The following is a 68,738-nucleotide window of genomic DNA, read 5'->3' on the forward strand; positions in this document are numbered from 1 at the left end:
ATCTTCAACTCCAGTATGCTACAAGAGCAGTCCCAGGGATTCTCAAACAAATCGACTTGTACCAGTGCTGTAAGCTGATCTAGTACACCACTGACTGGCAGATATCGCAGATGGTTGTTGCGAAGATTTAGTCTGGCTAATGTCAGGCCAGCAAATGTTCCCTCTGGTAAAGTTTTCAGGAGGTTATTGTTCAGAAAAAGAAGCTGAAGTTTGGGTACATGCAGAAAGGTGTCAGAGGTAACCTCTTTAATTACATTGTACTCCAAATATAAGAACTGTAGGCTCTCTAACCCATAAAACATATCAGCTGCAAGTCGGTCTATCAAATTCCCGTTAAGGTAAAGTCTTCGTAGATGTGTCAGATCGCCAAAAGCTTTGTCATGAACGCGAGCTATTCGATTGTTACCAAGATGGAGCAAATCTAATCCAGTGGCCTCGATAAAATCGGATCTACGCACCACAGGGATGTAATTCCCTGTGAGATACATCTTTTTGGGATTGTAAGGTTTGGGACTTAAGTCGGAGATTTGCTCGATCTTTCGCTCCTGGCAGTTCACATTCAGGCCAAGGTCAGAAATCTGAAGATTGCAGGTGCAGGCAGCGGGGCAGTCTAAAGGCACGGGGGATTTAGTCTGATATGAAATAATTTGGCCATAATTTTGTGGTTTGTTAGACGGGATGCGAGCAGTGGGTCTTGACTTTAATTTGGCTGACTGCCGAGGTCCCTTCGTGGGTCTTGATGAGGATCGTGCAATTCCGGATGAGGTGAAGGAGGCTGTTACTAAAGTTGGCGTGGTCCTATAGTATGCATCAGTGCTCAAATGTGGCAGCGGTGGCATCTCGTATTCAGCGATTGCTCTCCTCGGGCACAATTCTTGTTTTGAAACCTCATCAAGATCTCTGCCATGAAGCCGAAAAGGGAACTCGCAGACGACATCACCAACCAGAGCTGTGTATGATATGCTCTCAAGCCATGTTTTAAGAGCAATCAACTCGCAAGAGCAGTTCCACGGGTTCTCCTCCAGCTGTAACTCCACGACACTGTTCATGTGCTCCAGCAGACCTGTGTAGGGAAGCACTTTCAGCTGATTCCCCCTCAAGTCTAAATGAGTCAGAGGTACATACTGGAAAATGTTTACAGGCAGAGTAGATATCAAATTGTCATTTAGAATCAGGACCTCCAGATGCCGAAGTCTGCTGAAGGCATTTGGCACCACATGAGTGATATAATTATAATCAATTTGTAGATATTCCAGACTTTCAAGGCCAAAGAAAAATTCCTCCTTCAAGGCATCGATTTTGTTATTGTTTAGATGTAATCGTTTTAATCCTTGTAGTCCATTAAAAGCTCCAGCTTCAACATCAGATATTTCATTATTTCCCAGATGTAAAATTGTAAGTCCTTTGTACTCGACAAAATCATTGGCAGATAGCTTTTTCAGAAGATTCCCAGTAAGCAGCAGATGATATTGAGAGAAGTGCACTGGGTTTATGTCCGAGAGACTTACAATTCCTCTGTTTTCACAGCACACCGTAAGTATCCCTTCTCTCTCCTCACAGGCACACAGTCCTTGACATATTTCTCCATAATGGCCAAACATCTCAACAGTGCATACTGATGTTGCAATCAGCAAAACATATGGAATCCAAAGATGCATTTTCCTGCAAATGACGGCCAAGCTCACAGTCCTCACAGTATCCTCAATGTCATCTAGAAATAAAAGACATAGATGGTGATGTAAAACAAGCAGGCTGCAATGAAAGCAACTTCCACTCAAGAGGCTCTAGTCGGCATGAGTCAAAGCTTCATTTGCTGTTAGCCAGAGGTAACTTCTGTCTGTGTGGCTGCTGATTTAAAAATGGCTCAAACAAAGCAGGATAGAAAGCAACTCCTTCAAGCAATGTAAATAACAAAAAAGCAAGGTCAAAGCAAGACACGGGCACAAAACAATGGTCTAAACCCGCGGTGAGGGGCAGCCACATCGCATTTGCTTGTAGAGACACGAAAATGCAATTAAAAAAAAATACAGCTTTTTGAATGTATGTAAATTACAGATGGTTAGCTGGATTCCTGCATCACAGATCACAATGTAAGCCTTGTCACAGATAAAGGCGGCTTGCATAATTGGTGCCGAACTCTCGGGTGGAATATACATACCTCACGCACATTGATGGAGATGTGGGCTCGTTAGGGACGTCAGCGCATCTTTTTATGTTTAATCCGTCAAAACGAAACAGGAAACACGATCTGTTTTACGCGAGCGCGTTCGTCGTCGCTAATGCACAGGAGAGGATGAAAGAAATGCTGATCAACCATAACTGCCAACTGCTTCTCTTTCACCACGCTGTGCCGGAGGAGACGCGGCTATGCCTGGTAGCGAAGTTGCTTTTCCTCCCTCTCTCCCTCCCTCTCTCTCCCGGTCTCTGTGGACTCACTCAGCCTCTCACTCGGTGGTCGGGAGGATGTCAAGTCATTTCATGCACAAAAGAATCAGCTCACTGGAGCATCATTGCGAAATACCTCCCCCCCCCCCCTCCCCCCCAAAGATCCAGAAGATGTTGACCCAGCTACTTAAAAGATGTTCCCCAAAAATATCAATAATTCACCGGAGCAGGCGCGCTCCCTGCGACTTGTTAAACCGCTTATCATGTTATTCATCCTGAAAACAAACCTTTCACCAGGATGCCAAGTTACATCAGTTTCTCCTAATCTGTCAGTCCTGTAATGTGAGGTGGGAGGAGGAGGAGGTCACTGATGTCCCCGAATCTGTATTTCCTCCTGGCACGAATCGATTATTTTTCAACATGGTAGTTTTCTGTTTTACATCCCTGCTGCTATATTTGGACATCTCGCTCTTGATCAAGACACATCAGATATAAGATGCCCTGCAAGTGTTTCACTGACCTGACTGTGTAACTGTCCATAGCACTTCTGGCAGTAGGCGGTGATGGGTTGTGGGAGTTTTAAAAGGTTAGGTTGTAACAATTTTTATGGTTCAGCCAGAATATTTTGTCAAAATTGAAGGCAACAGCAGTTGCTGAATGAAGTATCACACTGATCCCATTTCAGCTCTGCAAAAGCACCACTAAAGTGCTTATATGGCCTGGCAGAACACCCTTAATAATCATGTCATCCGGTGCATAATGCATGAAGACGGCCAGCAGAGAGTTTGAAAATTAAAAGCGGTGCTCATGAAAGGCTGCAATATTTGTGTGTTTGTAAAAAAAATTGAATGGTAAACTATGAGTCACAGAGTGTGACTCATTGTCCTCACCGAGTGGGTTTTTCACCTGGTCTTGATGAAAACCAAACAGTTACAGAGCGAGTTCTCCAAGAGGTATAATTAGGGGTAATTATTCTGCTCATTTTAATTTATTAGATGCAGCATCTGAACTGGTGGCACATGTTGCAACCGGTATGTCATGTTGGCTTAGTAATGGAGCAAAAGGTAAAGAAAAAGACCTGTTTCTGCCCTTCTCAACCTGATGTGGTGGCATCCATGTGGAAACATGTCAAGTATCATTGCATACCGCTGTGTCCTCGTGAAGCTATATCCATCATCCTCTCCACTTGGCTCTTGCTCACATGGGAGGAGAGCAGGCGCATCAGGGACAATGCCTGTGGCTCGTATTAAAGAGTATGAAGGCTGCATTCAGTGTGCATGCAATTCATTTGTGCTTCTGTTTCCTCTGCCTTCAAAGGTTTTCCCCTCATATTGGGAAAGACCCTCAGCTTGAACTAAACCTCATCATTATACCACTATTTCCACATAAATTAGCATTTATGTTTGTTGCCAGTATGATAAGCAGATTTTGCAGCCAGCTTATATCTCATTGCACTGAAATAGCTTCCGTCGCAAACATGTTTGAAATATTTTCTTTCGATATTAATTTAATATTTCTAATTTAGAAGTCATTTTGTACATTTACATTTTGTTCACGCTCAAACATGTGTGTCCATTTCTTGCAGTATTAAAATTAATTTCTATCCATGGTCCCATTGTGCAGAAGAAACATGAGGCGAGCACAGGCGATGCATGATATGAGCCTCATTTAATAACTCTCCAAGTCTTCCATGACACTGAACATAATCTTCACTAACTGGGAGCAGAAAGCAGCGCTCTCAACACAAACTAAAAAAAACCCACATACATACATACACAAAAAGGGAATCAGTATAACAAATGACTGGAGGAAGATGATGACTAACAATTACGCACTCCAAGGTCAGAAATACACAAATGGAGCTGGAGCCACGCCACACTAGATGATGGGTATCGCTTCTGATATATGTTCCTTACAGATGGTGCGTCTCACTTTGTCATCTGTGTCCAGCTGGAGCAGACAAGAATATTCAGAAGCCAGTAAATTGTTCTGCCGTTGTCTGGCAGGAGTCTTATTGTTGGGACTCTCTCTAGCCTTTGTTGGATCAGTAGTGGTGTGACATAGAAAACAGCCAGACAACACACAGCTAAATACTAAGATTATTACTTCAGCATATTATGCAAGTTTTTTTTTGTTTTTGTTTTTTTGTATTGTAATAGTAATAGTATAGAGTTGTAGTCTAATCAGATAACACACTCGAGCTCTTGATCTTATGGATATTTGGGTAATACGTTATAATACTGCCATAATTCACAGAAGGATTTAATTGGATTATCAACAATTGTTCCACGTTTAGCATTTTAGAGAAAAAGATAAATAAATGATTCCAAGTATTTATATAAATATTGGATACTTACAGTGTTAGGCTACATTACTGGGGAACAAAACTGAAATTTGGCAAAAACAGCAGAACCTGGATGTAATTATACCGTAATATACTATATTTCACAATCTTAATATGCTACCAAAACAGCAGGGATAAAAAAAAAAAAAAAAAAAAATTGGGCTTTTGGAAGATCTTTTAAAACTTGTATGTCATTAAAGAACCAAGGCTAGGTTATAGCAAACACAGTTCTGGGATTGAATCTTAAAATAATAAGGGACGTGTTGTTCCTGCCCCGACCCCCCCGGAGGATCCCGAGAGGATCCCGGCAGGATCCTGTTGTTGGCCTGCAGCCACTCCAGACTTGTCTCCCGCACAATTCCCTGGACTAGTTACCTGATCTGTACAAAGAATAAACACCACCTCATAACACTTGTCAGTTATATATTTACTCATTGGAGACTTCACAGGTTAAACATTAGCATACTGCACAGACAACGTTATCAATCAGGGAGGGGACAAATTACTTATACGTTGGTTCAGGTTGGAATTATTGGTGAGGAAATAGTCACATGAGACTTTGAGAGGCCACTGACGAAGCAGGTGACAAGAAACTGCGAGCTTCGAGGGGAGGATGTTGCAGACAGCCCGACATTGTCATTGACTAAATGAACTGAGGGACCTACTACATGACAGCAATGTCAGTGGAAGAACACTAAGTAGAGAAAGTCTAAGGACACACCACAGCAGAAGAATGTGAATGAGTTTGTAGGGGCCTGAAAAACATCGATGCATGCAAGCAGTCTTAACAGCCGGCACTCTGGATACATACCTCCGAGGGGATGTCTGGCCTCCCTCGAGGAGGTGGGGAAGGATGTCGACCACATTATCAGCAATCACGGATGACGCCGCTCACCCTCCACATGGTGCTGAGGGCCAGCTCCTTCTGGCAGGAAACTCTGTTAATAAAAAGGCACACAAAACCATGTTTTTCATTTCTCCCCACTATCTCTGCTGTTCTCAATCATCTTGCATCATTACAGTGTTTATACTGATGACATACTTATATAATTTATTATCATCCAGTACCATGTGCTCAAACATACAGGCAGGTGACAAATTAAAGAAAAAAACAACAACATTCGAAACACATTTTAAAAACACACTTAAAAGTTTGATTCTGCTGCAGTTATAATTTATTTATTTTTTTGTCTTGGTATGGTGTTTGGCCTCCATGTGCCACCAAAACAGCTTCAATGTGACGTGGCATTCATTTTCCAAGTCTCTGAAACTTTTACTGGAGGGATGGAACATCATTCTCCCAAAACATAATTACTCATTTAGTGTTTTGACGACGGTGGGGAGAGAACTGTCCGACACGTCAGTCACAAAATCTCCCATCGGTGTTCAACTGGGTTGAGTTTGAGTGACTGCAAAGGCCTTGACATATGATTCACAACCTTTTCATACTCGGCAAACCATTCAGTGACCCCTCACGCACCCCCGCCCCCACCCCCACCCACACCGTGCAGGGACATTATTAATCTGAAAGAGACCTCACATCATGATGGACATGCGTCATCGAGGATACATTTTGTATTGATTCGCAGCATAACTGTAGACTGTATATAAAAATGGACGTAGACTGAAAAGTGAAGCCGGTTAGGGAGTGTCTTAAAGTACGATGTCACTGCTCGAGGCTGGCTGTAAAAAAAAAAATCCCTCGCTCCAATTGTCTCCCATTTAAAAAGCATCAACTTCTCTCAAGAAATTAAAAGTCAATCCTTTTTCTTTTTTTTTTTTCCACAAGTCATTACAGTGTCTTTAGCTAAATTCCCTCCTTCTCTGGGGTCCTGCTGAAAACACTCGTGTTCTCAATAAGATATTGTTTAGGGGTACCTGTTTTGAGTCACATGCCTGGGGTGCAATCTTGGAGCACTTGTGTAGGAATATAGTGAAGGACGAGTCATCTGACCATATCACCTTTCTTCCACATCACTGTTGACCAGCTTCTGCAACAACAACCTTACAACTGTGCATTCATCTTTGTAATGAGGAGTTTATGAACTGTAACCAATCATCATATCATAATATCATAATATCATAATATCTCTTTCATTGTAATTGTCGAAGGACTGTTATTGTTGACGTAGTCTGATCACATCCTGCATTGGTATTCTGACTCATGAGGAAGAGTTTCTCTCTCTCTTTTCTCTCTCTCCCCCTCCTTCCCTCTCTCTCCTTCTCCCCCACTCTCCCCCTCCCTCTCTCTCCCTCTCTCCCCTTCCCCCTCCCCCTCTCTCTCCCACCCTCTCCCCTCCCTCCCTCCCTCTCTCCTTCTCCCCCACTCTCCCCCTCCCCCTCTCTCTCCCCCTCCCTCTCTTCCCACCCCCTCTCTCTCCCACCCCCTCTCTCTCCGCCCTCTCCCCCCTCCCCCTCTCTCTCCGCCCTCTCCCCCTCTCCCCCCTCCCCCCCTCTCTCTTTCCCTCTCCTCCAGCCCCTCCCTCTCTCTCCTCTCCTACCCTCCCCCTCTCTCTCTCCCCTCCCCCCTCCCTCTTCCTCTCCCCCTGTGTGTGATTACCAAAGTGGAAGCAGGTGCTCTGGGGTCAGAGCAGGCCCACACCAGTTGCAACTCATTTCCATAATCAAGCCTTATACAAGTACCCTGCTCTGCTGCTACCATGCTGCTAGATTGTAATCACTACTCAGTTTCCAATTCCACTTCTATTCAAGAACAATTTCATTGATATAGTGGCAAATCATGAAATATGTCTATGCAGGGCACTTTACATAGTAAGGTCAAGACCTAACAATCAACATATTACATATTGCTGAGCTCAGTCAGTTGTCATGTTCGAGCCTTTTTATTATTCCAACCTTCTTCCTGTTTATTCGCTTCCCGCCAACTCTAGATTCCCCATGGATAAACTTGAGGAAATGGGTTATACCCTGGAGAGACTGCATGCTGTATAGTCGAAGGCACCACAGCTTTAAATGCCTGCTAGTAGCTTGTAGCTGACCTTGATAGCCAGGACAGTTAGGCTCCTTTAAAGCCCTCATCACTCGTGTGAAGGCTAATTTTTTGGACTAAAAACGCAAATCTGAGGAGGGACTTGAAGGACATCCTGAATTAGTCCTGTTGTTCTCAGTGTGAGCCCAGTCTGCAGGCTGGTGGCAACAACTCTGTTCTGCGCCGGCTAGCCTCCTGCCTGTCACCAAGTGGGCCAATGCCACGCTTTGCCCAGTCAGTCCTCCCCATCAACCTCATGCAGGATTCAAAGCCATTGTCGCCAACTCCCAGCCCTAAAGACCATCCATCAGCTCTGGCAGGTGCCTGGCGGTTCTGCTTTCCATTCCTCTGTCTGTCCCACACCCTGCCGTGAACCTCAGTATTGGCTTGCCGTCCTGAGATGCCTCGCTTCAGCTGCTGTCTGCCTGCAGGGTTTCAGAGGGGTTCCCCCAACGCTGCCGCTCCTCTGCCCCTCATCCTGAGGATTTCCTCTCTGTACAGGCTCCTGTTTTTCATCTCGAGAGACATCGTTTTCACCTCAGCATGGCCCCGACTGTCTGTCTAGTCCCAGGTCCATCTGTCCAAGGTCTTCAGTTCCCCTGTTCTCCAGCCACCAGGCCATCTCCCTGGGGGTTTCAGCTCACCTGCTTTCCAGTCACCCAGCCGTTACACTATTAAAGCCCTTTTCCCTGTTTTTTCTGATCCTTTCAACAAGTCCTCCGACTCAAATGACCATTTGGGTTTCAAATGGTTTTGTCCCAACTCGTGGTTGGAAACGAGACACTAACAGTGGCCTCCTGCACACAAATGTGCTGTTGTAGCAAACTGTCGACCCAACCCACTTCCCACTAACAAGGAAAAACATTGACATTGTATTGATGTCCAAGCCTCCAGATTGTTGTCATTCACACGACTGCTAGACGTTGCTTAATCTGTGGGTTGTAATAAGCTGCTTGCACACAAGACCCACAGGGCGGTTTTTTTTGGGGAAGTGACGGTCTCGTTCCTCTTCCCTGCAGCTCCGTCTGCTCCGTCTGCTCCATCTCCAGACCCTGGCTTGTCTTTTTGTCCTGGTATGATCCTGCTCTGCGGCTCAGACCTTCATAGACTCTCCGGCCAAACTCTTGCCTGCTCTGCCAGCCTCCTCCATCTCCCTCCTCCATCTCCCTCGTCAGATCCGCCAAGCCTCTCCAGCCACACTCCTGGTCTACTGGGACAGTTTCCTCTGTCTCTCCAAGCATCTCATTCACCTGCTCCGTTGGTCTCCACCCCTCATCCTTCGTAAGCTTCCCCTATTGTTGTGTGTTGGGATCTGCCGGTCCTTCCACCCAACCCCACCACCACCACCACCACCACACAGACACACACAGCTTATACTTTGTGAAGCAGCTCCTGCCGTTTGTGCCCTGACAATGAACTCTCATTCAAAGGCACTGCGATTCTTTCCTCCTGCTCTTTTGATATCAAATAAGAATCAACTGGGCCTGCTCAGCATTTTCATACATACCACAGAGCCAGACTGAATGCTAATTGCTTAATTGTATTATGCAGTGTGCCTGTATGGAAGCATCTGCATTTGTTATGTTTCTCCACTCATTATTCAGGTTTTCCTTTTAATTTGTCACTCGTCTGTATAAGCTGCTGTTTCCTTTATAGTTCACATTTAAAATGCAAATTCGTATTCAAATTCTATTAATTACATAATATTTATGCAGACAATACATCCCTTGAAATCCTTGAAATTTCTGATATCATTGTAATTACATTTTGCTATTTATCTTATTTATTATTTATCTTTATTTATCTCAGATTGCTTCCCTCAGGTTGTTTGTAAGTGCATGGAGCTTCATTATGCTTTAGGCTCACGTGTCTCCACAGTGTCCGGCATGACCCCACCAAACTAAACCCTCTTTTCTTATCTGCCCTGGCCTCCAACATATCCCTCAGACTACCAGCCTGACAGCCTGGACTTTGTGTGAACGGGGTTTACGTCACCCTCAGCAGATTCAAATCAAATGGACGGGTGAAACTTGATTCAAATTCTTACCAAGCTTAACCTTTTTCTAATATTAGTGCAGTTTGTTTAACATACAGGTGTTTTTTTTGTGTGTGTGTGTAAATTATTTTTTCTACACTGCTCTGCTGCTGTATAAACTCAGCACCGTGTCGACTTTGCAAGCTACTAGACCACCACCTGCTGGTCAAATGTAAGAATTGAAATCGTACCCGAAACTACAAGACGAAGGACGATTAAAGACAAAAACTGTGCATAAGATGATCTGCTGGTGAATAAGATGATCTGCTGGTGAATGACTCAAAGATTCATCCGTAGTCACGTATGAGCAGAATGAGACCTATAGACGCGGTCTTCCTCATCACCTTCACTGACCACAAGAAGTCATTTTGGAAAAAACAAATAGTCACACAACCAGAATCCCTATATCTGTACAATTTTAAATTCATTTTTATAACTTACTGTATGGATGATCTATATGGATTAGTATTAACGGTTTTCAAAGAGAAGTCAGCCGGTGCTAGTACTCCATTTCTGTATAGTTGGTAGACAGCGAATGAAAAGGGAGAATTTTTTTTTTTTTTTTTTTAATCACAGATTAGGTCGAATTAAATTACACTTTAGATGTCAGACGGACAAAAGAAAACTTCTGACTGAATAATACAAGAGAACAGCCTGCTGAAGAGCTGAATGATGTGAATATATATTTAAGGTAATGCAGGCTCAATGAGAACAGAAAAACAAATAGTAACGGTCAGAATTTAAAAGCTCATCGAGTATGACAGTTTAATTTCTATAACGTACAGTCAGAAGTAACTTGTGAAACTGGTTGCAGTTACTTTTAATTGCTTTAGTTTCAGGATTTTAATGTAAACCGATCCAAAAATAACTTTCTTTGTACGAGTTTTATTTTTCTTCATGTATCAAATTTAGATTTTTTTTTTTTTTTGCTTGTATACTTATTATACCTCTTACACATTATTCTTAGCCCTTTACATCGTTGTCATGTCATGAAATTTTACCTAAAACCTCAGGGTGTCACTGTTGACTTAGGAAAGAATTTTGTTAGTTTACGGTCAACATCCCTTCCTTTGTTGTTCCTTGCTGGAGGCATTAGATAGATAGAGGGACATTAAATGATAAATCCAGTTTTGACTGAATATGTAAATATGTAGCTGTAAAAAAAACAACAATATCAAAACTAACTGACTGTAGTTGAATCAAATCCAAAAACTGTCATGTGATTAAATGTTTAATGCTTCTGTAAATCTGTAAGTCCTGATTTTCAGCTTTGGGGTTTTTGTCAAGGTAATGGCTTTATTGTTTAAAAGTAGCATGATGTATTGTGTTTAGAGTGGATGTTCCCTTTGAGTCTGTCACAAATTAGTGGAACAGCTTGGGGAAATACTTTCTTAATTTGATTTCTTTTCTTCTTCTTTTTTAAATAAAGCACATTTCGTTTTATTCTGTCACACACATTTTAAAGTAAAGCGTAGCAAAAAAAGTAATTAGGTTGTGCAAAAAAAAAAAAAAAAAACATGCCACGCATTAATTAGTGTTAAGGTGTTTTAGAAACATTATGACAACAGGCATGAAAATAATGTCGCCTCACTTGGCTAAAAAAAATTATATCCAAAACGCTGTGAGCAACCACTGGAAAATGTTGTTTGTGGAAATCAAAAGGCTCCCTGAGAGCACACCTATTTACTGTCTACACCACTCCTGCTTTGGGACTGATGGGAGCAAGATAAAGTCTTGACATGTTCACTAAGGTCAATTGCTGTGTGGTGTCTGTATGTAGCTAGATACTGGAAGGGCTTCCTACCCTCTTAATTAAATACTACATTCCCCTTATCTTGGCTCCTCATGCTGACAAGACTCTCATGTAAACCAGAGACAACTTTTCTTTGGCTGACAGATCAAATGCTAATGAATAAACAAACAAGCAAAAATCACTGTTCTCGTCTAAAATGAACAACTGTGCTGTTGCTCACAGACGACTGCAAAAACCCCACTGCTAATCTGATGCAGAGAGACCTCTGTGGGCTTTATCTTTGACTCAGATGACTCAAGAGCCGAGATAATTACCTTGGTCAGAGAGGTCATTGTGGAACAAAATGGAAAAGTGTGGGGAGTTGAACTTAGTTACATTTAATCAAGCTAAACTGGAGCAAGGACACTGAATGAAATTGGCAATGACGAACAAATATGTCACCTTTGTGATGGTGTAATATCAGTCTTTGATGGAGTGAAACGAGACACATCCACACCGTGTTACACAATTATCGTCACCTCTGAGTGTGCCAATCAAAAGTAGACAGTTTTGTCCTTTTGTTGTTGGAGTAATTGTTTTAAAATTAAATTCTGGCTAACGCAGAGCTGCTTGGATTCTCAAGTGTTGACACTTTGCCTATTCTTCCCCACAGAAACAGGTTGTTACAGAATTCCCAACAGAGTAGAGACAAACAGTGTGGCAGCAGGGTACTTGAGCTTTATTTAGCTATGTGCCTTTAATTCACATGGGGATCGGGGTGCAACGTCGATTGTTCCTAACCACAGCATTAAAAAGATGGAGGACTCTATGATGTTGCCACGGTAACACACATTGTGCCTTTAATGACAGCCTCTGCTCACATCTTTCGCCTGATCATTTGCAGCCATGATAGTATCCAACTTACACTGCTCTCACTGTGTTGGGATAAGTTATGGGCTTGCATATGTGCCATTCATTTGTTTACGCATGATAATTAGCTCACAGCGTGTGTTTGCATGCATGTTGTGTCATGCTGTCTGCCAGCATTTTGCTGTATGTTTAAGAGTTTGCGCCTGCCTGCATGCATGTCTCAAGATGTTGCTGTTGCTTAGTGTTATGTCCCTGTTCCACACCAACGACGATCACTCAGCTGACCATCGCCTCTCATGCGGATTTAGTTATAAAGCAGGGAAGAGTGCTGGCTGAGACATAAACAGCATGAGTATTTCTATCACGTTTATCAGACCATCGACCATCCAAACAGTTATGGAGTTGCTTTCATTTTCAGCTCAAGTTTGTATCGCCTTAGGCAGTAACCCAGAGTAATACCTCATGGCAGGTACGACCCAGACATTTGTACATCCCTGACGTATGAATGTCTCTACTCAATTAAGAGGAGAGTGCATGTTTGTGAAGTGTTACTCCACCTAATAGCCAAGGCTTATTGCTGCCGTTCATAATCAATACTTCATCTGGATATGCATAGAAATATGAACATGCGGTATATTCATTTCTCCTGAATTCTCTGTATAAGATGACAGCCTGCGCATACTTAATTGCAAATTGAAAGGATGAGAGGATAATAACTTGTGTCTGTGTGTGCTAGCACACGAGAATCTGCAGCCGGCAATACAACTCAAGGTTTTCCTAAAATAGAGATACATTTTCGTTTTAACACATTATCAACCTATTAAGTCATTTAGAAACTGGTACTGAGCACTCTTTGAAAGCTCAGTCTGTTCATCCCAGAGCTGAGCTCTATAGACTTTATTTGTAGTTACCTTGAGGCATCTGTGCGTGTTTGTGTGGTCTCTTCAGTAAGCAGTGGTGGTGTTATGAGGATTCAATAGGCACACATCGAGTTCATTTTTAGAAGCTGAAGTTTTTTTGGACACCTTTGCTCAAAGGAAATGGTTTGTGTATCTGTTAAGCTCCTAGAAATTACATGCTTCACTCCTTTTCTTCTTTAAAACAATGCTTTTTGGAGGTTTATTTTGACCTGTTGGAATATGAAAGACATAATTTTCAAGCTGTAGGCTACCTCGTAGGACCCAAAATACTTAAAAGGACCATGTATTCACATGTTAGGGGATTGTTTGGGGGCCTTGGATTTTAAGAAGACTTCAAAGAATAATGGGATAATTATTGCACTTAGCACCAGAGGGAAAGAGAAAGAGAGAGAGAGGGAGACACAGAAGGAGAGACAGAGAGGAGGAGGAGGAGGAGGAAGAGGAGGAAGAGGGAGAAAGGGGGTAATGAGTCTTCAAAATAGACAATAAATCTAATAGCGTGCAAATTGAATGGAAATATGCTTTCGCAGGAACATCAAATCTGTGATTAATATTATCAACTTTGATGCTGTGATCTTATCTTGAGCTTCTTTTTTTTTACGGTTGATTAAATGAAAATTTCATATTGTTAGTTTGCAATTGCTGTAAATCCTTTTTTTTTCCCAATATGGAGAGCTCAACACAGGTAACACAAGAAAACAGCTGGTGTAAGCGTGGCAGATAGCAGCATGCTGCCACTGATTAAATTGCAATCGATTTCTGCAAAATGTCAGGAAACGCAAGGGTCTAGTGCCGTTTAATGTGCATCATGAGACCTGTAGGTAAGGGTCTGTGTTATCACTCGTATGTCACAGAATGTGGAGAATGACAAGGTGGTGCCAGGGGTTTAATTGGCGTAAACACATGTGGTGTAGCACGCAGGCTTAGTCTCCGAGGCAATGCCCAGTCAATGAGAGTCAAGAGAAGCATTCAACAGGGTTTGAAGGGAAACACTTATATTTACTTACCTAGATGGATTTTGGGGGGAATTTTTCTTTTATGAATAGGATGATAGAAGGCATGAAGTTCAAAAGAAATAAAATCAAAACAATAACTTGAGTAAACAGAAATCAGGATCAGTCAGCACTGAAGCTCTCTAAAGCAAAAGAAATCCTTAGCTGATAAAAAGTGATTTTGTTGACTAATAAAAGTGCGCCTATGATCAATATGGCTGTAAATTGGTTTCGTTGGATAAGGCACCACCAGAGTTGAATAAATATAATCATGCAAAATAGCCCATCTAGATGTATTGGGACCTATTCAGGCATGTGGCTATTGTCGCAATAGCACAAAAGGCTCTTGAGTTACTTTAGGATAACAACAAATGCAAACAAATCAAGAGCAAAAAGACAAAACAATTGACTTTAAACACCTTGATTGACAAAAAAACATAAATTCTAATTAGCCCAGTAATTGACAAGGAGGAGATGTGCTCAGTTTAAGGTTACAAAGACAGGAGAAGATTATTCTTTTGGATTACCTAAATGGCTTTGCGGGGAAAAAGCCATTAATCAAATGCAGCCTCTGGTCAGGAAATAGCTCCATAGAAAATATCTCCAAACTTCTCATTTCAGCAGAGAATTCTGGCAAAGCTATAGAGCAGAGTCATGAATGACTGGCCCCACTCCAAACCCATTAATGATGAGATGATTGAACTCTCATTTACAGAATAACCCAAGACACTCAAAATGTCATACAGGGTTTGTCAACAGAGATTGTTTGGACAGACCAAGGTCACAGATTTGGAGATGTTCTTGATGTTGCTTGTTAACTTTTGAATTTTCGAGTAACAGTGCCGTATATGCCGAAGCCTATTTTTGACAAATGATGTAGAATAGTTGGACACAGATCAGGACCTTTATTAATTTTGACCATTGATGGTAATTTTCAGAGCAAATTAAGTTGCCTCGGAAACAAAACCTGACTGATAATGGGTCACCAAAATAACACTGACGTATGCAGTGAAACACTCCATTCAATATACATCTCCCACGCATGAAAAAACTATTTCCTTTTTTTTAATTTTATTTTATTTTCACAGTCACATGAATTTCCAGATGATAAGTGACTCTGCCCGTGAAACTGTGTTTCATTCATGTAAAACACTTTCCTCTGGATGCTGTCCTCCTTTGAATTGACTGGGGGGATCTCCAAAATTCCCACATGAAGCCTGACCGATAAATAAAGTGGAATTCAGTTAGAAGTTGTCTCAGGCAACAGATAATTTATTCTGCTTTGTTTCCTTGTTTTTCTTCTACTCCACAAGGGCTAGGAAATGCACACATCTAGCATGAAGTGTGGGATAATTCATCATCACACAACAATACAGAGGAATCTCTGATGGAAATGATGCATATTATAAATGCATCTTATGTGTGACTTATGGACTGTTGCGGTTTGAGTGCTTATAAAGAATTAAAATTCTTTACAACTTGCAAAGCTGCAATGTGAGAGCCAGGGTGGTGTGGGTGGATGAGAGGCTGAACTGAATTTGGCGGAATTTTGTGTTATGTTGCATTTTTTTGGTTTGTTTGTCAGTCATATAAAACATGTTTGTGCTGTTCAGTGTCGATGAAATGAAAAGCTAGTAAAAACACCATCACAAAAAAAAAATAAATGATTCATATCCTATGAGCTAATTTTTAGCCGTAAGCTACATGTTTTTTTTTTTTAATTTTTTTTTATATCTTGTTCCAGTTTTCAGAACAGTTTCTTAGCTTTAAATTCTCTCCAATTCTGCACTACATAATTTGCCAGGAGATGCAATATTATTATGCGAGGTTTCTCCCACTGATATAGGCAATTAGCCTCTGCACTGCACGGTGTTTCCTCAGTTATTGCCTCAGGAGGGTGATGGCACCCCAAGTTTCAGGGATTTGTGTGCTATCAAAAGGAGGAGCAGTTACTGAATGCTGACAAAATAATCATTGTTTTATTTGTGCTAAAAAGATAAGGTGATCACATCTTAGTAGCAAGTACAAGACTAAATTTAGCTTGGAGTAAAAAAAAACAGTTATCATATTACAGCTTTTCAGAAAGGCTATAAAAGAAGCTCCGTTTGAGAAAATGTACTGCGGAGCCGAGACCAGTAGAACAAAGGCGTGCTTGGAAAAGGGGGGAGACTTCTGTGCTCTATGCAAAACTGCCTCAAGATAAAGTTCTTAAAGTGTCTGTCAGATGCTGTGCAGAAGTCAATAGTCAGGCTCCCATATGAAGTTCTTAGTGCTTTTATTTCACTCAAAAACAGCACTGTCCTGAAAGAAAGGAGATATTGCCGTCTCCCTTTGTCCTTACTTCAAATGACCTCCATTCAGGTGTCACTTCCAACCTTTGTCACTTCATTTGATGCCAAGTTTTTTCTTAGCTGGACTATTTTAGCAATGTGACTGTCTTTTACCAACATACAGTTTCTCTGCAGCACGTTTCCTTGAACTCATGACTGGTTTCCATCAAGGTCAAAGAGAAGTGGATATGAAAAAAAGGAGGGGGCGGTGGGGAGGGGAGAGACAACATAGTGCTTTAGAGTATTCAGATCCAGCCCTAATCTTCTCTCTCAAGATGACCGAGGGAAGGGATCACATATGACGGAGGAGTCTTTATAATGGATTGGAAAAAAAGATGACGAGAGCCCACGCAACCACTCCTCCCTCTGGTGCAAGAACTAAATCCCCAAAGGAAACTCCTCATAAACATTCAATTTGTTCAAGGCAGCTCAAAATGTGTTCAGTTTCTCATTTATTGTAGCTTTGGTGCATTTCCAGTGGAGCCCTCGTATAGCATGTCGACCAATCAAATAACCTGGAAACAGGTTTGCTGCTTCTGCCATGGTTGTAATTTCCACCCCACTGGCAGGCCATCCAATCTAATCTAATTTAGACAAATTATACATTCAATTAATTGTATATTAATTTAATTTGATATGGGTTCAATCAGTGACATGATTTGTTTGTTTAGACCAGCGGGAAGGTCCATGGAGCCGCTGGATTGCGGGATTTAAATCATGCTTGATAGTTATGTCCTCACTGAAGGGAGAAAAAGTGAGGAATTCAGGGAATGTAAATGCTCCCCCACCTCATCTTAGCCAGAATGAAACTCCACTTTGGCTGTCATTTTCATCCACACATGTGGAGTTTTCAGGAAAGGGACGAGTGAAAAGAACACATTTGCCTTCACAAATTGCATGAAATCCTGCCCAGGATTTGGTGATAAGGGTTCAGGGTTGGAAGCGCCCCACACATTTCTCAGGGAAGCTTTGATAGATGCATTTCATTAAAACAATTTTTACCAACAACTGAAGCGACCTTGAAGAGACGGCTGTTTAATTATCAAGGTTAAAATATCCAGAGCGATTTGAGTTATAGCTCTGTTTTTTATTCCTTTTTTTTTTCTGGGCTAGATGCAGTGTCCTTGTTGCAACAGACCACAATGAGAATCAAAATGAGAGTGGATTGGACAGGAGGTATTGCGTCACAGTCTAATGTGGAGCCTGCGGTCGGTGCCAGTTAAAGGATGCCGGTCTGAAATGGGGATCCAAGTCATTTTGGTTGAGCTGTCCCTATTTTTTTATATTTCTTTTTTATTAACTTGCTCAAGCTTTAGGAAAACGGTAAACAAACATCGCATGATCTGACTGTTTGGCAGCATAAGTACTCCACAAAAGGACTATTTGCAAAACTTGATTGAAGAATGCTTCATTTATAGATTCTGGGAGAAGATCGAACAAATGGACGAGAAGCAGAACTGTCGGAGCGGGAACTCAATGTAGTCACGGCACCGGGGTCAATATTGCAAACAACGTTTTGACTCCAATACAAACAGTTTTGATCCGAGCGCTCCCACCGATCCAAACATTTACTTATTCCAATCATTGCCCGAAATGACAAAGTAGGCCTTTGCCCTGTGGAGTGCAGATGCTTTTTAAAGATGTTCCAAATGATTAACGCCTTTGCATTCAACATGGCTGTCTGTCAACAAGTTGTTTGATTGCATTTTATTGCTTGTGTCTGTGCATGCAGCTACCGACACAAATTTAAGATTTGGGTTGACATTTAGACCCTCCTAACCTCTAATAAGCATAGATGCAGCACCATGCAAGCGCTGAGGCTCAGGACTTTAATTATTACCATTATCTTCATTGTGGAATGAACATAGAGGGTCACTGAATCTTTGACCCTTACATTTTTCTGTTATTAGCTTTTTTTAATTTGTTTTTTATGTTCTGCACTTCATCTTCGAGTACATGTTATTGGCCTTCCTGTATTCTGCTCTCTTTCAAGGGCATCAAATAGTGTCATTTTGTCACAGCCCGCTGACATCTCAGAGATATGCACACGGTATCTTAGGTTTGTGCTCTAAAGAAGTTAGGTTTAGTAAAACATTGTGGTTTGGGTTAAATGTGACATGGTGACAATTTAGTTCGGGTTATGCGCCGAAACTATTTGGGTCGGGTTACGAGAGGATCGTGGTTTTGGTCAAAATAAGTCATATTATGTTTTTTACTTAAGTTTCAAGTGAAGTGTTACTTGGGTCACTTCAAAGAAATCCATGTTCATTTTTGCTTTCTCACAAATTCTAACACCAGCCATTTGAATGAAAATCTGCCTTCCTTTGTCACTCTTTCTACTCTGTCACGTGACCTTTTCCTTTGACTCAGGTGGTCACAGTGCTGATGCCAAAGGCCACCTTCTGTGCAGGTCTCTGACCCCAATGGCTTTGACAACCTGGAAATCAGAAAAGGCTGATCTTTACTCAAAACGCAAAGCTCATTCCTATCTCACAAGCAGACAGATTGGTACACATAGCAGCCCATCACTCTACACTGTCTAAGCTGCTGAACCTGACTGTGACTACACTGATGGGGTGATTGACCTAATTTAGTTTTAAGGTACCACGGACACTAACCTGTCTCATGAAGTCAACTTAGAAGCAAAGAAAAATATTTACTCTATTTTAAATGAATGACCACACAAATCTTCTTTAAAAAAAAGTTGACTGAACTTGTTTCAAAATAACATAATCACTCAAATTAAACAATTCAAACTTTAATTAGAACAGAACAAAACAAAAACACCAGATAAGAAGGTGACTTAAGGGGTATTTTTTTTTTCAATACCTCCTAAAATAATGTTAAGGCAAAATTGTCTCCATACAAATTGACATGTTGCACGATGGACACATTTGTCAAAACACAGTGGAATTACACTAAAATCTTGTTCAATAAACAAATAAATAAAAGTCTGAATCAAAATGTCAATTTCACAAAATGTCCCTGTAACAAATACAATGCGGGCGCAAGCGCACAGACTCTTAGACGCACAGGAGTCCTCACACAGGCAGAGGCATGTCAAGTTGTACTCACAGCTCAGTGTCAGTCCTGAAGAAGTCCTGAAGAAGTCCCCAGTGAAGTCCATCCTTGTCTGCCTCCAAAAAAGCCCTGAAAGTTCAATCTAATTTTCTGTCCATCCCAAAAATAAATAAATAAAAAATAAAGAAGTTGTATTTAATAAGCAAGCTGTAGCCACGGTGAATTATTTGTTGGAAAAGTGCACAATGTCCTTTCTAGTCAGCAGTACAATCCTCCAACATGAAGTTCACTTCACCACCTGGCTGCACCAACATACAACAACAATAGTTTACTTCTCTCTGTCCCGTCTCTCGCGATCACTTCTGCTTCTGAGTCAAATACCCCAGGTGAACCAATCAGACCACCTTTACTGACCAATCAAATCACACAGCGAAAATTAAAGGAACATGCAAACAGGCAAGAGTCCATTCATTTTCCTCAATAACTATTTTATGATTTGTTGACCATGTTTCTTTTAATGCTACAAACTAAAATTACTCTCACATCTTATTTTTTCTCATCCTGTGATTTTCTTCATTTGGAAGTAAATTAAATCAATTCCTCCACTTTCCCATCAGGGTTACAAACAGAATCTGGTTTGCTGTCACTGTAACAGTGGCACTGTGGCAGCTTTACAGGTTTAGTTCAGAGCAGCGTTTTCTTTGATTTGGGAGGGTTTTGATGACAGCAGCTTTGCATATGAAGATATACCTGAGGCTACTGATGATGAGGAGCTTGTTTCTCTGCCAATCATAAAAGCAGAGCTGGAGTGTAAAAAAGACAACATCATGAGTTCTGAATGGCACAAAGGTCAAAATATGTCTGATTCACATCAACGAGAAAAGTTAGGCCCGATGAAGGAATCTCATGTAATTACCTCAACTGCCTTGACCTTGCTTCTATAAATGCACGAAGGGTACTTGCTTTACACAGAAATGTTGCAACAACCAGAAGCACAAGATTGTGAGTTCTGTATGGCCTATGTGCAAGAGAAGACCGTATAAACATGAAATATATCAGTTTACACGTTTAGAAATATTAATTCATTTTAAGCACTTTTATCTGATGTCTGTAAATGATTGTAATCATTTCATAACTAACAAAAAAACATATTTTTGCATCTTTTGTTATTCAACCTGTGTTCTGAAAAGATTACAGCAAGCACAGTATAAATATATGGTGATAACTGGCAACCCGCGTGCTTGAAAAACAGCTCATGCATTTGACTGGAAGAAAAAGACTGAAATGAGCAGACCCCTTCGAGAAACGGTGTTCAATGTCCATTACTTCCAAAGGCATTACAGAAAACTCATCCGTCTCCATCATTTTGATTTTGAGAAGGTACTGCATAGAGATCATGAACAGGATTTAGAAGAGAGATATAATAGCATTGCATGCAATTAGATTCAAACCCGTGCAAGAGCTGAAAATGGATGATTTCCCAGAGGGTTGTTCTAATCCACTCAACTGCCATGGCACCTTGTCATGCACTTCTTTAAACAAATCATATTTTTATCCTGGCGTAAGGTCACACTATTTACATGCATTTCTGTTGCTGCCAAAAATATCTGATTTGGCATTACTTCTTAAAACATCAGGTCTGGGCCATAGTTTACCTGAACTGGGCATTCAGGATGAATCCATGGTGCATCTATAATTGCACTGTTCTTGTGGAACAACAGCACCATAGGACATCAAGTCAGAGGGTCGCGCAATTCTACTTTAGTTAATGAACGCCTTTTGTGAGACTGCACCATCAGATGGCTGCCAGTGAGCATGAAAAGAACAACAACATTCATCAACACGCGTTCTCAAATTAAAGTGTGTGATATGACTAAATAGATTATACATAATCATGGACACCATAGTAACGTGATCCCCTATAATAACAGCGATGCTTACCATGTGTTTATCTCTGCTGATAAACCTCTACATGAGCTGTGTGGCTACATCTATTTACATGGTGAATTTGCTGCTGAACGAGTTCACTCAAGTAAACTGACTTTTTAGGTCAATGCATGTAGCTACGATAAGTGGCCTATAATAGTTCGAATAGACAAAAGCTCTCATTATGAGGTTAAGAGGCTCAGATATTTACCCGACTTGAACGGCATTATGGTTAACCTACTTTTGCTCATTCAAAGAGAAATGAGGGTGGGGGTTGGGTGTTGCTGGCAGCTGCCTTTCATAGTTTTGTGCCAGCGGACTGATCTATCTCTGGGTGAAGCACCGTGATGGGTGGATAAGGATATTCTCTTAAATGCTATATTTATGCTGAACAGGGCTTCATCAGGGGGTATGAAAGTTGCATGAAAACAGCTTAACCTATGTACCAGAGCACAGCAAATCGGTGTATAAAAAGGTGCTTGTGTGTGAAAGACAATCTCCACTTCTTCTCCCAGCTAGCAGTTGCTAGAACCAATGAAGCTTTAAAGTATATTGCTGATATTGCTTTGCTGATTGGCAACCGACATTTGACCCAGAAAACGTCACTTTTGTCAGTTAGACATGTTTTAGACGCGTTTTACTGGCAGAGCTGTATGAAGCTTTTTCAATCCCAGAAACCAATAAAAAAAAAAAAGCCTTCTTCTAAAAGCATTATAATTCACCAAAGACTGTGGCACATCAGTGCATTGCATGAAAAAAACCCAACATATGTAGCATGACTAACAAAGTCAAAATAGCCCATTACTGCAAACACTGCACCATGCACAGCAGAAAGGCACAATGTTAAAGAGAGTGGGAGAAAAGGTGACATGGGAATAATTTGAGTCGTTGTGCTAATTAAAACAAACAAACAAACAAACCAAACAAATTTAATAACACAATTGTAATTTGAATGATAAATTGTTATTTTTCATGATTTTTTCCCATAAACGTTTTCACAGGTTTGTTATCTGTGTATATTTTACTGTAGAGCTAAAATGTGCCCGAGCTAGGTAATCCATATGAGTGTTTTGAATGTATATACTGTGTATTTCTATGTCCATGAACGTTATGTTCAGTTAGGCTCTGGTTTCTACACTTTAAGGCTTTGCACAGGCTTCTTCAGATCTCTTATCGAGTAGAGCTTGGTCGGGAATTACACAGGGTCCCCAAACTCTATGTTAATAATCATAAAGGTGTAAATCGACTGACCCTACAGGTGCAATAAAAATAACCGGAGAGTGAGGGAGATGTCGGTTGAGCACTCGTCTCTACACACCCACACAGTCCTCCGGCAAGGTTTAATTAGCCAAAACAAGTGAAAACACCTGTGTGGGTGGATCTAGGGTGTATAAGGGCTTTAAAACTAGTGGAACTGCTGCAGAATAGTAAACTTTTAAATGTAGTTTTCCTATTATTCTTTCACATTATTCATCTATAATATACACATGCTTTATAATGAACAGGGTCACAAGGGTGCTGGAGCAGTTCAATTCAATTCAATTCAATTCAATTCAATTCAATTCAATTCAATTCAATTCAATTCAATTCAATTCATTTCATTTCATTTCATTTCAATTCAATTCAATTCAATTCAATTCAATTCAATTCAATTCAATTCAGTTCAATTAAATTATGTTCTATTCTATTCTATTCATTTCATTTCATTTCATTTCATTTCATTTCAATTCAATTCAATTCAATTCAATTCAATTCAATTCATTTCAATTGAATTGAATTCATTTCATTTCAATTCAATTCAATTCATTTCAATTGAATTCATTTCAATTCAATTCCTTTCATTTCATTTCATTTCAATTCTATTAATTGCAATTGATTTCAATTAATTTAATTTCAAATCAATTCAATTCAATTCAATTAATTTCAATTCAATTCAATCCAATTCAATTTATTTAAATTCAATTCAGTTTTATTTGTATAACATTTAATCACAACATAAGTCATGTTAGAGCAGTTCATATCGTAAAGTCCTTACAACAGAACTTTACACCATTACAGAGAGAAACCCAAAAATTCAATACTTCCCACATGAGCGACAGCTGGAAGGAAAAACGGCATTTTAACAAGGGGAGACCTGCAACAGAACCAGGCTCAGAAGTGGGCGGCCATCTGCCTCGACTAGTTGTGGCAAGGGGAGAGTGAACAGAGAAAAGAACAGCAAAGAGAAACAACAAACAATAAACATTGGGTCGGTTCGGGGGTCAGTAACTGCAGATCAGAACGAAGCTCCAGAGCTGGAGATACCTGCAGAATAAGCACAAAACTATGTGAGACAGGAACAGGGTAAAGAGACAGCAGACAATAGACTGATGTTTTTTGGTCTTATGGGTTGAATTTTTCTGACAATGTCTGTCACAATATTTCTGAATGAACTGAAGAGAGGTTATATATAGTCACAACTACTGTGCAACACAAGAAATTAAATAAAAGTCCATTGTGGATCGCCTATTGCTGAGATGTTTAACTTCTCTTTAAGCAATTTTGGGTAATTGAAAGGCAAAGAAAACTGTGGTTTTCTATAACTAGGATCAAAATACTTCTGTAGTCCATGTGCTAATTCATGCAAACTAATGCATGAGCATATTAACTAAATAACTCCCTCCAACTGAAACCACCTGCAGCCAAGGTAGTTCTACCAAACCAAACTGTGTATTGATTTAATAAACTGTCCATCGATTCCAAGGCTGGGCATGTTTCTATACTCGGCCTAGCTCTGTCTAGTTCCTCCTTTTCTCTCTTTTCCATCTAATTTATGGCGGCAGACAAAGCACTTAAAGGGTGAAGCTTTTTAGACTCAGGACTCTTGAGCATATGACAGAGCGCATTAGCTTTTCCACTTTATGCAGATATTGGCCCACTTTGTCACTAAAAAGGCATGTAGAGGACTATTTTTGCCCAATTCAAAGTGAGGAAAGTGTGTCATGACCCAGTAGCACAGAGTGAAACCTGAGTGAAGTCCTGCTGGATCACTTCCTCATGCTACATCCTTTCTTGCCGTTAAACATTAATCATGATTGACTGATTGGTGTGTATTTGAAGTCCTCCCAGAGGAGAATGCCCTCAGCGACACCTTTTTAACAAGCTCTTAAAATGAAGTGGTTGTGTAGTCTGGATGTTTTTTGTCAGATGGGGTCAGTAAAGGGAGCGTTAATTCCCGTGGGTCTGACTGAAAACTGAATACAGTCAACAGTGTCATACATCGTTTAACAGCGGCAGCAGAACAATGTTTAAAGGACAGTATTTTACCAGAGCCTTCTCGATTGCCCTGTCAAGTCTGTCTGCTGTTACAAAGGGAAAATAAATTGTGAAAGTGCAGTTGCTTCAACACATGCATATCATTACAGTGCTACTTTAAATCCAAATTAAGGGAAGTCATTGCTGAATAGTGAAAGTTGGCATGCACATTTATTTCCATGTCACTGTGCTTAGTAGAAATTTAACAACACATTAATCAATTTAGTTAACTGTTTGGCTCTTTCTCATTGCGTTTCCAGGAGGGTTTCTTCTTCCTCGGCCGTGGACTCTTGGTTTAGTCAGTAAAACAGCTTTATTTTCTTTTGGAAAACCACAATGCTTTTCCAAGCTTTCATATGACAATATGAAGCTTCAGCAAAAAGACACTACATCGGCCATATAGCAACACCACTGAGTAACACAGTTCAATATTTCTCAGGTATTTTTATGGTAATCGAAACAAAGTCAAAAAAAATCTTGCATGGTTAACACACTGATAAAGTTCTCAAGCTTTGCTCACGATTTGCTTTGTAAAATCTACTGATAAAGCAACGTGTGAGCTGCGGAGGAGAATTTAATTCCTGTCCCAGTAACTCAAGATACTGACTCGGCACACTGCAGTCTAAAACTGCAAAACAGTTTCAGTTTAGTCCCCTAACATCAAAAGGAATAGTCTGACATTTTAGAAAATGTGAGTATTTACTTTCTTGCTGTGAGATGAGATTATTGATGTTTACACAGCGAAAATGAAACCGCAGCTTGCTGCTGGTTAGTCTGGTCATAAAGACCGAAAACAGCAGCTGACAGTAAAACTTCAACCTGTCTTCTTCACACCTTGGCTTTCATACAAATTAACCAAATGAGATATTATGTGTGAATTAGTGAGCTCTAGAGGTGATGGTAGGTGGATTTTATTACCTTAGAGAGCCATGTTCACTCTTTTTCCTTGTTTACCGGTGTTGTGTGAAGCTACAGAAACTGGTTGCTGACTATAGCGTCATATCCACCATGCCGACATTTTGTATTTATCTTCTCATCTCACTCTTGGTGAGAGTGTAATTTCCCAAAGTCATTGTTTTAATCCAAATTCAAACTAATGAAAATCACATCAAAATTGCTATTAAGAAAACCTATTAGTGTCATCTTTGGGTCTTGTTCTATCAAGGTGGAAAAGAAAAAGGGTTCATACCATCAAGTGTTTCAAGCATACTTTAAATTCCTTCATTAAAAATGAATGCTTGCATTAATGAAATACTCCATGAACTCACTGTGTATCATACAAAGCGATTCTCAAATGAACTCTTCTTTGACAATAATCACAGAGCCATTAAGTTTACATTGGCGTGCAGTTTTAAGCTTTTTACATGCAAGTTTGTTTTCTATGTTTAAAACAAACATGCAAATAAAGCAAAAAGCAGCATTTTAAAATGTCACCCGAAAGGGATGGCACGCTGTGTTCAATGACATCGCTCAGTTAAAATGAAAACTACACTCAATATTGTTTATGTGTTGTGTTCACTGATGTTTCCCCACCAATAGTTCTCAGCCAAGTGGAACCATCTCCCATAGAATTTAGTGGAGGTGGAAGACAAGCTCTTAATCGTCTGTGTTATTGAATTATTGAATTAAAAGCTTAAGTACTCAGGGTGAGCATGTCAATTTTTCACAACTGAATGGTACAGTGCTCATTCCATTTTCATCTGAATAGATCATTTGTGTACGTAAAATGTAGAAGAATGGAGGTATTACACAGATCAGTTTCATTGTCTGTAATTCCCTTTCACTGGGACTGTAATCATTCTGAGAGACAAGTCATATTCATCCAACACTGCATGCTAGTCCTTAATCTGCATTCAGCTCCCCTCAACAACATAGCACTTTTTTTGTCGAGCAGCCGTACTGTAGCGCGGCGTTAATTAAGAAAGGGTTTGCTTCAAAGCAAATTTTGCATAATTATGGCAGAAGTGGAAGTTTAACCTGTTTTACATCCTTAAGTGATATGGTGGTAAAAAGTTGGTGGAGTAAGTGTCGCAGCAAATGGTTCAACCCTTTTCTACTTGACATTCTGCTCACCTGTCTTCATCCCCCGTGTTCTGAAACCCTGGGACTGATACAGATAAAATGATGTGATGTTTCTGTCTGTATTTCAATGGGATGAGTTGCTGTGACCCACGCAATCTCCCTCTCAAAGAGTATTTCAACTTATGCAGATGAGCTCATCAGAGCTGCCTGCTGAGATGAGACATCTAGGTCTGGAATTGTGTCAATACCAGCACCAAAACAAATGCAAATCAAAATCCAAATTAATGTGTTTTCCCTGAGGAGAAACTGAGTCGTACTTATAGTCAGCTCTCAGTACATGACAGGATTCTGTTATCCAGAGCTCATGAAAAACAAGGCATTCTCAAACCGCTCACTGAGCCAGGGTACAAAAGTCAGCCTCTCCAGATGGAAAAACGAAACTAAGTAAAAAGAAATGGGAGGTTTTTGTGTGATTGTTTTACCGATGCAGAACAGAACACATCTCTACATTTCCGAGATTCCAAGGCTGAGTGATCTAACTCGGTAAACATACATCCATTGTTTCTACTTAATCACTCGGTATTGACAATGTAAAGCAGGCGTAGAAGATATGCTCCAGGTTTTCTAAATAGCATTGCTGTGGTCACAGCAACATTTATGTCCCTGTCATCTGCTGGAATGAATAGGCAGCAGCCATGTTTGCAAACAAAATGAACAATAGATGGATTGCAGCAGTTTAGGCTGTTCTAATATGTGTGCAGATCACAGTCTCCCGTCACTACACCGACTCTCTCTGCATTTGATTGAATAGTAAATAGTGCACAATGCATACAAACAGCACATTTGCACATGCACTCCTGTAAATCTGATGAGGAAGACAGCAAATGATGGACATTTTGTTCATGCAGTAAAAAGGCAATGGAATCACAGCTGTTAAATGAAAGTGTCTCTTAACCTTGAAACTTCTTCATTGAAGATGTTCTATTTGTATTTGTCGTAATTTGCTTTTTTTTTTTTTTCATATACTTGAGATAACCTTTAATACACTATTTGTTCAATCTTTTGCTGCTGCAATGACCTACTTTCCCCCACAGGGATCATTAAAATTTCATTTTAATCAAAGAATTCATTGCAAAAGTCCTTGCTTGTAACTGCTAGTTGCAGCTGAACATTCATTTTTGTTAGATATATGTCTTGTCATTTGTCAGACACATTCATATTTAAACAAGCCTATAATCACAAGTAGACACTTACTGACAGCAGCTTTGATGACTTTGAAAACATCAGCGCAAACGTACCCATCTCCACAGTGTGATGCATATTTTTAATAAAAGCATTGAGCAGGAGAAGTCAACTCATCTTCTGTTGGGTGCACTAACACACAGTGCCTGTTTTTATTTGACTTTATTAAATATAAATAGCTATGTAAAATGTTGCTTGTGATTTTCTTGAGAAGTTCCTGCAACTAAGATCCTGCCTACTGCTTGATAACATGTGCTGGTATACAGTGTAGAGCTAAAGTTGGCACATTTGCAGAGTCACTAGTGCTATCTCTCATTAACACGTATTAATAAGCACCTTGAAGACAAAAATGCACTTCTCACATAAAACACGACAGCTTCAGAAGTTGTCACCCTGCAGTCAAAAATAATTGCCCTTCCATGCACACAGTGTATACAAATTTAATAAAATACACAACAAGTACAGTAGCCCACATTCACGTGTAAGCTCAGCTTATTTTCACATAAACTGCAGAGAAGACAACAATAAAATTACAAATACATTCTTAAAAAACTGTTTTTATAGGAACCTCAAATGGTTTTATGAAAAGGGACATTCCCTGTTGCACCACCATTAACAGTTCATAAGACACTTCACTTTTGAATTCAACATCACTGATATGTATTTCCGTTGCCTGTGATATTGAAAGAGATGTTCCTTATACACTAAATGGAGACAGAAAGCTTCACTGTACAAAAGCAGACAGGACTCAATAGCTTAACAGTAGCAATTTGTTCAACAGCCTCACAAAATTGGAGTTTGAAATGTGTAAAATACAGACATCTAAATTGACAGGTACAGTACACCATGAAAACACTTGAAGTCAGGTAAGCACTGGTTTCCCCCCCTCCCCCCAAACCTTCACAGCAGTCAAGGACACATATTTCACCTAAACACAACTAGTCACAAACTGGGAAAAAAAACAAAAACATTTAAAGCAGATGGTTTTTGGTTATACAATGCGTGTCTGAACACCTCTGTGGGTCAAAATAATTCACCTCTTGGTCAATAATCTGTGATATCATCATCACACCCCTGGCAGGGGAGAGCGAGCGGGATCATCTGACGTGTCAGTTACCGGAGTCCCGTGGGTCGAGAGCACAATCTGACCCCCCGCACTCCTGGCTGATGACAGAGCTGTGAATGAGACTGCTTGATAGGGACTTCGGCCTGAGCTCGCAGGTCAGGTAGGAGGGCTCCTCCAATTCGCTGTGCAGTGGGGAGCACTGGCCATCTGGAGGGCCATAGGCACTGCTGTCTGAACCCCCGTCCCTCTCTTCTTTGGACTCGTGGCTGGCCAAGTGCAGGGGCATACTACTCTTGGTGGGACTACTGGACCCAGATGGACTCTCCTGTAGCGGTGGGCTTAGTGCACGCTGCGATTTTAAGTAAGGTTTGACATTGGCCACAAGGATTGTACTGTCCCGCTGTTCCTTTCCAAATGTGCTGAGGGTTTTTCTGCTGTTGCAGCTGATGGTACCATAAATCTCTGTCTCTACCATGGCATCCATTCCCACAGGGATGAAAAGGTTGGTGCGATTATCGGCGCTGTCTGCTTGGCTTCCTACCCGTAACTTTGGCATCCAGCATCTGTCAGAATGTCCCAGTGCACGACATTCATCGGTGCAGTGGACTGATTTGTCTTGCTCTGCAAAAACAGTTAAACATTTGTTATTGGACCCTGCTGGGGAAAGTATAAACAACCTAGAAGAAAATGCAGATGACAATGTGAGGGCTGAGCAGCACTAGTAAAGAATAGCAAATAAACACCAATTCAAGTACTATTCTTAAAATCCTACAAATAACTGCAGTATCTTTGTTGATACATGTTATTTTGTGTGTCACTGGACATTTTCAGAGTAAAATATCAGCCAGCAGCCATATTGCAACAGCAATGAGAGGGCTTAAATTTAAATTTAAATGTTATTTTCATTGTCGAAAGCACAAGTTTTTCCTTTAAATATTGCTCACAATGCAACTTACTGATACACGACAAGGTCACCGCAAAAAAGGTCATTTTACTTTTAATCTTTTTCTGGTCAATGTAGAAAATGTGTGAATCATCCTATTTATGAAACCTTTTCCCTCTGCTGTTCTCAACAACCTGTGTAGGTGTTTCCTGGAAAATATCATCTGGTGCAGAGGAAGTGATGCTTTTCATTTACATTTCCATCAGAAGTGAACTGAAAACAAGTCTGAAATTTGCATGTCTGTACTCTTACAAGAATGTGGTGAAACATTCTGCAGTTACATTACATTACATTTAGCTGATGCTTTTATCCAAAGCGACTTACAATAAGTACATTTCAACCATGAGGGTACAAAACCCAGAACAACAGGAATCAAGAAAATACAATTTCTTCAAGGAAACCAAACTACAAACTACAGTTAGGAGGTTGTTGGTTAGAATGTTATTCATGCTCATTATATAATCATTATATCATTATAATGAGCATATAATTATATTATATTTTGATCTTCCAAACCAATTTTTGATGGAAATTTACAGGTGTTTATTTTGCGTATTGAAAAAACTACTGAAATTTGATTTTGAAAAATACCATTTGCACCATAAACATTTGTTAGTTTGACCTTTAGTGCTTTTTGTGATTATTTCAAGTAACTCTGATGCATAATCAGCAGCTCATTTGCATTTCTTGCCCACTTTTCATTTCACTTCGTTTTAATGAATGCTGTTGTGGATTGTCATGAACTGAACCAAGAAACAGATATTTTTGAATGTATAGAAAATCAAAAGAAAGTTGACATCAAACTACCGAGCTTCTTTTTAAAACATCTGGATAGTTGTGGGGAAAACTGCAAATAAAAACAGCTTTACATGCTGTCCACATTGAAATCATAACCTCAGTGCCACCAGATTAACATTATTGATGTCATGTGATGCAAGAAAACAGCAACTGAGTGTGAAGTGGTTACCTAATTATCCAATGACTTATTGCACACCATGCCAAACACCACAAAACTATGCAACAAGTACATCTGTAATAATGTCAGCAGTAAAAAAAAGAAGAACTGGGCGAGGCTCAATCTGTGTAACATGGTCATTTACATTTCACACAACACCTAACCCTGGAGACAAAAAGTAAACACGCACAAAGCAACACGTACGAGGAGCCAATTTCCATGGTGTTATGATGTAGAAGGTGTCACTTATTTCTGCGGCCATTACACTATGCTATCAAAATTAATTTGACGATGATGCATGGAGGTGTTTTTCATGTAGAGGCATGAAGCCAAATGTCAAACACGTCTTTGTAAGTTGGTGGTAAATAATAGTGTTTCTTCATTTGTTTTACACAAAACCGCAATTTTATCTGTAATACCATAAATGTGAAACAATCCTCCTATTGTTCTGTTCACTGATTGAACTTTAGTCTAATAAATGTGTTTTCTTTGATTTGATTGCCACGAGGGTGCAACAGCCTTTTGCTAAATATACAAATAAATTCAATAATGATCACTGAATTGATTTCAATTTGTTTTTGTTTTTTTCCCCTACATCCATTTTCCTCTAGATGTAGCTCCGCACACCAACCAAATATTGTTAATAAGATATTAGGGCAGAAAATACCAAAGTTCTCACTCGTTAACACCTCCTGTCCCATCTCTCTCAGAAATCCACATCCAATCAAATCATTCCACCAGTTTCTCATGGAAAAATAACCGAAACATGTTCTTAATTTCTTGATGCTACTCTCACCAGCTCTTCAATCTATACATAAGGCATCTTGCTCACATGCCATTCTTTGATATCAAACACCACGAGCAAGTGAGCAACTGTGAAGGAGCCACTTGATCTCATTTTGAAACCTGGCTCTGATGAGGATGAGAATATCAGCCTGGAGAACAAGAGGAAGCTCCACATGACGGGGCTCTTCCTCGAAGAGGTGGGGAGATCCTCTTGTTCAAAGGCAACACTACCTTCCTCCTACACCGGCCTCGACCAGTTTGCTTGAGGATACACAAAACCAGAGGAGGAGGTTCAAACAAAAGAAGCACCTCCTCTGTGCCACGCATGCAACACAAGCTCATTTGCAAAGGACACGCCGCCACTTTCACATTTACCGCTCAAGTCCGTGAACACCTACACGAACACACCCACGCGTGGTCATGGGATATAATGGAGGTGTTAATTATGCTATGAATGAACAGAGGTAAAAGGACTTGTCAATTTTACATTGGAACTGCTTTACACATTTAATGCTTATGTTAAGAATGTTAAATGAAAAGAAAAATAAATCTTTTACTGGACATTGTGTGTTTTTGTGTTCATAGTAAATTCTTTTTCTGAGTTTTGTGTCCTGTGAACTCATACATACCTGTCCCGTTTTGTCTGTACATATAGGCTGTTTTTTGTTTGTTTTTGTTTTGTTCAAATGGATGTTTTCCTGACAAAGACCTTGTACATCAAAATGTCGCATCAATACAGTGTTTGATAGCGTGCAGATTTCACTCTGCAGAAAACCTTCCCCTCCCTATATACTGCCTTTTTCGCTCTGCAACTGCACCCGCCGAGAGGAACACACTACCCATGACATTTGCTTTACATAAAGGGGAGTTTTAATGTGAAACAAATGGTTTCTCTCTCAATCACACAGATCAGTCATTTAATCTCAAAATGAAACATTTAGGAATCGGTTCTGAAATTGCTAAACGTGCGTTACCGTTGATGGATTTAAGGCCGTTTTAAAAGAGCTTGAAATGTGACTTGAACATATTTTGTAACTTTATTTAAACACAACTAGTTTACAAAGTTTACACCGGTTTAATCTCAGGGTTGCATGGTGGAATATTTGTGTTTGAGTTTACATGAATTTATCGTGTAACATTCTTAACATAACATATTCTTGCACGATGAGTTAAAAATGCCTTTCACATTGAATGATGGCTTTGATTTGGCAAAACGGCAACCCAGATCCTGCATATTGTTCGTGCTACGCTTTGATGCAACGACACCCCAGGTTACAGTTCTGTGCCCCATGCATTTGTGCTTCTCCTGCTATAGCATGGAGAAAACTATTTTCTATGCACAGATATACAAGGCCAGAACAATAAGCAGAAGCGAGGAGAAGGAGGGAGATGCTGAATTCATTTCCATGGTGCCTATCACTACTGCGGAGGAGAGAGCAGATGATGCTGATGCAAAGGGATGTATGTGCTTAGAAGGTACAGCGACAACAGAGTGAGGTATTTTTGCCATTTGTGCTGTTGTGTTTCACAATATAACCAGAAGTAATTGAAAAACTGTGGTGACCGCATGTTTAGATTTAATTCTTAAGGCCCCTATTTAACATTTATTAACAGTATATTAACATCCACTCTTTAACGTTATTGTAAGCAGACAACAGGACATCTAGTCATTCATGAATCACATTTGGCAATAACTATAACTTCTCCTACAAAGACAATTATTAATATTTAATCATTTGTATTATTAGAATTAGAATATAACTGTGCTCAACTATAGCTTCATTTGTTGTCTATTAATATACCAGCCACAACGCCAAAGGAGGAGTTGCTAACAAATACATTCATGTACACTTATATCTGCAGACAAATACATTAGAGCGTGTTCGAAGACATTTTATAAACTGCTTTTAATTTGTAAACTGAAGCGCGTAAACTGAAGGGCTGCCCTTAATGCAAGAGAGATCTCAAACTTTCCTATAATAACCTTTATGACGACAGTTTTTCTATAATACACAATGTATAAGTAAGCTATTGACTAGATGTACCAACTTGTAAAAAACAAATGTATCAGTAGTAGCTATAGAAATAATATTACTTAAAAGCATAAATGCTGTAGGAAAAGTGCTTTCATATGCTCTGCCTGTCATTACCTTTCCATTTCCATTTTACGTTTTATCCCTGGGTAAAATTTGGTTAAATAATTGCTCTAAAATGACGGAGTTATACAATGGCTTTATGTAGCGCGCTGCATTTACAAAGTCACAGTCACATAGCCGAATCTCGACAAAGTGACAAATAGCTGTGATCATATGGGCAAATGTAGAGTAGAACAATAACATGTTCTCAAAAACAAAGAAACTGCCTGCCCATTATAAATAGAATCAGAGAAAGCCTAGCAACATAACATACCCACTGTGCATCTGGTGTCTGTGAGAGTGAATAAATATTCAGAGTGCATGATAGTGGAAGCTGCACAGGTGCATATATTACCTGTATCAAAGCAGCCAGGAGACTAGAGGGATGGTAAAGGTAAAGACATAAAAGCAATACTACTTAACCCGCAAGCTTTTGTGTTGGTGCATTTGGAACTAAAATTCTGTGGTGTCTCCATTTTGGATAATAGTGCTATCTTGTCTAAATCTGCAAAACAGTGGCTTTGTTGTTCAATAAATGTACCTGCATGTGTGTGTGTGTGTGTGTGTGTGTGTGTGTGTGTGTGTGTGTGTGTGTGTGTGTGTGTGTGTGTGTGTGTGTGTGTGTGAGAGCGAGAGTGAGTGAGAGACAGAAGGAGTGTGTGGGTTGGAGGGTGATGTTTTTATATGGTCAAGTCGAAGGCATAATGCATAATGCAGATTCCCCATCTTGCAGTCAGCAGACAGTGACACCATTTAATGTCCACCTGACCAACCCCACGCAAGAGAACGCAATTTAGTTTGACTTTTTCTATACATTTCTCACACGCAAACTGGAAAGGCATTAGCAAGACGTATTGATATTAAAAGCAATGCCCCCACTTCCCTGCATTTCTCTTATCTTACGAATGCAGGTCTATAAATTAACTGACATTCCCGTCAAGCAAGCGTCAGCGCTGCACTTGTAAATATTCAGTTTCGCATGTACAAAACATCTCTTTCTGTATCTCTCCATGTGATTGGCCTTAGAACTTGGGTTGAATCAGATTCAGAAATGTACTGCAAAAAAAAAAAAAAAAAAAAAAAAAAATTGTGATTGAATTTACACCTCCCACAGAGTCAAGTTTGGTCTGCCATAATTTCTGATAGTACACACACACACACACACACACACACACAAACATACACTTATGCACATGTAAAAGTGAGATAGATGGAGACAGAGAGATTCGCACATCCTTCTGGCAGCCGCAGGAGTGTTTCCATCTCTGCCCTCCTGAGCATGCTGCAAACAAACAGTTCATAGCAATGTAAATGGCGTGGAAAGTACTGGATGGGGACATGATGACCACAGCCATTCTCCTCCAAGGTGCAGACAACGAAATGAGAAACATCACCACTTCACTCAAGTCCCCCATTATCTTTTATCTTACCACTGAGAGTTGCTTTCATACTTTCAGTTTAAATCCACAATAGCTAAATATATCAGTCCCTATCAGGTCAGCCAGGTGGCAACAGACTGACAGTCATCTATGATTGTACTCCTGGCACTGCAGATCGTTTCAAATTTATAAAATAAAATTTAACATTTCTATTTTCAGTTGCAAAGCCAGTTCCTCTAAAACAGTGTAACCACAGCAAAACCAATGATAGCTGAGAAATTCCTTCCAAGCGAAAGGTGGAAACTGTCTGTCATGTTGTACCAGAAATATCTGTCATTTTGCACTGCAAGTGTCTATCATGCTTTCTTGTCTCCGTCGTGTTATTCGAGACATGCATGCGACGAATCTGTGTTCAAATAATGGCATGATCAAGAGAGACGCAGACGCAGGTACACTTTGCCATGCATATGAGTCTGTTTGATGGCTAAATCAGACGGAAGATGTTTGAAAATTCTACCTTCAACCAATGGACTCTTTTATCCTTTTAAACCATCTACCTTCCACTCTGGTGCCTTCATGTCATCTTTGAAACAATGTCTGCAATGTAAAGTGGAACAAAGTACCTGCTGCAGCGACAGCATCTAATAACTAGTCTGGATTTACCTCGTCCATGTCGATCTGCTCTGGTTGTACCCAGAAACTGGGGGACCTCCGTGTAACCACCAGTGAGCTGCATGCACGTTCTCAGTGTATAAAGTAGAAACGTAGTCTGGTACAAGAGTCAGTTATCTTTAAGATGTCCACTCACCCTGCTCAAAAGGCTGGCCATTAACTGCTGTTGCTTTCATCTTGAGGGCCTCCCTGGCAGACGTGTCGCAGTGTGAGCCTTTATTAGTATCCTGGTCACTATCAGCCTGGTCACTATCACCATGGCCACTGTCTCGGAGACTCGCTCGTTCTGCATCCTTAAATGTTGAGCTGCAGCAGAATACAAGGGGGGTAAAAAAACACAACAACAATAACTGACCATTACCTCTGTGTGAACACACCTCTTTGATAGCATTTGTCAGCGGTGTTGATATAAAGATAAAGAAGCTAAATACGCTGGTCAGAAATCTTTTTTTTTTTTTTTTATAGTGTTCTTACCTTTGAACAAATGGCTGCCTGCTGCCAGCATAATTGGGCTCTGAGGAGAAATTTTCAGTCTAGAAATGAAAGGAAAATCATATTTTGCATTGTCAAAGTTTTTAACAACAGTCCTAGTAACATGAGACTCAGACAGGAAATGCTCTGCCCTTATATATTTATTATACCACAGAAAATATATGAATAAAAGCCACTGAACACCTGCCAGTGATGACGGCACGATAAGAACAAGTCTCCATTGTGACCATATGTGCTCTCCTTGGCAAGGAAAAGATTTAAGCATTAGCCACTGTCATCAGCATTCTTTTTCCCCCTATCTTGAGAATAATGTGTTTGTGTTGATCACACCCACATACCCTCGTGGCTGGTGACAGTGCCAGGCCTTGTCATCTGTGTTATCATCTCCAAATGAGACTGTCTGCGAGGCTGTCCTAGATATTTACATCGTTTACAACAGATAATTCGGCTGTTCTAAGCAGCACTACAAGCCCATGCTGTCAAATTAGCATGTTAGCTGGCTCGTGTATTCAACCCTGCCATCCCTACAAGGCAAGGCTGGACCCTATTAATGGACTTATCGTGCCAACTTTGGATGCGGATGGTTGGATCTGGTCCGTATTTGTGGGGAGCGAAAAATGCAATTGTAAGGTTATGCTGTGTGCATCTTGCTGTCTGGTGCACATTGGTTCAGTAATGTGATCGGACAAGCTGCTCAAACACCTGTCCAATCCCACATTTCAGGCGCGGTTTTGTTTTCACTCTGTAGCGGTGAATCTGGCAGGGTCACAGCAGCCTTGTTCAAGACTCACACCGTTTGCATGTCTAACTGAGAGCACTTTTCTGATTGTGAAGAGCAACTGCACCATGCAGCAGTTTCAAAATGCTTCTCAAATGCAGAGGGAAAAAAAAAACGCTCTCAAGTGAAATTCCACTTAAAACACATGCACACAATTCAGCCAGGTTTCAGTATCATGCTTTAAACACAGAGACTATTTCACCGTGTCATAACAGGCAAAGAAAAAGTGAAAATAATGATGTCGGCTGAGAGTGGCAGAGTTTTCTCTTTTTTCAGTCAATTACTTTTCTTTTGTCAGATTTGTAAGGCAAAGCAGTCTGTGCAGATAAGACAGAATAAAGGGCAGATAAAGAATACAGTGCAGCATCATCCTTACCTGTATCACTGACATCCTATTCGCTGGAGTGTCTGTGCTAAGCCCGGCAAAGCTGGAGTGGCAACCTGCCCTGGGGACTGTCAGGCTGTTTGGGGTGGTTTTGAGGTACATGACCTCTGACCTGGGCAGGGTGAGTGGCAGAGGGCTCTGGTAGTCAAAACAAATTGGCGAGGTGATGAGAGAAGGGCTGCTCACCACGTTCATCCGGCTCGCGGAATCTCTTTCCTCCATCTCACTCTGCACCAACATGATGTCACTCTTGTTGATCCTTTTCTTTTTTCCCTTCCCCACTGGAGGATTGGAGTACTCAGCCATGCGGCAGTTATAATTCCCAGTCTCCTTATCTTGATGCTTGGACTTGACAGCGATGGCGGTCATGACTGCTAAGAGCATGACAGAGATAATGCAGAGGGTAACTATGAGGGGCAGGGACACATCCCAGTGCTGCTGTTCCCCACTCGCACTGGAACCCCCTCCTGCTGCTGTTTCTGTGTTCGCCTTAATGATCAGCTTAGCTACGGCAGATAAGGGGGGCTTGCCATGGTCAGTTACCTTCACCACCAGCTCAACCACCGGGGCGACCTCCTCCCAAAGAGCGTGGGCGGTTCTGACCTCCCCTCCCACCGGATCCATCTCGAACAGGTGGTCGTCATTTCCCTCCGTGATCTCATAGGTCAAATGGCCACTTTCTCCGTGGTCGTGGTCCACCGCTTTCACTGTCGCCACGATGTATCCAATACCTACGTTTCGAGGCACTGGGATTTCAGCTGTATCATTTTGCAGCAGGGGTAAAATAATAACTGGGAGATTGTCGTTGACGTCGAGGACATTGACTCGAACTGTGGAAGTGCTCTCCATGTGAGGGGATCCTCCATCTTTAGCCTGAACTTTAAACTCAAAGGATTTAGTTTGCTCGTAATTGAAAGAGCGTGAGGCATATATGGCTCCGTTGGTGGGATTAACAGACACGTAGGTGTACACTGAAACGTCTCCTATATGTGACGGTAGAATGGAGTACGATACTGTTCCATTGCGACCTACATCGGGGTCGTGGGCCAGAACCGAGCCCAGATATTCCCCCGGGATGTTGTTCTCAGGCACCTGTAACACATACACTGTCTTTGTAAAGCGAGGCGCGTTGTCGTTCTCATCCAAGATTTTCACAGTAAATGATTTAGTGTAGTTCAAAGAAGGGATCCCATTGTCTCTCGCCACAATTGTTACGTTGTATTCATCTTTCATTTCCCTGTCCAGGGGTCTATCTGTGAGCAGAGTGTAAAAATTATCATTGTTTTCCTGCAGTCTGAATGGTACGTTTCCCAGCACGCGGCACTGGAGTTGCCCGTTACGGCCGGAGTCCTTATCTGTCACTCTGACCAGCGCTATGACAGATTCTGGAGGTGCTGCTTCACTGATGGCTCCCTGCCGCACGGAAACAAAACTTATTAGTGGCGAGTTGTCATTTTTGTCAAGCACTTTGACAGTTATTTTACAGTGGCCTGGTATCGGGTTGGGCCCCAGATCCTTAGCTTGCACGTCAAACTCTATGATTGGATTCTCTTCATAGTCAATCTCTCCCTGGACCTTGATGACGCCAGTATTGGGGTCAATGGAGAACAAATCTTGTATTCGCTCAGATGCATATCCAGTGAAGGAATAGACCACCTGCCCGTTGCTTCCCTCATCTTGGTCAGTGGCATTCAAATCAATGAGTACTTTTCCAGGAGGGGAATTCTCTGGAATCTCTATCACGTAGGAGGATTTTTCAAAAACTGGGCTGTTGTCATTCGAATCAGTCACTCTGACATTGATCTGCATGGAGCCTGATCTTGGATACTCCCCACCGTCAATTGCAGTGAGGAGTAGGGTGTGATGGCTCTGATCCTCCCTGTCCAGAGGTCTCTGAACCACCAGCTCTGGATATATAGTCCCATCGCCCCTCACTTTTAAATCCAAAGAAAAGGTATTATAATCATCTCGTGTGACCTGATAGGTCTTTATCCCATTCTCCCCAGAATCTGAGTCATGTGCAATAGTCAGAGGGAAGCGTGTCCCAGCAGCAGCGTTCTCTGAAATGTCAATATTAACATGATCTGAGGGAAAACTGGGCGAGTTGTCATTTATGTCCTGTATATCAATCTTGATCATGCATATTTCCTTGTCGTTGGCAAACACCTCCATAGACAGCTGGCACTTTGGGTTGCGCCTGCATAACGTTTCTCTGTCAATTCTTTGTTTGGTGAAGATTAGTCCACTCTCCGGGTCAACATCCACCAGATGTGGTGCAGAATTCTCCAGTACTCTGAAGTTAGATTTTTTCCCTCTCTCCATGGTCCCATATCCGGCATCTTTTGCTATATTGCCGAGAACAGCTCCTGGTCCTTGCTCCTCCGGGACAGAATAATTGAGATTTTTCAATGTCAGGGCTTTAACCCACAGCAGAAAGAAAATGGGTACAGAGAGACGCATCCCTTCAGATGGATATGCAGTAGTAGCAGACAGAAAAAAAAAAAATCCTCGTTGACTTTCAACCTGTTGATTACGGCAAACCCAGGGTACTAAACCAGAACCAGGCATGTGGTTGACGCCGATCTCGCACTAATTGTGTATTACACCGATTCGTGAACTGCTATCTCTTTCTCATCGGTATTTGAACCTCTTCCACATGCCGTTCGGCTATGATGAACTCTTTCTGTAAACAAAGATGACCGCCCGACGACACCTGATGTATGAATTAAACATCAAATTCAGCATAGTGTACGAGAAATGCTTTGTTTTTTCCTCACGGGGGGACTTAATGAATAATCGATGACTAAAGTATTAATATTCCCTACTGCATCCAAGGTTAACGCGTTTGAATCTCCGTGGTGAAGGTTAGACCGCAGCTTACAAAAGCGCATTGCCCTCATGCGACATCTACACCTAGGCTACAGCAAATACTGACATGCCCGTTCAAAATGCAGCATTACCCGATGTTACCATTCACAATGCATTTACTTTTCTCCCGGTGCGGCACACTGTTGCATATGGGTTCTGCTCGTGTAGCATACACAGCCTACCCATGCCACAAAGTGGAATAAAAGCAGGATATAGAGCTGTTACTCCTGTCCAACCTTTTGTGTTCCCGTCATTCAAGAGCATCTGTAGCACGGCTGCGACTTTTGCCCGATGATTGTCCTATAATCAGTCCAGTAATCCCATAATCCAGTCCAATTGGACACAGTGCTCTTTTATCCTTCATTCGGACAATGCTCATCTGCACTGCCCACGTAAACGATGCCAGGGAAAACGCCAAAAAAAAAAACAAAAAAAAAGAGAGAGGTGTGCTGGAAGATTTCAGATAATCAAAATTAATCGCTTTTCCTGCGCTCAGTTTCTCTCCGCGTCAACTGTTGAAACCTGCTTCCCTTCACAGTGAGCTGATCTGACCGGAATCCTCTCGACGCCTTTAGAACAGACTCCAGTGTATTTCTTGGTGCATTTAACATAGTTTCTGATCGTCTTCCAGCAAATGAGTGAACAGTGACAGATCTTGCCTTGGGGGGGGGTTCTCCAATAGGTCTGGCAAGATCGCATGAAGAAGGGCTGTTCTAGTGCTACGTGATTCATTTACTGATGTGCGCGCACAGAGCAGCAGCATCACAGGGAAAAAACGTGCTGCTGGATGTTGCTCCTAATACATGTGAATGCGAACTAGGGATCATGAATAGATCGATGAAATGCGTTTGGCTGACATGTAGTGGAAGGACTTGACAAGTGGTCATTTCCAGGGAGAAGTGGATCAGATGTTCAAAGTGGTGTGGAAAATGTAAAATTAAAGCTGACAAAATGTTTAAAGAATCGCTGAGCTTCTTCCCCCTCAGAGTGCCATGTTCTCAGTGTCAATGAAGAACTAAAGCCTCTGATCAATTATTGACACCTACCACCTGTCTCTTGTATTGTGCCAACTGTTATGATTAGTTTTGAGAAAATTCAAGCATCGGATGAAATAGAAGACAGACTGTGCGTGTTTTCAGGATAATATCTGTAAAGGACAGAAGAGACTTGCTTATTCCTGTGAAAACAAAAAACAAAAAAAACAAGGCTTATTTCACAGCTCAAATATCACAGCTGTTGGTATAACCTGCCTTCTGCAGCTATCACACTTTCCTCCAATAGCCTATCCACATCAATCTCATATCTCATATTGAAAAGATGGAGTGACATTTAGTTCACTCCGCGTTTCAACAATATGACATTTGCATTTTTATTCTCACTTGACCAGATCTCAGTGACGTGCGAAGCTCTTTGGTGCCGCTACCTATATGAGGGCAATTCTTAGAGGAAGCTGTGTCAACATTAGGGTGAGATCAGTGTGGCCTGGTTCCTCATTTAATTCCATGTTGCCGAGGATCTAAATCAACCTTGAGTTGTCCCTGAGTTCATTTTCATTGTCTGAAACATGGCTGCTTTCCTCCTGTGGGGAGCGTCAACTTTGTCTGGCCAGGGTGCAGCCTGCATAAATTGTCCATTTCTGCAGGTAAGAGATAAGGACAACAAAGGGAAACTAATTATCATTCAGTCTATGTTAAAACCTCAGGAAAGAAGTGCTATTGACAATTGTGTCTGCATTGTCACAGTCATACCATTTAGTATGATCTGAACTCCAAATGAGAGGGTGGTTAGTACCCATAATAAATAGGCCACCTCCTAATGCGAGGCTTTGGCTGCCTTGCTCTTATAGAAGCTGACGACTTTGTCATGGATAACTGTCTCCAATGAGACCACTGCACCTGCCCTGGTATGAACCGCAATCTCTGCTGCTTTGTCAAAACACACGGATGTATCAGTCGTTTCCTGACGAATAGTTGTTGTTTTTTTTTTAACCTGAAAGCACAATATTCTGCTGGTGTGAAATCCTAACCTGTTGTAACTCCACAGAGGTTCATATGACAAACAGTAGCTGGGCTCATTTAAGCATACTTGTACATGTCTTGGCATCTCTTTCATGTGATTCACTTACCAGTCTGCCTAAAGCCTGATTAGAGGAGAGAGAGACTAAATTGTTTTGCGTTTTGTTTTTGCTACAATTTGCAGGTTGAATCACACTTCAAGCTGCACACAGGGATGCTGTTGGTGGTGAGTGGGAATGATGATCAACACAAATCACTGAATTTTGCCAGAGTAAATGAATGCAAGCAAAGAGTTCTGCTTGGAACAAATTTATCCAGGAGATTTTTGGTAAATATATTAACGTAGTCTACAGCTGAAGCCGTAAACGGTTTTATACATTAAACAACAGCATCCTCATTAGCCACAAAGAAAAACTCACAATTCTATACATAACAAAAACTACAATAGTAGAGTTGTCAATAAACACAGAGTAGTAATAATAATAATAATCGTACTACACTGCATTACTGCTATGACAAATCACTTCTTCTGTACAGTTTATTGTAGGCCACTATTGTGTGTCTTTTACCTTTTAATAATGATCCATACCCCTGTATAATCCATGTGTCATGACTCCTCAGCAGAGCACCATCCTAAAGGGAGAGTTCATTCAATTCACCCCCATACCTCTAACTCGCCATGCAGAAAATTTTAGTTTTATGTCAAGGTTTTGAGAAATCTGCCTCTGAAACTTTTACACTGCTGCAGCTGGTACAGCACAATAAAGTTGTACTGGAACCTTGAAATTGAATTTCAACGTTGCTGCTCGGGGAATTAAAGAAAAATGTATTTTTTTTTTTACAATCCACAGAAGATGCTGGCCACAGTTTGGGAAATATTTCCTCACTAAAAAGTAGTTTGGATGGAAACAGAAATTGGTTAATATTTCCAGAGTGCCTGGTATATTGTTTTGATAAAGATGTTTTGCTTTTGTTTGTTTGTTTTGTTTTTGAGCGTGTAAAACAAAATTCAATGCACTCCTATTTTGTCGGGGTGGCTGCAGACGTTTTTAAACTACAGTAGATAAAACCAAACATTATCTGGATTAGGCTGTCGAGCAATATCTTGCTTTCGTTTAGTCCGTGTTTGTGGTGCATTTCTGTGTTCCTCTAAAAGACTGTGGTCGTATATATTTTCTCTTATTGGCTACAAATCTTACAAAAAGACAAAAAGCAACAATGAACGGATCCTACTTAGCGGTATCACCTGGAATATAACAGGCAGTGTCTTTGTTCTCAGTGAATGAAATGCTTCATTTGTGTACCGCACTGGACCAGCAGAGATGTTTGGGCTGGATGGCAGGCGTACAAAGCACAGGACTTTAAGTCCAGAGAGGTTTGCATCCTGAGCCCCATCTGTGGATAGACTGAGGCAACAAACACACTCTGTTTAAGGGTAGGAAAAGACTGTGCTTTCATTTGATGATGATAACCATGTTTTGCATCAAGTCACTGTGAATTTGTTTCATATAAAATCAAGACCTGGTTATTTCTCTATACATAACCAGTTGCTGTCAATGCCTGAATATAAGTACAGCAAACCAGGTTAGCTAATGCTGCTTTAACTATAGGTGCATGTTGTGTTGCGAATTGGAGATGTTGGCAGAAAACAAATACAAAAAGAATGCTGTCTGGGAACATTTAATTCACATGTTCAGTATTAACATTTTTGTAACTTGACAAAAACTTCAGTTGACAACATTTCCTTATTATGTCGATAGAAAATGGAATCCAGGCAGCTTTGCGTTTCCTTCAAAACATGCTGTATTTGCAGTTGCAAATTAGTCATATATAAATACAATTCCAAGCGAGAGACGGTTGACACTGTTGCACTGGATGTCATGTTCTTTCATTAAGATGAACATGGGAGCAGTTGTTTATTTTTAGTCAATCCCACATACACCATCCTGCTGTCATAATTCACTGGCATATCAAATATGCATTAATCTGCAGCTGAAAATAGTTCCCACAACGTGCCCTATTTACTAACAAGCGCTCCAACCCAAACAGCCATATAGGTCATTTGTCCCTACCCTTTTTATATGACCCATAACAGCACACAACAGTAGGAGATATGCAACAGATAAACTGTTAAAAAAAATCCCATTCAATAAATAAATAACCACTCCATGATGTGGCAATGCCGGGTTTTTTTATTTATTTTATTTTAAATTATTTTTAGATTTACTGTTTTAACCCAAACCATGATCTTTGTTATCATAGAAGTACTTCATTTCACCCAAACCAAGATCTTGTTTTATTTTTTTCCCTTTATTCATGATCCTATTTTCATCCAATTCATAATCTTATTTCCACCCAATTTTTGATCTTATTTTCACCCGAACCAGGATCTTTCTGATCTTTCAAAAATAAGTACTTTATGGATCAATCCATCCACCCGGACCTCATTTGTACATGGACTTCTAAGTTTGCATTTGAGTCCGTGGTTCAGGAATAGACTTAAGAAGAATTTAAATCTGGTTCCCAGTAGATATGTTTTCAACCTAACCTTAACCTAAATGTAACCTCATCTCTAACGCCAACCTCTCACTAACCTAAACCAGTTCCAGTATCTTTGCCCACACCTGACTCTTGGATGCAGGATCTTTCCTAATATTCGTGACTCTATAACCTCCTTTGACTTTCTCTATTGCTTCCTTCATAATTAATCGTGTTTTGCTTCTTGTAAATAGACATGTTGTTTCGGGGCATTTGCCAAAACAATTGATGCCGTCTCACATGGGTGCTTAGCTATAAAAGGGAACTCTGTGTGATAATAAGCAGCCTTCGCAAATGAACTATAGGCATGTTTTTTTTAATTTGATATTAAGATGGTAAATTGTATATTGGCTTGGTGTGAAGGCTAACTGTTAGAATGAAAGAATATCTCGAGGCTTGTCCTATAAGGTTCTTGTTATACTGGTGGATTGAGTTGTCTTACTTGTCCTAATGCAGTTTTCAAGGAACCTACACTGATCTATTAAAATTCAAAGCACATTCAACTTCCAGACCTTTGTTGCATGTCATTCCCTTTACTTTCTTGCTTTCTTCCTTAATTTTGGGGGTGTCTCGACTGTTACCCCAAAAATAAATCCAAGTGTGTAAAAAAAAAAATAAAACTCGTTTAATCGTTTCTGTCATTCGATGTTGGTAAAATATTTTTTTTTTTCATTGGTTTTCTTTACACAGTACTACCAGATCTTGGCCTTTCACTTGTAGCCATTACGCTTCCATTTCTGTAGGTTGACAATTGTCATGAGGTTTTTCACATCCACCTTTTTTGCAGAGCTGCTTGTCTGCCTGTGGATGCAACAAGAGGAGCCTCACACATCTCACAAGCCTTGTTATCATGATACATGTCGAATAAATTATTTTTGTTACAGACCAGCTGTGGATTTGCATGTAAATGCATGTCCTCAAGGGTCAATGTGCCAATCCTCCAACATTTCAATTCAGAATCAGAACGCAGGAGTCAAACCTCCCTCTCCAAAGCTTATGGGTTAAAGAGTTGATGTTTCTGCTTTCTATTTTTAAAGAAACTCTCTGGGGATCTAAGAGTTAAGACAACTTCTTCCAAATTCTCAAAATGCAAACTCTTACACTTAAAAGCATTTTTGATTCTTCATAGCATCCAGTGCAGTTTTGGTTGGTTGCCAGCAATATGGGTTTAATAAATTCTAAACCTCGTGCATTTTGGGGGAAAGGAGATAAGAATGTGACTGTCTGTGCAGAATGTGCCTTTTAAAGGCTTCATGCAAATATGTACCTAAAACCTCCCAAATGACCTGCTCATCAATCAGTCTGCAAAACAAGCGTGTAATACTGCTCTGATCCAAACACAAAACACATTAGGACTGTGAAACTAACAGGTACTTTCTGGTACAGAATTCACATTCAGTTCACATCAAACATTTGAGATGGGAGTCATGAATATAATTATGAAAAAAGAAAACAAAAACCACATCCTGCGATGCGTCGACAGACAATTCCCGAGTTTCTGCATAGCAACGAATGAAAATCTGAACATGCAGTTTGTTAAGGGGTCAGTGCTTCAAAAAGGTATTTTCGATATTGTCCTCGTGAATTTAATGAGACAAAATGTCAGTCAAACATATTCAATAATTATGGTTAGGTTTTAGTTGGTCATGGTTTCTGATTTTATCTCTTTTTTCCACAACACAAACTCTAACTAGCCCAAATTATTTTGGAGATTTAATCCAACGCAACACTAAAATACAATCAGTTATTCATATCTGCCTCCTGATGTGGTGTAAATGGAGTACATTATAATACAGACTAAACACATATGCATTATAAATATATTTCAGAAAATCCATACTATTTACCATTTAATCAGCTGGGTTTTAATAAGGAATCTGGAATTTGTATTACAAATTAGTCCTATAATTGTAAATAGCCTGAGCTGCAAAGACTACAGTACTGCAAGCATAAGGAAAAATGACCTGCTCCTGAAGATATATTGATTATTCAACTCAGTAATGACCACATGTTGTAACTTGTTAGACCTTAGTACTGTAAAAATCCAGCACGTAACTTCAGAGACTCCACTAACAGTAACACAGCAGAAATTTCAGGACCAAGCTTTACAGCACATGCTCACAATTACTGAAAGAGTCTTTGATGAGCATATCTTTTTTTTTCTGGAGTGTAAACCTTTGATTCGAGGTTTCAACAAGAGCTCAATTGATGGTATTCTTTTTCTTTGAAAAGCAATTGTGATGCTAAAACAACTAGCTGAAGTCTTCAAGCTATGAGAAGTCTGCCCTTGCTCTTTAACATCTTTCTCGGTGTGCCCTGAAGAGAGGACTCCCCTGTTGTTGCAAATTAAATGGTGTATGACATCTGTGTGAGTCAGTTTGTTTATGAAATGGCAAAAACCCAAGACAAGAGCCTCAACGAACACCGGAAACAGACCACACCAGCTGTCTGTGTACTCCAGGTCAAAATCAGTCACAAAATTGATCGGGAATGGGACAAAGGTCAGCCGATGGCTGGAATAAGATCAAGAAGAGCATCAACATTGGATGCCATAACTGAGAAAAACTGAGAAAAGGGTATTTTCTGATGAAGGCACAAGAAGTTGAAAAGCACCTGGAAAAGTGCATTGAGTTATAGAGATCTTTTAGTTTTGGCAGCTTTCATAACCCTTTTATGAGTAATCCTACTTTTTCACTGAACATTTTTAAGTAGTTTCTACATTTCATTTCTTCGCACGATGAATAAAACATTGGTACTCCGCTCATCATGTCTGTTCATTGTATGTGGAATAGGGCAGAACAAGCAGCCTGGATCTGTCCAAAGATAGAATTTGCCTATGATCACCACTAAAAGATCCCTTAATAACCCGATGTATCATATTTATTGCATCTGTACACAGAGACTGATGTAACATTACAAATAAATGTGGTTGCAGAGAAAGTTATACAGTGCAAATATGTCCATTTGCCAACATTTCTATGCAACATCTTCACTGATTGCACGATAATCGCATTGTGACGATAAGACTCAGGTAACCAAGCAAAATGACAATTTCCATTTTTTTTTTTATTTCAGTTTGTGTATAGATTAGAGAATCAAGATAAATATGATGTGTTGGTGGGAACATATTTTAACTTGGGACAGTTCCAGGCTGTTTGTTTCCGTTTGGTATAAATCTTTGTGTTTAATAATGCTAACTTCCTCCTGGCTTCAGATCGACACTTAAAGCACAACAGCTCGATATCATGCTAGAGAATGTAGTAAACACATCAGTCCACTAGATGATACCATGACAGCGCCACATTTTGCCACGCCCAGGCGTAAAAAGGAAGTTGCCCACTCCAGCGATGCCTCCGTGTATTCCTCCGTTTCACAAGCGGAACATTTCCGTGTGCCTGATTGTGTTGAATTCCTGATTTGGTCAATTTTGTTTGATTTTTGTGAATCTGGGACTGTGAGGGAAAATAAATGCTTTCTCTTTTTTTTTTTGTCCATTTTGTGTTTATTATTTTTATTTCCTACCTTAAGGTGTAGCCTACAAAAGGTAATACATGTTGTTGTGCTTAAAAAAAAAAGACTGTCTGTAGCAGGAGGATAAGGCGTTTCTTGTTGTACGTGGGAACCGAAGGGGTCGATGTTGAGGTAGTGACGTGATATACAATCGTCAGGCTGCACGGGGTGTTTCTATGCTGGAATCTCGATGCTGTTCCTCCGTCCGACTTCCTGCCGGGTGGATCAGCGCACTGCAGCTTATTAAGAATAGGCTATAAGTGCATATTAATCTTAAGCGAAGCAGAGTACCGAGCCGCTGCTGACACGCGTATTGGGAGGAATAACAGGAATTCTCTTGAACGGCAACTTTCAGCTCAGGTGGCCGAAACGGTTCCGGTGGAAACCCGTTAAAGTTTGGGCATCGAAATCCACATGGAAAGGTCTGAGTTAAAATAAGAAATTATATATAAGTAACGTTATGTACGTTACTCAACCTACATTGCATTCGCTAAATACACTACTTACGTTATTTATAAGAAATCCACTTTGACCTTTGCTAACTTGTGAACTCAAACATCAATCGTCCAGGTTAAAGACCTGGGTTGTTCCATCCCATCACCCACAATTACTTTATTTAATCTTACCACCCTGGTCATACATGCTGATACTTTTCACACCTTGGCGAGGCACCATGTGACACTGAAACTGTGTCCTGTGGTGGACTAACAGGTCCATCTTCTCATCAAACTGTTGGAAAGAAAGTGAACCGCATTTCATATTTATGCCATTTATTTATTCTGTTTACTTAGTGGAACTTTAGGAATGTGCAAGCTCAGAATAAACTTACAAAGACATATAAATGTTTAAATCTATTTGTATTTGCTTTCTCAAACACTGTACTCAGTATCAAAGGCGGAGTCACAATCCTGCTACAAAAGATCCATATATTTATCAAGATAAATATAACATGTGTGCCACTTTATTTTGGGGGTCTCTGTCGAAATTTTACCGAGCTGAATCTAGTGCATAGTCTCACGAAGGTTGTGCCAGATGCCTTGTCTCACTCTTAGCTCAAGTGTCCCACATACAGTGAGAGAGAATTGCCGGTTACACTGCTCTTAGGACTGGCAGAGAAGCAGCAGGTTAGAAAAAAAAAACCTCCCAGGAGAAATGATTCAAGGTATTGGAGAGCCAGAGAGGCGAATAAAGTGAATGCAATTTCAAAGGGGAAATAATGGAGGTCATGGCGTTTGATGTTCCTATGCTGGTCACGAAAATAACTTGGTTGATGATGGACTCAATCACACCTCCATGGCAGTGAATGTTAATGAAGATATGTTGAGTTGTTTTTTTTGCGTTTTTAATAAACAGTGTTAACATCAAGCCCAGCCATCCATTGCTCCAGACAGACTGAAGCACAGTTATCTGCTGCCGTACCGGGTGACATCAGCTGACTGAAGCAATAATATTTGAAATGTGACAGCTGCTTCGTTTCTTTTTTTGGGGGGGTGCTGTTCTTCTCTTGTGTTTTTGTTGTGATGAGTGAGCACAAGGTCAAAATGGAGTTTATCCTCTGATATCACCTGCCAGTCCAGACAAGAGACATGCTCACTCAAGGTGACATTACTTTGGTGTCTGTACTCAGCATCCCACTACATCTTTCATTTCCTGTGAGCTAAAATTTACAACTTATCCTTTGACAGGAGGAGTAAACATCTCTAATATGACCCAGGCTGTGATCTTCCCGGATAAACAAAAGAAAACCTGCCTCAGCCTGCGTGATCTTTGAAAATCCCAAAGAAAGTGATAAACAAACCGCCTTTTTGTTTTTATATATTTTAAATATGAGCCTAAAGCCCTTGAAAAACGACTTTAAAGGGTATTAAAGAATCAAACTGAGCACACAACCCGACAATACAGTTATCATAAGACTTGCGATGTTGACAGTGACGGCATTTCTGCATTCAGTGTGGGATTACTGGAAGGGTGAGCGCCACAGAATGAACAGTGCTTACATAATTAGATGGAAGCACTGATAATAGATAGTTACAATGGCAGTGTGATTTGGGAGGGCTCATGACATTTTCTTATTCTTTCTGCAGTGGCACTTTATCTCGGGCACAGAAAGTTATTTAGTATGCAATGGATCAATCACCATCCTCAAAAAGTCATTTAAATTAACTTCTTGGGCAGATATCTATCCAGCAGAGTGGCCAACGGAGGGAAGGGACTATCAGAAAATTAAAAAGGACATAGCATTTATTTTTCCGTGTGAAATTGTAATGGAACAAAATTGAGCAAAGCACAGCTAGACAAACATTCCAAGATGCTCCCTGACAGATTGTCTTTTTTTAAATTTTTTTTGTCTTTGAATGTGTTTCTTTTCACACATTTAAACAACGAGGAGCAGAGTTATTCTCACATACAAAGCTCTCTCTGGCAACACACTCTGCCTTTTTTTGTTATTGACAACTGGACCCGCAGTTTGATGTCCTTGCATGCCACTGATGCGGCAGTCATCAAAACCGTGACTGCTAAATTCATTTTTCAGTGAAACACTGTCCAAAATTATTAATACTTAACAAGAGCCGAGGGTAAAAAGCCTGCACTGAGTCTGCCTCAGTCTCTCCTTTAAATTAATGGGAGTCCAAAGTGAATGTTTGATTTTCACTAAATAAAAATAAGCCAATGTCTGTGCGGTGCATGTCTAATTGCAGATGAAGCATCAAATTAAAATGTCAGGCACTGGTTGGAGAAGCAGGAGCTGCAGAGTCTTAGTGTTTAAATTTATGCTCGAGATTATGCCATTTTCAAGGAAGGTGTAATTTGTGCAGCAGTATTACCAGAGCAGCACCATGTTATTAGTTTCGACAATTCTCAGTCATGTTAATGTCGGGAAGGAAGGAAGACTGCGTGCCACCTAGTGGGATGTGAATAACCCGTATATCTCACCACCAATTAGTATTAGGCTGTACTGTAAAGTGACAGGAAACTAATTCATAAATACTGTAGCAACACGAAAGAGGAGGGGAGCCTTCCACAGAAGAAAAATAAACTGTCATTCCCAAACAGATAGGGGAACATCAACGGAGCCTTTCCAATTACTTCAAGGTTAACTGTGAGCCACTAATAACTTCAGGGAACCGAAGAAACAAAACATTGTTAGCTAATTACATAAGCAAGTAATTTAGACTGATTGATGCAACATATTATTCTGTCCTCCCTCTCTCCCTCTCTCTCTTTCAATTCCTCTCTCTCTCTAATTTTCTCTCCCATATAGCAGAGAACAGCATAAAAGCTGTGTTTCCTTTTGGCAGCTGCCTCCATGACGGCCCACACTGACACAATGAGACACTCTCCCTGCTCAGCAGTAAACCACAATCAACTGGTGAACAACTGGCACAGATTTATCATCATCAGCTCAGGACCAAAGCTCTACAGTCGGCGTGAGCTGACACTCTCGGTGGATAGAGAACTGCAGGCAGTACCATTACTGTTTAAGACAGAGGTCAACCGCTCTGTTACTGAGGTGGAAAAGCAGCAGCCAATCCATGTGTACATTTATTCAGTGAAAAACTAATTTAATATGCCCGTGGTTGAAAGCCTGAGGAGATGAAACAGTCAGGTTTTTGGATCGCTTTATATCGATGCCATATAAAGAAAAAGCTTAAACGGAGATCCTTTCTGTTTACCTTTGTTTCTTGATGGGTATTTGTCACAATGTGTACTCTGCATGGACATGCTAATATGTTTGTTTGTTTGTTTGTTTGTTTGTTTGTTTAACCATGGACATTAGAAGCTCACCCTTGAATACAAACTCAATCACGGTCTGAGCTTATGTTTTAGATTATTATAAATATGCTCAACATGGTAATCAGTTTCCCCAACTCTTCCAATTGAATTGTGAATAAGATTTACAGTTAAGACAAAAGGAAAGAATACTAATTGTGTGTGGGTTTGGTTTTTGGCTCCGCTTGAGATAAAGATAAAAGAGCAGAATATGGAATTTATTGTACTGAATTGCTCGTAGATGTGCTTCAGCTGAAAATGAGCACTCAGTGATCTGATTGCCAAAGCCCCTCAAAATGTACTCATCCTTTGTTTGTTCATCAGACTTGAATGCAACACATCCTTAGCCCTGCAGATGATGCCACACTGGACTGAGATATTTAAATCACAGGCAGCCCTTTGCAAAATTACGTAAACACAACAATAGTGCTGTGTAGTGCGGTTGTCACTAAAAGCCCGAGCCATAGAATGAAGAAGCACATCTGAAAAAGAAGTGAGAGTGTAAAAGTACTGACAAATTATTGCTATGCTGCATGATGTTACTGTTGAACACAGGCTTCCTGTGAGAAGAACTCTATTAAAGCCTGATGTTTTGTAAAAGAACAACAGCTCATAAAACTCATTGCAAAGGAAGATCCTCAAGTTAGAATGAACCCGTCACAAAAGCAGTACATTAAATGCTCTATTTATTTTTCTGTATTGTGTTTTTCAGATTACATTTTAGCCAGATTGCTGTATATAAAACTATGTCCCATAAGTGTAAATGATGTTTGGGCAGCCTATAATATTTTTTTGAGGTTCCATAGCATGATGTTTCCCCCTAGTGGTACAAGAACCAAAATAGAACAGACAGACGCAGCTATTAAGTGCTGCCATGGGCTACATAAAGTACAGGATCCACTGATTAATCACCTAGTATTTCCCTAAATAACTGGTGAGGGTCTTTGCAAGTTAATGCTACCTACATGAACTTATTTTGGCCCCACAGTTTGCATGAAACTCTCCACTGATACAAAACATCATCAATGATGACTGACTTTATGCTGCTGATCCAGACATAATCAGCTTATCTTCAAATTCTAAATTCAAATAATTAATGAATGCTTGTCTGGCTCCTGTCTTGACCGTTCATACATTTTGGAAATTACCTACAGTAGGAATACAAAAGGAGCATTGATTAATGAGGGGGATGACATGGATAGATGACCTCTGCAGCATATCTTTGGGCAACATTTCCTTTGTTCTGGGTTCTTTTTACTATCTCTGATCTCTTTCTTATCTGACAGTATGTGACAACAGATATAAGAAATAAAAAAAACAGAAAATATATCAAATCAAATCCAATCATTAAACTCCAAACAATAGTGGCCTATAAGCATTGTTGTCCGCAGGGAATACCACACAGCAACCCATTGATATTTTATATAAGTTTGATTTAAATCACATTTGCAGTTTTGTGTACAAAAAGGCCAACTCGCGTTCTTCAAAACAACCCACTACATACATAGACATGTATTCAAAATCTTAATTATTTGGGTTTTAATTTTGTGTCTTATTTTCACAACTAAAATTGTAGAGAAACATTAACTGTAATATGCAACTTGCAAAAATCACACCCCTAATTGCATTTTGCACTGAATTATTAAGTAAAAAGTATTTACGATCACACTGTGAAGTGATTTCATCACGTATAGTGTTTCAACAGATAAAGACTGCAATGTGTTACTATAATTCATAACAGTGTCTCTTCAGTGCTTAACATTAAAAAGAAGATGTATGACTATAGTTGGCTGCAGTCTGGTATGACACACAGGTATCTACTGTCATGACGGAATTTATAAAAAAAAAAAAAAAAAAACGTACAGATAAACAAAATCCTTATGATACCTATGACTGATTCTTGATTCATATTTTTACATATATTTTGTTTTAATGTTTTGCCATGATGTTTTAATGTTTACACAATTTGTGAAACCACTTTTTATCTGAAGGTGTCTTAAAGTTCTGTTTTAACGTTGTCTTTACATAAGTAACCACATAGTTTTAGTCTTCAGAATAATCTTAACAGAACATATGTTTACAATACGTAATAAGGTGCCAACTATACAAAAGTAAAGCAATACATTGAACAAATCCAAATAGAAGTGTAAATAAATAACTGCAGCTGAAGGCAGCACGCTGTGATCGCACTCTGAGGCTCTGACATGTCTGACAAAGTGGACATAGATGGTCATGATCCAGAATCCAGCTGCAGCTGCAACAGCTTTATACAATCACGGGCACAAGCATATGATGAACATTTGCAGAGAGAAAAAACAAAACAATATTCTCAGCTCGGATCAAGCTGAGAGCTTTACAAAGAGAGAAAACAATATTCTCAGATCAGGCCAGAATATAAAGATTCAAATATTTCTTGAATGATTCATGCCAGCAAGAAAATAGAGGGAGCGTGTCTTGGACATGTGAATTTTAGGTTACAGTAATTGTTCCACATTTTGAGAAATGGGCTTCTTTTGGCAGTCTTATTTAGAGTTAGATGAGAAGACTGATGCAACTCTCACATCTGTTTATTCAATATGAAGCTGGGGCTAGCAGCCAGTCAGCTAAAACCTTAAAGACTGTAAACAGGTGGAAACAACCACCCTGCCTCTCTCCAGAATCAACAAAAGCTAGCAAGGGAGGAAATAAATAAACAAATGAATCATTGAATAAATAGATAGATACATAAATAAATAATCTACACTGCATGGGTCTATGTAGAGGGACTTCTTGGGGAACTCCACAGACAGGCTAGCTCTTTCCCCCTGTTTCAACTCATTATGCTAAGCTAAGCTAACCGGCTGCTGGATTCAGCTTGTTATCAACTGACAGATATGAGTGGTATCAATCATCTAATCTAAAACTCAGCAAGACATGAAATAATAAGCATATTTCTCAGATGTCACACAATTTCTTTATGGTTATGTAAAATGCTTCTACTAGCACGGATAATGAACCAAAGGTCTCTGAACCACAAACACAAACTCACATGCATATGAAGAAATGACAAGAGACTAAAGTAAAAAGCCAGGTTGTCGCAGTGGAGATGTCCTCTCTATGACACACTGTATTGATAAAATGTGATTACAGTGGGATGACAAAGCCCAAGAGATAATATCCCATAATTCAGTAGAAATTGTTGTTTTGCCCCTGCAGACCTCACATGTCTCATGTTTTAACCATCATAAAGCATCAGAAATCAAAAGGAGTAAAGTTTAATTTATCTTATAAATGATGCAGTTGGCATCTTGATGGTAAATGAACATAAACACAAGTTCTCCTTCAAGACAAACTGTCAAGTCAAAAACAAAGGGTGTGTTTTTTTTGTTTTTTTTAACAAGAGCCTCGCAATTCAGAGCATCTAAAAGTCAATATCCACACTTGGCAGTTCAGACAAAGATGAAGATGAGGTGCAAGAAGCACAAAACATTTCATTGTGGGATGGACCTGAAGCACCGAACGACATCGATTCAGAAAGGCTCCATCTTAACATGCTGGGCACACGGGAAAATTACATCGCAAAGTTGAGATGCTAAGAGGCCATAACAACATAATCACAGTCATACAGTTAACTATTTGTCAAAAATAAACTTAACACCACAGGTGCGCAGGCTACAAATGACGAGTGCAGACCTGACTCATTTGTCTGTGGACTACTGATGAGCTGAAAAGCAGCTGTAAAAACACTTTTTCCTAGTACCTGGGGAGATTTTAAATGTGCTGTGAGAGTTGCTGCAGAACATTAATGTGAAGGCCATTTGCAAATAAATGAACATGAGGTCTGTCAGCGATGGCTTTTCAAACAGACACACATTTTATAACCAAACTGTTTTATGAAAATACCTTGTGGCATAAATTGTCAGGTCAGTGCACAAGTTATTTGACCTACAAGGAGCACATAAAGCAATGATGGAGGGAACCATATTATATTGATTGATAAATGCATTTTCCCTCTGCGTAGAATTGGCTATCTGTCAAACCAGTGCTCATCACTGGGGGCACAAATGTGACCTTCTTTCTTATTGCCTGCCTTTTGCACTGTGAATCCTAAAGGTAATAACTTTGCAATTTTTTTGAACTGCGGTGACTTTGCAGAGCAGAAGTATTAAATACATGTTTAAAAAAAAAAAAAAAAAAAAAAAAAAAAAAAGGTGGTCCGCACAGCTTGAATATGGAATTCTTTTTTGCACAATGTCCTCTATTCATGAGGCATATTGTGGTCATGCGCGAGAACTCTGTTTAGTGCTTTTATGGTTACGTAAAAGCCATCTAATCCACTCCATTCCAGCTTTTATCACAGCTATCAAACATAAAAAATCAGGTATTTATGCTCATGCAAATGAGCACTGCTCTTAGCCCCCATTTCCTGCAGATGAACAGAAAACAGAAAAAAAAATAATGGCTCAGGCTGCCATCAGACTCCACTCATCGCTCTTCTTCAGCAGCAGTTTTGGAAACTTTATTTTCTCTAAAGGCTGTCCCTTACATGGCTCTTATGTAACTTGTAACAGCCCCCTACTTTTGTCTCATTTGCTTTTGTGCATCAAAAGCTCTTTTAAAAGGACTTTAAAAATAATGAGGACAGAATACAGTGACAAACTAGTACATGAGGAGATGAAAGTCAGCAGGTTTTGAATTGTGTTTTAAGATGTGTATTTTCGGTTAACCTTTCAGTTACACAACTCAGGAGCAAATGTTTTAAAATGTTGATGAAAAGCAATATTAAAGCAGACGTTTACATTTGAAGTTGTTGATGAAAACCCGTGCACTTCCCCGTGGACATGGTCCCTTGATTGAGAAATGTATTTAATTGATTTTTTTTTTCTTGCATAATTTACTTACAGACTTTCTGGGTTCTTGCAACTGCGTGTCCTGGATTTACTTTCATGCGGTTCTATTTTGGGAGATGTAAGTGTAAACACTTCAACTTTAGGACTGAAAATAATGTAAACGCAGGGTAATTTGTATGCCACAGCTACCTGATGAACAACCGGGAACCAGAGTTCGGGTGAATGTTTGTCACCCGAGCTTGTGGTTTTAAAACTCATAAATTTCTCATCAATAAATCATTTGGGATCAGTAACAGTTTGCACTTGCCCTACATCCTCGTGGCTGAATAAAAGTTAATAATAGTAACCGATTCTGGAAATGTGAAAGTAAAGCTGGGCAAGCAAGTGCCTTATCGGTGCCAGAGAACTCGATTTCTCTTCGTATATCCAGTATCTTGTTCCATTTTCTGGGTTGAGGCAGATGAATTTACATACATGTGCTGAACATTTTCAGCCTCACAGCAATGAGTGACAGGCGGGAATTTGTCAAGCGACCCGATATATGTTGTACTGTCTTGTGTACAGTGATGTTAATTATTTCAAAGAGCAATGTGACAGCACCCAGCAGGATTTTGCAGGAATAATGGTTTATACTTTATTTTCCACGAGTACCAGTTCTGCTCCCTCATTTGCATGCAAGAAACTCAACCAAGCAACCAAGGAGTCTTCAAAGCCAGTCTCCCAGGTAATGGAGCAGCATCAGATTTTACATCTGATCATCACTGACTGGAGTCTTGATCATGTAGATTCAAACTGGGGGAAGAGTTCTCCATGTTTACAAATTCAGACTGGGGTTTTCTGATGGCAAGGGAGTATTATTTCATCTTCAAAATGTAATATTTTTCAATTAAAATGATGACTTGTCACATTTCATTATAGTCATCCTGTCAACCTGTTTGAGTAAGCTGTTGAATCAATAACATTTTCCATCATTTCAATCACACTTTTATTTGAAAAAGATACATCAGAGTGCATCTCAGAACGCAGTAAACCAAAATTCAAATAATGTTACATGAGTAAACGTACAATCGTACGATAATTCTGCTCTTCAAAAAAATATGTACACCTATTACAGTGAGAATGTTTACAAATATGTACATCTTTCAGTTTCATGTCAATCAGCTCACGGCTTTTTAAAACATAGTTGCAATCTCTAACGCTGTCGCTACCGTTACAATATCTGGACTCTGCCTGAGGACCGCAGCGCCTCCAACGTCAGCCTCATGCTGCTGCTGCGGAGGGAAGTAGGAAGGAAGGGTCCCGGTCCTGTTGAAGGTTTGCATGCTGCCTCGTGATTTTTGCCGATTTGTGCCATAACTGGAGTCCTTCAAAGACTGGGGGCCGCCATGAGGATTGTTGAAGACGGGCGGTGGGGAGAAGCTGATTGTGTAGGCATTGTCTGTGGGGGCTCTGAAGCTGTGCACTGGTATGGCAGAGTAGGTGCTTTGGCAATCCCCAGATAAGATGCTAGCAGTGCCTGAAATAAAAGTGAAATAAATAAGTTGTTGATGCATATGTTACATCACCACCATTAATCATTTATGTTGTTGTGGTGAATGCTTGTCTTTTACTCAGCCGTGTATGATGTCAACAATTCAAAACTCAGAGAGGAAAACTTACTTTTTAGCCGTGGGTGGAAGGTAGTGAAGTTCTTCTTGCCTCCGTCGCCACTCACATCAGAGTCACTGTCGTTGAAGTCACTGTCCCCTTTACCACTGTCCTTCACGCTCAGCTGGTCAGTGTTGCTGATGCCACTGCAAATGCAATCAACAGATACAGTATGAGCCATGACTGCACCACATTAGCTAGATTATTGATGTGTTTTTTTGTTTTTGTTTTTTTATCATCTACAGGGCCTGCATCTTTACTGTTCATCTGATCTCATTCAACAGGAATGCAACAATCTGTATGCAGAGTCTCACGCTTTCTATTTAAAGAGATCTTATAGTTAATAAAGCATATTTTGTATGTGAAAAATAAATCTTATGGAGTTGTCTTACCTCACTTGCAGGCAGTATTTGTCACCTTGCCACACAGACGTTGGTTGGAAATGCTTGGAGGGCAGGAACATCTAAGAGAACAAACAAAAGTGACAGCAGGGAGCTTAGTTTCCATTTCTGGCTCAAAGATCAAGGTGGCACGAGGGAAAATCATATGCATTTTAAAAATAAAAGATGAAACAAGTCTGGAAAATATTTAACACAGCAGACTCACCTTTGTTTCTGAGTCTGCGCTCCGCTCCTCGTACAGGCAGGAATCATCCAGAGACAAAGAAGTCCTCTCATGGAAGAAGCCTCGCTGACCCGTGTAAATGTTTGGTTCTGTTGAGCCGAGCATGGCCATTGGCCTTCCGTCGAACAGGCTCTGGCACACTTCTCTTTTGGTGTCACGGCTTCTCCCCCCACGGCCGAGTTTGCATGTGACAACAACAACCACTATCGCAATCAGCAACAATGCACATCCCCCGCTGAGCATGATAATGATAATTAGTGAGCCATCTAAGCCGGAGCCTTCTTCATCACTTGACCGCAGCACAATGACGACTTGGTCTTCAGAGGGCTCTGTGTCTGAGACGACAAACCTAATAGCAGCCGTGCTAGAGAGCCGGGACCTGCCATTGTCACTCACTGCGATTTTCATTTCCAGCACGTCCCCAATTTCAGCTGTCAGCCATTGTTTTAGAGCAATCTCTCCAGTGTCTTTGTTCATTGTAAAAAGCTTTGCGTCCCCCTGTACAATTTGGTAGGAGAGCTCGCCATTCACTCCCTCATCATCATCTTCAGCTGAGACGCGGATGGCAAGATAGCCAGAAGGTGCATTAAAGGGCAGAGGAATATCAGCGGAGTCATTCAGCAGGACAGGCAACGTGAAGTACGGATAGTTGTCATTCTGATCCACAACTCTAATCCTGATTGTTGATGCGCTTGACAGAGAGGGGAAACCTCTGTCTTCTGCTTGGATGACCAGCTCAATCTGCTGAAGCTTCTCGTAATCAAAGGACCTTAAACTATACACAGACCCCGAGAGTGAATCTATAGAGACATACGTGGACAAGAGGGCTCCCCCTGGCACCTCTGAATCTATGAGTTTGTAAGAGACTTTGGCATTCTTTCCCATATCAGGATCTTGAGCAACAACAGTGGTTACATATGAACCTGGGATGTTGTTTTCCAGCACTGAAACTTCATACAACGACATACTGAAGAGAGGGGGGTTGTCGTTCTCATCTGTAACACGGATAGTATACCGTCTGACAGTTTTGAAAGGTGGGCTCCCCAGGTCTTCTGCAACCACAGTCAGGTTATACTCAGGGATCTTCTCTCTATCTAAAGTGGTGGTGGTAACAATCATGAAAGTGTCTCCGTATGCCTGCTGGAGGGTGAAATGCTCGTGCCCGAGCAGGCTGACACGCACGTACCCATTGGAGCCAGAGTCTCTGTCCGAGGTGCTGATCAGAGCCACGAAACTCTCTGCAGCTGCAGCCTCTGTGATGTAGGCGAGTCCATCACTGCTGGAGGTCATCGGTTTGATGTTGATTTCCGGTGCGTTGTCATTCACGTCCACGATATCTATCACAATTTTGCAGGTGGATGGGACAGAGTTGGCGCCCAAATCAGACGCTTTGATGTGCAGCTCATATGACGACCTCTTCTCAAAATCAACAAGCGCCTTCAAGGTCACGTCACCAGAATTAGGGTCGATGTGGAAGAGGCGTGCAGCTTCCTGTGACAACCCCTCGGAGAACGCGTACACCACTTCACCGTTAATGCCGTCATCGGGGTCAAACGCATGCACTTTAAGAACTCGGTGACCTACCGGAGAGTCTTCATTCAGCTCAACTTTCAGAGAGCTGTGCTCAAACGTCGGGCTGTTGTCATTAAAGTCCAACACTTTGATATAAACAGTCATTGACCCGGACTTTGCAGGCTCCCCTCCGTCAGATGCAGTGACTTCGATTGTGTAGAAGTCCTCCACCTCCCTGTCGAGCTCCCTCACCAGCACCAGCTCAGCAAACTTCACTCCGTCCTCCCGATCGCGTACTTCAATGGCGAAATGACTGGATGCAGAAATGTTGTAGCTCTGAATATAGTTCTCGCCCACATCCTCGTCGAGAGCGATCTGCAGCGGGAACCTTGAGTCCAGTGGAACATTTTCCAATATCTCCAGATCTGTCTCGTTGCGCGGAAAATGAGGAGAGTGGTCGTTGATGTCTTTCACCTCTATTTCCACGTGGATGAGTTGAAACTTCTCTCTGGAGAGGGCCACGATGTCGAAGGTGATAAAGCAACGGGGAGACCTGGGGCAGAGCTGCTCTCGATCAATTATTTCAGCAACACTCAGAAGTCCGTCTATTTCCCTCATTTCAACCACAGACGAGTTGTTTTCTTGCATGAAGCGGAATGATGTGTCAGGGTCATCAGCCGGGTCAATCTTCAAATCTTGAGACAAATTGCCTATCTCCGTCCCGGGTGCATCCTCTTCATAGGTGAAATACCTTGTAGTCGTACACTGAACAGTGTATGGAAATACAGCAAGCAAAATAAAAAGTTCGGCCACTGCAGTCTTGCAAAATCCCATGATGGAGGGGCTACAAAACGCTGCCCACAAATGTCATAAATGATGCAAGCAATCCGCCTCTTGTGCTGTCAGGTCGAATCACAACTGTGTTCAACTCTGACTTTGCAGAGGGACTTTAAGCCCCGGTATATGCAAATGACCTGGCCAATGGACCAATTGCCTTCCAGTGGGGTGCCAAAAGGAAAACGTTTGAGAATGGAGCAAGCTGCTGATCGCAAATGGGTGATTAGATCAACTGATTGTTGAGCTCTAATCAGGCTGATAACAAAGTTATTTAAAGAAATCTGCACACGGCAATTACTTAAATAAATGACGTGGAGGACTACATATAAGAGGACTTTATGCAGCAGGGGGAAGCTCAGGTCTACCTGTTGGAAACTTCATTGGGCGAGTTAGTCACCCAGCTAATGGGCAGTATGTAGAAGTAAGGGTGGAAACATAAAAACGTAGGAGGAAAAAGACACATAAAAATGAAATAATAATTGGTGGTAATTTCTGCAAAAGTTCACAGCGATTTATGACACAAGAAAGGAGGCCTATATGAGCATGATTGACAGGCTGCTTGTAGTTTTTCCTTGCTTTCCCTGCTATTTTCAAAAGGAAAAGTATGAGAGCAGTGGTGGAAGAAATGTTTAAAAGTATATGCCACAATGTAAAAAGACTCATTACACAAGTAAAAGCACAGACATATCAGAGTGCACTTCAAGTATTTAAAGTAATATAGGCTAGTGCAGAGTATCTAATTACAGAGATTATATTACTGGAAAATAACCATTGATGTTTTAACACATTAGCAGAATAATGTTATGGAGCCGCTGCTACTTTAAACAATTTTATAGTTGCCGCTGGGTCTTTTAATAATGAATTATCCTGAGTTGCACCTCAGATTACTATATATTTTTACATGTACTGTAGAATACTAATCTGCAAAGTATATAGCTGTTAGATAACTCTTGTGAACAAGTTCAATCATGCCTTTTGATATCTTGTGAAGTAGAAGTATAATAAACCCCAGACACCATGCTGAGTTAATGTACTTGGTTATTTTTCCACCACTTGGTAACTGAAGAGAATATTTAATAATGGAGGATCTCGGGTCTAATGACATTCATTGTTATTCATATTCACCTAAAATCACATTCTGCTCATATTTTGACATTTAGGCTTAATAAAACTTCATAAATATTTATTTGAATTCTGTTTTTTCTCCCAATATTATTTATTCATGTAAACATTGCCCATAAATAATCTGCATGAGAAAAAGCATAAATCTCCTTTTTTCTGCTGAACGGCTGTATACACTGTCTCATCTGTTCAAATAGCGGGGGAGGAATTTCAATGCAATGCGGTTAAGAAAACCCACAAAGCCAGACAAGTGCCATTTGATTAGTGTTGTGTTGTTAGGACACCCACAATGTTAATTACACATAAAATATCATTGTAGCTCCGTGTCAGAGGAAAGACTTGCCAGTACAATCAAGACCATCTGTATTGTAATAAACACTTAATCGCACTTAATTTACCCTTTTTAACAATAGTTTTTGTAACGGGAGCCTTGGAAGTCAGAAAAGACTACAGTGACTCCACACACACACACACACACACACACACACACACACACACACACACACACACACACACACACACACAGAGATCTCATAGTGATAACAAAAGAGCATGAGTCAACCAGACCTTTGTCAAGCATATGGGGTGATTAGCTTCTGATGATTAAGAGGCATCTATTGCCCTTCAAAGGGCTCTTGACACCTCACAAAAGTTTGGTTTAAATCTGTCTGAGCCCCCCCCAAGAGGACACAAACTGAAAGCTGTGAAAAAAGGCACACAATAAAGACCCACAGAGCCCAGAGACACTTGTCAGTGAGCGGCTGTATATTTAAAGTGTTATACAAGCCAAATTTTGCTTACACACTAAATGAGAAAATTGATTTTCGCTTTCAAATAATAGCGCCTGCTGTTCTTGGCAAGAATGCCAGGCAGCATTAACAAAAAACAATAACAAAATGCTGCAACACTTTGTAGCAGAGTAGGGCAATTTACAATGTGTGCTATTGAAAGCTGCCGTGTTTCCATATTGAACTTGGAACACGCTTCAGTCAGATCACATTACAGCAGAAGTGGCTGCTTATAGTTTGTTCTCAAATCCACAAGGCACCAAGTCAACAAGTGGGTTTCCTATACGCTGCATTCATCGTTACACCACAAATCATGATATCAAGTGGCATTTGGAGCTTGACGGCAGGGCAGGCCAATGCAAAATATAACCTTAATCACTAATCTGGGAAGTTCAACAGCGCTGCATCATCCCTCAAGCTACTCAGTGATAAATATTCTGATGCAGAGTTGGATGTAAACATGAAATGCAGCCTCCGTATCGGCAAATTCTGTACTTTATTTACTTGGCCTCTATTTGTGTTTTCATGCCTAATTAAAATCAAGACCATGCTGAACATATGAACCCTGAGCCAGTGGGGGAACAAACGTAAGACACCTCTGTGGCCCAAACCAGACACAAAGCCTTCAGCACAATAACCCCATGCTGGCTGCGTGTTCAAATCCAGGATTTTATGGCTATGAGGAGTCAGAAGGTAACACAGATTTATTAGCCAAATTAGTTGTTTGCCACTAAGAGGATTAAGCTTTAATCTTATCAAATGTCTCACACACTTCCATCTCTGTTTCAAGGTAACAACTGAGCAGCTGTTGATAGAATGTTTTTGTCTTGCACAGACATACCACCTAAAAGAGCAGCTGTACAGGGAGCGCTGATGTGTTCATTTGAGAGCCCCCCCCCCCCCCCCCCCCCACACACACACACACACCACCACCACCACCACCATGTCATTGAGCTCACTGCCTCAATAAAAAACTTTATCTACTCATGTTCAAAGTATTTTTCAAATCAATGCATCACAATAGGGTCACCGGAGGTCTGGCCACAAACAAAGCCTGGCTAACACAGGAGTGATACTTGTTTGTCACTTAAGTCAGGTGATTAATGCAGATCACGGCTTGATTAAGACGTGTCTGGTGACAGTAAGAGCTTTACCGCAGATTAATGGGTTTCACCATCTGTTCTCTCACTGAGGTGATTTTAATTAATGGTAAGAATATTGTTAATCTTGCCTTGGCAGTGGGAATCACAGTAGTCACAATGATGGTCAGAAATCAGTCTGATGTCAGCCCAGCCTTTGACATACTTTGAAGGCCATTTGAAGATTGTGCCTCCTCTAGCTCACACGGCACCAGGTAGGGAGGCAGGAAAGGCATTTGGTGACACTGGGAGCAATAATCCTGGCATATGCCACTGGGAACAAATGTCTCAAAGGTCCACCTTTTGGATAACAGCCACAATGTCACCCACTGCTAGAAAATTCAGCCAATTGTTTTTTGTCACAGTTTCCAGGTTCCCGTTCCTCAGAGAAATTCTTCGATATAAAATGCAAAAAAGGAAGGTTTTATATGTATAAAAAAATAAAAATCTATTCAAATATGTTTACTGTTTTCTATTTGAATATGTTTCACAGTCTAATTTTGTCAGTCAAACTGAGGTGATTCTGTTGGGAATTTTTTTTTAACATTGTAAAAAAAAAACTAGTTATGAACAGTGAACTGAGAACATTTCGGTTTTATTTGTGCGACTGTTGGTTTTCACTGGATTTATCCTGTCATAACACTATAAATACCACATGCCAGCATAAATATACAAAATAAACAGAGTTACACATACACGGAGTGGAGCTACAAAAATACAGGTGCATGTACACCGACTAACTACAAAATGAACACTTGAAATACGAACAAGCTTACTTAATTACGAAAACATGACACAGAATTTAAAAAAGTACAGATTTTTTCCTTTATCCTTTGTTTTTCTGGCTTAAATTCACGACAATAACAGAAGCTCCGTGTTGTATTTCACATCACTGACTCCAATGACAGTTGTGTCATGCATTTTTAGTCACCACTAGGAGTTGTATATTTTCACCAGCTGTTCATGTACTGCAGCGAAGATCATTCTATTTGCATTAATTAAACGATTATACGCCTACTTTCAAACTTGTGTGGAATCTGAAAAGAATCACAAAACAATCAGTTCAATAAAGTTAGACTGAAATTTGACTTTAGTATCATGCTACTCCCTGGTATATTTAACCACTTGTAAATATTCTGTCACCTCATTGTTTAAACATTTGCCCTGCTGCTAAATACCCCAATGGCTGCCTCATTGATTTGCATTCATGACACAGCGTTTTTAAAATTTAAGATAGGCACAGGCTCTCTGGAAACTCATCCAGCCAGTTTCAGTCAAGCCCCTTATCGGTTTCCTCATCTCACTTTAACCTTAGGTGCTCTAATAAACTGGGGGTATACATGTCAGTACCCTGGCCGTGAGGGTCATGTGGAAGGTTTAATCTCAGCCATTTGGGCTGTCTGAAAGGCAGATAAAACAAGATTATCCTGTGCTTGGTGCTGGCCCTCGGTGAGATGAGAGGGTGGAAGCATGTGAGCAGCAGCTGTGAAGGTGCCAAATACTCAGACTGGTCCGTGGTCTCTGTTGCTTTTGGCACCTCCTGCGGCGTCAAAGGCACAGATAACCCCCCTCCCCCATCCCACCCACCTCCACCCTAACCACAGCTCATCCTCACAGCTCTCCAATTGATTACAACTGGCCAAATGTTTAACGTACTGTCCCTAATCACACCCAACATTCTGTCACAATTTGTTCCTAAATACCTTTTAGGGCCATATAAATCACAGGTACTTGCAGCCCTCGATGTTATTGGGTCTAAGGTGAAGGCTTTTTTCTTTCCGCTGTTCCTGTTTCTTTTTTTGTGCTGCAGCAAATGCATTTAGATCATTTCAGCAGGGATGAAATCTCTTTTGCACAGCTGCTGAATTTAGGACATGTGAGGGGAAACTTAAAAAGATATATTTGTAAAACAAAGATCAATTATGGAAATAAATGCATAACATAAGAAAATCAAAAAAATGCCTCACTATTTTATGAGAAATTAATTAGTCTATTAGGGCAAAGCATGAATAATGAAGGGTTTTCCTGTAATTAGATCTCAGTGGACTCTACATGTTTTAAACAAATCCAGAACATTAATATGGATGCCGTGTAAACATGTTTCCAGGATTTTCTTCATGTTGGCTACAAAAGGCTGAGTCTATTAAGAAATTTGGAAAGACAGATTTTGTTGTTTAAATCTCCTAAAAGCTGAGGCAGATCAAAAGCGGCATTAATATTCAGGGACAAATCATGTTTGGCTGAGGTTCCTCTTCCCCCACTCAACTCCAGCCATTCCCCACTGTGTAACTAATGCTCGCTGCCTGAGAACGATTGGAACAACAGTTGCTAGCTGCATTTCATTATGCATAAGCATTTCTGAGTAAGCTTTGGCCATATGCACAAACAGGTATTCTAACGCTGCAGACGAGAATATTTGTCATTACAATTTCAGCACCGAGTGGAAAATATAACATCCCAACGCACCACCGTAAAGAAAATACCTTTCCAGAGAATCATAATGACAAACAAAGCAAATCAGGTTTTTGGAAAAGAGGCCAGTCATCTCAAAATGGGGAGTCACCCTAAAGGTTTAGACTAAAAGCAGGGATAAGAGTGCCATCTACAGGTTGAAATTTTGCCATGTTAACAGAGGCGACTTGCAAGCAACAACACATCCTGAACTACATCCTGAATACTTTTCCTGAATAAATAACAAGCCGGTCGCGTCACCTGTCTGAGTGAACATGTCGTCCTGACAGACACTCTTAACAGGCAAATTAGAGCCCAGACTAGCGACCTCAAAATACTGAAGCAAACAATTGGATTTCAGTCTAAATCAGCTGCCCTCCGCTTGGTGTGAAGTCTGGCCTTGCTGTGTGCTTTTATACTTTCTGTTGGTACAGGCTCCACTATGAGTTTCAATCCAATTATGATGACTACTTCACATTTCATGCCTCATATTGCATTTCAGCGCCGTAAGCTACATGGATGAGGGCCCCAAAAGATCAGCAGGCCTGCACATTAACCTCCCGTGATATTCCGGCGTGATGATTGCAGGCACATATTTGATGTGACATATCCCTATCAAATGTTCACTTTGATTTCCATTTTCCACGTCACCGCTGAACTGGTCATTGTAGATACAGCAGTAAGGAAAATCTCCTTGTTTCAGCGCGTCTGCAGCGAGCATGTACACACTTGCAGCCCATATTTCCACGGTTTGTTGGCTGTTACTATATCAGGTGAGGTAAATAAGAATTTGCTCGGTAGTCCCGGCTGTGAATAAATTTGATTCTCTCTTGGACGGTTACATTATTCAAAGCAGGGAAGATTAAGCATAGCCTCCTTGGTTGTGTGTTTTTACATGAGTGTATGCGCCACTGTGTGTGTGTGTGTGTGTGTGTGTGTGTGTGTGTGTGTGTGTGTGTGTATGTCAATGCTAATTTGTGCCTTTTCAAGGACCAGGTCTCTCTCCTCCTCCTTGAATATATTTCACATCTCCATATTGCCATCCTAGAATGTCAGCTCCTTGAAGCAATTTCCTCTCAGCCATTATCTGATGGGTGAGAACTGCTTCCCATTGGCAGGTGCAGATGACACTTGGGCTAGGCAGGAGCTGGCTGTTAAACGTAGGACTGGCTCCTTACCAAGCTCCAGTCGGCCTGGTCCTGACAGCCCCCACAGGGCTGGCCACTGGGGGCGGACTGTTGGGCCAACTGGCCACTGAGGGGTGTAATCACTCCCCCTGACATATTTGGCACAAAGCAATCCATTTGCTCCACAACAGAGCCCTGAATGACTGCTTAATCCTGTTAGGCCAGGAGATGGCAACATTGAGGTGGGAGATACACATTCGAAACACT

The 68,738-nt window shown here is 40.6% G+C and overlaps 3 protein-coding genes across 4 annotated transcripts in view; all 3 read right to left on the reverse strand.

Annotated features, from left to right (window-relative positions):
* Positions 1–2,445, reverse strand: part of slitrk5b (SLIT and NTRK-like family, member 5b) — a 6,590-nt gene extending 4,145 nt beyond the window's left edge. Inside the window, exons 1-2 of one of the 2 annotated variants that reach the window (XM_069153916.1) lie at positions 2,168–2,445; positions 1–1,711 (exon numbers count right to left, since the gene is read on the reverse strand). The exon at positions 1–1,711 is cut by the window's left edge and continues 4,145 nt beyond it. In XM_069153916.1, coding sequence (XP_069010017.1) covers positions 1–1,658 — 1,658 coding nt within the window. In that variant the 5' untranslated portion in view covers positions 1,659–1,711; positions 2,168–2,445. Of the gene's footprint in view, positions 1,712–2,158 lie in introns of both variants that reach the window. The other variant, XM_069153915.1, reaches the window with a different exon arrangement.
* Positions 2,446–28,526: 26,081 nt separating this feature from the next.
* On the reverse strand, positions 28,527–41,211 carry LOC138200920 (protocadherin-17-like). The gene is made up of 4 exons (XM_069153917.1): positions 37,685–41,211; positions 36,513–36,571; positions 36,175–36,344; positions 28,527–29,789 (listed from the first exon to the last, which is right to left on the reverse strand). Exons 1-4 carry the CDS (start codon positions 40,259–40,261, stop codon positions 29,212–29,214), a joined length of 3,384 nt encoding a protein of 1,127 aa, XP_069010018.1. The 5' UTR covers positions 40,262–41,211; the 3' UTR covers positions 28,527–29,211.
* Positions 41,212–58,195: 16,984 nt separating this feature from the next.
* Positions 58,196–68,627, reverse strand: pcdh8 (protocadherin 8). Its single transcript, XM_069155226.1, has 5 exons — positions 68,523–68,627; positions 59,478–61,772; positions 59,264–59,334; positions 58,884–59,017; positions 58,196–58,740 (listed from the first exon to the last, which is right to left on the reverse strand). Exons 1-5 carry the CDS (start codon positions 68,625–68,627, stop codon positions 58,397–58,399), a joined length of 2,949 nt encoding a protein of 982 aa, XP_069011327.1. The 3' UTR covers positions 58,196–58,396.
* Between the last annotated feature and the right edge of the window lie 111 nt (positions 68,628–68,738).

This window comes from Embiotoca jacksoni, unplaced genomic scaffold (assembly GCF_022577435.1).
Source record: "Embiotoca jacksoni isolate LCO1_2020_lvr unplaced genomic scaffold, fEmbJac1.0.p SCAF_2, whole genome shotgun sequence".
Taxonomy (NCBI): domain Eukaryota; kingdom Metazoa; phylum Chordata; class Actinopteri; family Embiotocidae; genus Embiotoca; species Embiotoca jacksoni.

Excerpts from the sequence above, each read along its gene's own strand:
- LOC138200920 (XM_069153917.1), bottom strand. The coding sequence starts at position 40,261 with ATGCCTGGTTCTGGTTTAGTACCCTGGGTTTGCCGTAATCAACAGGTT. Across the intron at positions 36,345-36,512 it reads AGGCAGCCATTTGTTCAAAG|CTCAACATTTAAGGATGCAG; the intron begins GTAAGAACACTA and ends ATTCTGCTGCAG. Across the intron at positions 29,790-36,174 it reads TGGCCAGCCTTTTGAGCAGG|AGCAAGACAAATCAGTCCAC; the intron begins GTGAGTGGACAT and ends CTGTTTTTGCAG.
- pcdh8 (XM_069155226.1), bottom strand. The coding sequence starts at position 68,627 with ATGTCAGGGGGAGTGATTACACCCCTCAGTGGCCAGTTGGCCCAACAG. Across the intron at positions 59,018-59,263 it reads AAATACTGCCTGCAAGTGAG|TGGCATCAGCAACACTGACC; the intron begins GTAAGACAACTC and ends TTGCATTTGCAG. Across the intron at positions 58,741-58,883 it reads CTTCCACCCACGGCTAAAAA|GCACTGCTAGCATCTTATCT; the intron begins GTAAGTTTTCCT and ends CTTTTATTTCAG.